The sequence below is a fragment of the Herpailurus yagouaroundi genome, unplaced genomic scaffold (genome assembly GCF_014898765.1).
Source record: "Herpailurus yagouaroundi ecotype Mexico unplaced genomic scaffold, PumYag 566, whole genome shotgun sequence".
Classification (NCBI taxonomy): Eukaryota; Metazoa; Chordata; class Mammalia; order Carnivora; family Felidae; genus Herpailurus; species Herpailurus yagouaroundi.
In genome coordinates, this window is record NW_024412783.1 from 539,562 (window position 1) to 611,650 (window position 72,089).

The 72,089-nt window shown below is 38.3% G+C and overlaps 3 protein-coding genes across 3 annotated transcripts; 1 reads left to right on the forward strand and 2 right to left on the reverse strand.

The window, feature by feature from the left end:
* Window positions 1–21,081: 21,081 nt before the first annotated feature.
* On the reverse strand, window positions 21,082–22,026 carry LOC121023602 (olfactory receptor 2W3). Its single transcript, XM_040465546.1, has one exon. The coding sequence runs from the start codon at window positions 22,024–22,026 to the stop codon at window positions 21,082–21,084; it is 945 nt and encodes a 314-aa protein (XP_040321480.1).
* A 10,826-nt stretch (window positions 22,027–32,852) lies between these two features.
* On the reverse strand, window positions 32,853–49,161 carry TRIM58 (tripartite motif containing 58). Its single transcript, XM_040465548.1, has 6 exons — window positions 48,682–49,161; window positions 44,721–44,816; window positions 41,036–41,266; window positions 38,106–38,128; window positions 37,908–38,008; window positions 32,853–33,689 (listed from the first exon to the last, which is right to left on the reverse strand). Exons 1-6 carry the CDS (start codon window positions 49,102–49,104, stop codon window positions 33,100–33,102), a joined length of 1,464 nt encoding a protein of 487 aa, XP_040321482.1. The 5' UTR covers window positions 49,105–49,161; the 3' UTR covers window positions 32,853–33,099.
* Window positions 49,162–65,689: 16,528 nt separating this feature from the next.
* Window positions 65,690–66,661, forward strand: OR11L1 (olfactory receptor family 11 subfamily L member 1). The gene has a single exon (XM_040465529.1). It carries the CDS (start codon window positions 65,690–65,692, stop codon window positions 66,659–66,661), a length of 972 nt encoding a protein of 323 aa, XP_040321463.1.
* The last annotated feature ends 5,428 nt before the right edge of the window (window positions 66,662–72,089 follow it).

A 72,089-nucleotide genomic window follows, 5' to 3' on the forward strand; every position in this document is an offset into this window, starting at 1 on the left:
GCTGTTGGCTGTTCTGTAATGCCCCCGATTTCGAATCCAAGAGACCACCAAGGAGCCGATACCAATGCAAACGCACGAGGGTTTATTTGCAAGCTCGAGTTTGGGCCCAAGTATACCTGACACAGCAGAGCAGAGACTTGGACCCTAGGTTAAAAGGCGTAGCAGTTTTATAGGGGCCAGTGGCCAATGAGATTGTAACACACACAGAAAGTTGCATAGTCATGTCAGTCCACATGCAGGTGGCCAATTGAATTACAATTTACCCTATAGTAACTGTTTGAACTAGCCTATCACTCTGGTCAGAATTGGCGCACAAGTTTGGCGGGCAAAAGCAGGGTTTGCATTCTTTGGCGGTTAGGGGTCCCACATTCCTATATGAGCCGGTTTCCAGTAAGGGTGTGCTCAGTGGCTTGACTAGGGTGGGGGGAGTGTCTTAAGCAATAAGTAAGTCATGGTGGGGGTTATACATGAGATGGTGGGTGTAGCACAAAATGGAGTTAGTCTTGCTCTGCTTGTCCAGGGGTAGAGGATTTTTGTTAAATTCCTTGGGTCCCACATTCCACAGCCTTTCTGAATCTTGATGCCAGTTTTGTATAAAGTGGGTGGTTTGTACAGTCTGATGCAGTGTAAAACCAGCTGTTGCTGCTGTAGCTGTAATGGCTATAATTCCAAGTACAACAGTTACCAGTAAAGCTACAAACCATCGGATGAGGTGTAAGACACATTTCAATATTTCATCTATGAGAAACATTTCAGGGGAGTGTTGCCAAGACCGATCCATGATTACAGGCATCCGAACCCCACTTCTTGCCTTAAGGATATGTAAGCTTTGTTTTTCCTGGTTAAAAGAAATAGTAGAATTAAGACAAGTATAAAAGGAACAATTATGGAAAGTAAGATGATTGTTATCAGGGTCCCAATGAGGCATGCCTAACATAAACAGAAAAGAAAGTCTGACACTTGTTGAATTTCATGAGTCTCATTTAATCTAAAAGAGATAGAGAATTTATTTGAAATATTCATTAAGTGGCCTTTCCAAGTGGCCATGCCTAATAATCCAGTACCAATTTTCCAAAGTTCTGAATGAACTGGCTCATCAGGTAAACATGGTCTGGGGGGAGTCATCGTCCTTCATGCCATATAATGGGTTCAGATGTTACATCTGAAATTATGTTTTCTTGATATTGTCACCATCAGAGCTCTTTTTTGGAGTATTTGGTCTGAGCAGAGCATACAGAGGCCCAATTAATGACACTTCCTTTGGAAGTATTAAGAAGAACTCTACAAACCTCTCCTCTTGTTATGCCCAGAATTCGTGATCCCCAAATACTGCCAGGGAGCCGAGTCCGATGCAAAAGCAAAAGAGCCTTTATTCGAGCTAGCTCGAGCTCAATCCCCTACCTGCACCAATGCAGCGGTGAGATACCTGGGAGAGAGAGCGAGTTTCAAAAGGACAAAGGTTTTATTGGGGCCTAGGGGCAGTTGGTGAGGTAATAGCTGTGGCCTCAGCCGATTGGCTGGGGAAGGGTCCAAGTCCTGTTAGGCAGGTGGGGGGGGGTTGCTCAAGGGGAGGAGGTGTGGTCAAGGTGAAGGACACAGAACAAGATGGAGTTGGCCGGTGTAGGCCCGCCCTTTCACTCTACAGAGCTCCCAATTAACCCGTTCCTCAGGATTTATGATCTTTCTTAATTGACATCAAGGCAATTTAGGAGGGTGATCATATGTAATTCTCTGACTTCTCATGGAGACTCTCTGTAGTAAGTACAATATAGAGACATTAGTCCCATTGGGTATTTCTGCTATCCATGCCTGTGAACAAAATTTAACACAGTGGTCGCCTATTCCAAAGCATATAGGTGGCCCATCTGCACCTACAGAATATTCAGGAATTATTTTTCCTTCTTCTTCTGGTTTAAATGGGCCTCTATTATCATAAGGTCCAGGCAACCAGACGGAATCACTTACATAAACTGAGAAAGAGGGATCATCCCATGTAACTAATCTATTAAGAGGTGGATTTGGAATATAAGCCCAATATGTGTGATTCTCTTTAGTACTCACAGTTAAAGTAAGAACTGACATCATGGTACTGAACAGAGTAGTAGAAGTCTTAGGTGTTCCTATTTTTTGGAGGATCTGTTCTGCTTCTAGAGTCATCTTCTTTGTCCCCATGTCGGAGGTTTGGCTTTCGTTGTTTTTTCTGTTCTTTTAATCTCCCATTCAAGGCTTAATTCTTCCATATCTTTCTCCAGTGGTCGAAAATTGTCCCTCTTTTTCTCTTCGTCCATCTGTTCATATTGTGTTGGTTTTAATCATCGAGCTGGGAGCCAAATATCCCCGTTATCTGTGCATACAAGAGCAAATCCTCGACCCCACGATTTAACATACCTAGGGTACCATTGGTTATTATCGTTTTTTCCAAAATATTGGTTGTGAAAGGGGTCTGGTTTTAGAAACTGTGTGATATTTTTCAGCTGCGGTGAGCTCGTTTACCTCTTAAATCCAAAAAGTGAATTGTAAATGATGCTTTCATTAATTGATTCTTTGGATTCAAGGCCATAGTCCCCTGTTTTTGTTTTTGTAACATGGTTTCTAATGTACGATTAGCATGTTCAATAATAGCTTGACCTTGTGGATTATAAGGAATGCCTGTAGTATGATGAATGCCCCATTTTTGGCAAAATATAAGAAAAGTGTGAGAAGTATAAGCCAGACCATTGTCAGTTTTAAGATTCCAGGGGAGTCCCATCATGGCAAATGCTTCTAAAAGGTGTTAAATAACGTAGGCCATTTTTTCTCCTGACAAAGGTGTAGCCCTTATAAAACAAGAATATGTATCTATTGATACATGTACATATGCAAGGCGACTAAATTGGAGAACATGAGTAACATCCATTTGACGTAAATCATTAGGTTATTGACCTCTGGGATTAACCTCCTGAGAATATGGAGGGATGACAATAGGCCCACAAGTGGGGCATTGTGTGATAATTTCTCTAGCTTGTTTTAGGGAAATAGAAAAGTGTTTACTTAAGCCTTTAACATTAAGATGAGTCAGATTGTGAAAATCTTGTGCTGTAATAACAGGAGCTGCCAGTAAGGAATCCGCTGTAATGTTTCCTTCTGCCAAAGGTCCAGGGAGGCCAGAATGAGATTGTATGTGAGCAATATATATAGGATGGGATCGATGTTAGAGACAATGTTGGACCTGAAAAAATAAGTCAGACAATTCTGACAATTCTGACATCTGAATAAATATTAATGGTTTCCAAATTTTCAATCACTTGTTTAGAATAGGCTGAATCCATTAAGATTGATGGAGGAGGGAACATCCTTAAGCAATAGAAATATGGCAAAGAGTTCAGCCTTTTGTATTGAGGCTTATGGTGATTTTATACACGTAGAAGTAGGACCATAATATGCAGAATAACTGGATTTGTTGGCGTCTGTAAAATAATTAGGTCCATTTGCAGGTACTGATTGTACAATTCGAGACATGATAAAGGAGGTGGTTTTAATAAATTCAATTAATCTGGATTTGGGATAATGGTTGTCTGTGACCTATATAATCTGCAACTCCAAGTTGCTATGAAATGCATTGCCAATATGCCTTGGATATTTGTGCATGACACAGAGGTACGATAATTGTCTCAGGGTCTTGTGTTGTTATTTCCTTAAGTCTTTCCTGACTCTTAAAAATTAACATTCCTATTTTGTCTAAATATGTAGCTAATTTTTTAAAGGCTTTGCTGGAAAGAAATATCCATTCTATGATTCCATTAGCCTGCCAAAATACTCCTGTAAGAGAATGAGGTGACAGTAAAATTAATAAGGAAACAGGTAGCAAGGGGCTAATTAGAGTAAGCTGACTGGAAGCGATTTTTTGTTCAGTCCATTGTAATTCTTGGGATGCTTCCAGAGTTACTTTTCTAGGGCTATTTAAATTGGAATCCCCTTTAAGTATATCAAAAAGATGAGTCAGTTGATAAGTAGGTATACCTAGAGTAGGACTTAGCCAGTTAATGTCTCCTAATAACTTCTGGAAATCATTTAAAGTATGCAAGGTATCTTTATTAATTTAAACATTTTGAGGCATTGTTGAATTTTGTATTAATTTTTGACCCAAATATAATAAGGAATCATCAAGTTGAATTTTGTCTTCTGCTATAATAAGGCCATATTCTTAGAGGGTTGTCTGAGCTGCTAAAAACAGTGCATGTAAATCATGTCGTTTGGGTAAAGCTAATAGGATGCCATCCATGTAATGGATGATCTTAGCATGAGGAAACTGAGATCATAAATATCGGAGAGGTTCTGCAACAAAAAGCTGACAAAGAGTACGACTATTTAACATTCGTTGAGGTAAAATTTTCCATTGAAATATGTTTATGGGCTCCTCATGATTAATTACAGGAACGGAGAACACAAATATCTTTGAATCTTTAAGATTTAAGGAAATGGAGAAAAACCAATCCTTAAGATCAATAATTATAACTTTTCAATCTTGAGGGATAGCAGCAGGTGTCTGAAGGCCAGGCTGTAGAGCCCTCATAGGTTGTATGTTTTTATTTATGGCTCGGAGATCACTCGGCATTCTCCATTTTCCAGATTTCTTTTTTATAACAAAAACTGGAGAATTCCAGGGACTAGCTAAAGGTCCAATATGTCCCACTTCTAATTATTCAGAAACAAAAGATTTTAAAGCTGCCAGTTTTTCTTTAGAAAGCAGCCACTGCTGTATCCATATGGGCTCATCAATAAGCTAAGGGCTACCTTCTCTCCTTCTTTCTGTAACCACACAGCAGGAAATGTTCCTCATTCTACAGAAGGCTGATTTTCCCATCTGTTCTCCTTTCTCTTCTGTCTCCTAAAAGAACTGCCTCCTGGATCTGGCTACGTGTTTCCCTGCCCAGATTAGGAAAGTTTTCAGCTATTATTCCTTCAAATAGATTTATCTGTTCCCTTTTCTTTCTTTCTTTCTTTCTTTCTCTCTTTCTTTCTTTCTTTCTTTCTTTCTTTCTTTCTTTCTCTCTCTCTCTCTCTCTCTCTCTCTCTCTTTCTTTCTTTCTTTCTTTCTCTTTCTTTCTTTCTTTCTTTCTTTCTTTCTTTCTTTCTTTCTTTCTTTCTTTCTTTCTTTCCTTCTTCCTTCATATTCATTCCTTTCCTATCTCCTACATCCTTTACATCAGTAATTAAACAGCTCTAGTGTCAGTTACTCTGCATTCACTTATTCTGTTAATACTTCATTTATTTAAAAATATTTCACCAGGAAGGGGAAGGGTGCACCAGGATGGCTCAGTTGGTTAAGTGTCCAACTCTTGATTTTGGCTCAGGTCATGATCTCACTGATTCATGAGATCGAATCCTGCATTGGGCTCTGTGCTGACAGTATGGAGCCTGTGATTCTCTCTTTTCCTCTCTCTGCCCCTCTCCCCTGCTCACATACTTCCTCTCTCTGTCTGTCTCTGTCTCTGTCTCTCTTTCTTAAATAAATAAATAAATAAATAAATAAATAAAATATTTTATTAGAACTTAATGCCTGCTAGCCCCTGGAGATTTCTTGGAGTTTACACATTGGAAAGATTTAATTTTCTTTCTCATTAGTAAGAACTTTGTTTTTATTGATAATTACATCCAGTAGTTTTTCTCTTTAAAATTAATTTATTTTTGTTTATTTATTATTTGAATTAAAATGTGTATTAAGTCATATCTATCACTACTTCTCTTGCTATGACATGCTACTGGCCACATTATCTCTCCACTTTTAATCACACTCTCAGACTACTTTCAACCTTAACATCATCTACTAACACTTGTTTTTCATTTTATTTTTTAACATTTATTTATTTTTGACAGAGAGACAGAGCATGAACAGGGGAGGGGCAGAGAGAGAGGGAGACACAGAATCTGAAATAGGCTCCAGGCTCTGAGCTGTCAGCACAGAGCCCGACGCGGGGCTCGAACTCACAGACCCTGAGATCATGACCTGAGCTGAAGTCGGACGCTTAACCGACTGAGCCACCCAGGTGCCCCTACTAACACTTTTTAAAGAAAAACAAATCAATTAGCACAGAGCTCATTTCTTCCATTTGTAACTCTTGACTCAATTATAACTTTATTTTCTTCTCTTACAAAAGAAGAGTCTTGTCGCCTTTTAAGTCTACAGCACATAGAAATCTGGCTTCTTCTCTTTAAACTTTCTTAACACTGCTTTGATTGAAGGTTACGATGTCTTTGTGATTGTCACAAATGATTCACTGGGAATTTTGCAGCTTCCTTTTACTGAGTCCCTGGCCTACTGGACATGTTGATGCTGCTTCCTTTTGGAAATTTTCTTCTGTCACATAAGCTTGTTCTGTACCTCCTTTTTTTTATTTTTATTTTACTTTTTTTATTTTTTATTTTTTTTATTTTTTGAGAGGGAGAGAGAGAGCTCACACACAAGAACAAGCAGGGGAGAGGCAAAAAGAGAGAGAATCTCAAACAGGTTCCATGTTCAGTGTGGAACCCCATACAAGGTTTGATCTCAAAACGCGAGATTATGACCTGAGCTGGTGCTTGACTGAGCCATTAAGGCACCCCATCTGTACCTCCTTTTCAGTCACCTCTTTTTTTTTTTTTTGCCCCTCATTAAGTCCTCTGCCTCAGCTGAGTATATCTGTATTCACTCTTCCTATAATTATTCCTTTGGCTTCATTTCCTAGATGGTTTTAACCAATATTGTAAAAAACAGTTCAAAAATAAATAGCTGGCATAGACTCTACATAGAAGTTCAGATGGTTTTATACAAATGAAAGTTTCCAAAAGGCACTCTGACTCAACATGTTAAAAAAAACTACTCAATGGGGTGCCCGCATGGCTCAGTCAGTTAAGCATCTGTCTTCAGCTCAGGTCATGATCTCACAGTTCATAGGTTCAAGCCCTGTGTTGGGCTCTGTGCTGACAGCTCAGAGCCTGAAGCCTGCTTTGTATTCTGTGTCCCCCTCTCTCTCTGCCCCAACCCTGCTTGGCTCTGTCTCTCAAAAATAAATAAACATTAAAAAAATTTTTAAAAATTACTCAAGGTTTGCAACCTTAGGGTACCCAACTGGCTTAGCCACTAGTGCATGTGGCTCTTGATCTTGGCGTCATGAGTCAAGCCTACATTGGGCACAGAACTCACTTAAAAAAAATTGCACCCCCTCAAATTTGTAACCTGTACAGAGATACCTGGCCCCAAATGTATCACCTATGATTTTTTCATCTAATAGTTTTATATCTTTCTTTTTATATCGTATATCTATACATTTGTGTGTGTTTTCAATCTTACCCAATTACAAGGAATTTAGCAGTCATATTTGCTTCTATAACTGTTGTAGAATCCCAAGTTTGTCTGCCCATCACTCAAAGGTCAATACTCAAGAGATAAAGGTTGATTGAAAAAGAATATGAGCCATATTCAGGGGACCATCTACCTGGGCAGAGGTGGACTTTTGTCCCAAAACCAAATTGGTGGTTTGGGTCTAACCAAGAGGACTTTAAAGGAATGGGGGTAGTTAATCAATGAGAGTGTACAGTGATTTGTAAAAATTCCTAATCGTGTGTAGATTTGGTAGTGGCTGTTCACAGCTTTCAGTGCTTGCTTGAGTGTTGTGCAAGACGTCTAATTCATGTTCTGGAATTCCTGGAACATGGGGGCTTTCTATTCTCCTTCTAGAAAGGAAAGTAAGATTTATAGATACACAAGGAAGGTTAGTAAATTAATCATATAAACTTAAGAACACCTATTAAAGATCACCATGCTAATTAAGAAAGTCAAGGGGGCTTCATAACCCTAGTCTCTGAAAGAGTAGGTCCTCAACAGATTGCTTAACTGATGAGTGCATCAGTGGAAGGAAGATGCAGTTGTGGTTCCCCTTGGTAATACCTTCAATGGAAATAAAGACTGTTGATTGGTCTCATAGATGAGAATCAATCCAGTGATTATGACACCCCTTTTGGCAGGATGGTGTGGATGGGACAAAACACAACAAAGTGCAATTTCCTAGTTCATGTCCCATTTTACTTCTTCAAATGCCTGTGTCTTTTGTGGATATGACATATTTGACACTGATCATAACAAAAGAGCAAAGCTACAAACATCAGTGCCAAAGACAAGGTTATAGCTACAATAATCCAGTTGTAATAACTCAAGAGAGATGTTTTGAAAGGGAATTTTCATCAAGCAGTATTTGAAATAAATAAAAAGGATGGATGAAATTGAGAAGGAAGAGCTTACAGTAATCAAATGTTTGGGATACAGAATAACAAAGAACTCTACTTTTTCAAACTAGAAAAAAAGCTATGATAAAGGAAAAATTTAAATAAGTCCAAATGTAGTGGAAAATTTGATTTCAATATATACTGAGTCAGTTGATCCATAAGTTTTATGGCTATTGAGTACAAAATCTGTTTAAAAAAATAAGCCAAAAGGTAGGCCATATTTCTTGTTTTGATGGACATTAAAATCCCCCCCAAAATCATATGAAGCATAATGAATAATTATTTTTTTCTCCACTAATGCTACCCAATGAGTGTAGATTATATATACATTACTTGTAACAAACTTCCTGAGCAACTCCTTTATCTTAAGTGCATGTGTACAAACACACACACAAACACACACACACACGCACACACACACATACACACACACCATGTATATGCAAAGACAGATATACACACAAGTGTGTGTATAAATATTGTCAGGGACCAATAATTCCCATACCCTTTAAAGTTCTAGCCTAAGAATCAAATGGACTTGAGGAAGATTAACAGGAGAAAATCAAGCTACTAGTGTTCATAAGGGAATCCACACAGACATAGAAATTTCAAAGGCAGTGAGGTAACATGATGCTCATGAGCTAAGAAGGATGGGAGTCTGAGAATACAAAGGGGAGGAAAAACATTAGTAGGAAGGTGAAAGGAGATGTTTAGAAAGCAAATGTTGTCCTATTATGTAGATAAATACTTTAGTTAAAGAGGAATCTCTATCAATAGTTCTCTTTCTGGTATAGACAGTTAGTTGAAGGGGGAGAAAAGAGCTTTTTCAGAATCTAGTGGGTTTTGATTGCTTTTAACTCAAATAATGTTCATGCCAGATGGCCCATCTTGGGTAGCCCACCTATTGCCCCTACAATATTATGTGTATATATTTTACCTGAGTGTGTGTATGTGTGTGTGTATGTGTGTGTAATATGTAAAAAAACAAACAAACAAAAAAACATAAGTCACAGATTAAATAGATATGTAAATAATGTGTTTTTAGATAGAAAATGTTGTTAATACTTTTATGTAAAATATTCCATATGAGATTAATTGGGATTTAGTAGAACATTAGAGAGTTCTTCCTATGACTGGGGTAGGGGTAGAGTCAGTAAAAACCTTCAGTGGGAATGATACCAACACGTGTGCAAAGGTAAGAAAGTGAAACAAAAATCAGAGGTAAAAGGACTTTTATCATCAAATTTGACTTCATAATTTTGTAGACTGTCAGCAGTAGAGTGCCTGCTGTGATTATGTTTCCCTTTGAAAATATTCCATAATACAAAATTTGGTCTCTTAGGGACATTAAATTTCTGTACTATAAATTTTCTAAAAGATTATGGGAATTTTCCTTATGTGGTGGATGCGTAATTTCTGCCACATCAGATATTATTGGCAATATCATCTCCAAAGGAGAAAAATTAATTTTGGGAGTTTAGAAAAATATCAGCTATTGTAGTTATTTTTGATCCTTCCTTAACTAATAAATGAATTTAGATAGGGGACCTGGTTCAGAAATTAGCAGAGATAATTTTATCTGAATGACCTACCTATATGGCACGGAAAACATCTAGTTACTAAGCTTCTTTTTTTTTTAATGTTTATTTATTATTGAGAGACAGAGACAGAAAGAGACAGAGAGAGACAGAGCATGAGTGAGGGAGAGACAGAAAGAATTCAAAGCATGCTCCACATTGTCAGTGCCAAGACTGATGCAGGACTTAAACCAACTAACAGTGAGATCATGACCTAAGACAAAGTTGGATGCTCAACCAACTGAGCCTCCCAGGTGCCCCAAACATCTGCTCTTCTTTCTGTCCTGTGAATCACTTTTCCTCCCTAGGAGCCATCCCATTCCTTAGTTCAGGAGGGCATATCAGCCTCAATTGCCTGATTTGTCCTTAAGTCTCACATTTTTAGGGGACCTCTACACACATGTCACTAATGTTTTTGTTTTTTTTTTCTCTTATTAATCTGTCTTATGTTACCTGATTATTAGAGCAAACAAAAACCTAGAAAAGTAGAAGGAAAAGCCTAAGGAGAAGTTATCAGGAAAGAGTGGACTACCTCATCTACCTATGGGGGGATGGGAAGGGTCCATGTGGCAGATTACCTTACTGGTACCAACAGAAAATTCCAGACTGACCAGTTAAGTCTGTATTCTTGGGGAAGGTGGAAACTGGGACTGAGCCTGTTTCACTCTTGTGGACTTAGTATAAGTGACTCTATTTTGGGTCTGCTGTTTTGTTTTAACCATCTCCCCACTGTTGATCAAACTCTGTTTGTCTGACAGTGTGATCAGAATTTAAGGCCTTAGCACTATCCTCAGCTACTGCTTACTGCTTTGGTTGATTTTCTGTAGTATCCATAGGCCATGACATTTTTGTTTAATCTCTGTGATATTCATGGGTCATGGTTTCAGGTAAACATTTTTTTTTTTTTTTTTTTTTTTTTAGTATTCATTTTCTTCATTCCTGTTCTGGCAGTCCAGTCTTAGGGAGATAATTTGTTGGTGGCTAACAGCTTCAAACATGTGTCTAAGGTTTTTGAGAGGATAAAACACACCATGGAGATTACTATGGTGATTATAAGTAGGATGGTTTCCAATATTTGGAGCACACTTTGGAGCCATGGTCTCTAAGATCCAAGTCAATACAAATCAAATAATTCAGATAAAACCTACTGGAGTTACCTCTTTAAGCCAAGTGGCTTGCTCAGTGATTTTACTTAGTTGAATTTCAACTTCCCCAGAAGTTTTAATCCAATTACAGCAGGTGGTATTTTTCACAGCACAGACACCTTGTTCAACTAAAAGATTATCCAGGGCTATCCTATTATCAAAAATAACTTTGGACAGAGAATCTAAGATTCTTTCTTGGGCAGATATTGTCTTAGCAAAAAAAATTCCAAGATACTTTAAAGAATTAAGGAGAGGTTCCTGATTATAGCCTCATTTACATTTACTCCTAAACCGGGAAATATGACCCTGTTAAAGGAAGTGAATCTGAATCATGAATGCTGCCTTAAGTTCTCATTGGAATCTGTCACTCAGGACACAAGTAGTTTTATTCTGGATACCCTTGACTTGTGTCCCTTTCTTGGAACAGAGTCTAGACATAAGATTCCCCAAGTTTGGGATTCTTAACCAGAGGCAAGGAAAGGGCCCAGGGGGTCTCTAGCACCATAAACAGATCAGAGGGTTGTTTTGTTTTGTTTTGTTGACAAATCCAACAGTCTGAAAATTTATTCCCATTAACAATGGCCTGGAAGATTATGGCATTATCTTTCCAGGCCAATGCCCGAGTAAAGGAAAGAAGAGAGAAATAGGATTTTATGTTTATTTAAAGCATGAAGTTTTGATACACTGTCTCAGGAAGAAGCAGCCTGCCTTGATGTCAACTACATCTCTTCCTAGTCTATTTGATTTGGAGGTCTGCAGTAGTGAAATAGGGCCTAATGTCACACAATGTCTTCTACAGCTGTGAGAAGTATATCTTGGGTTCAAGGCCCTGAAGTTTGGCTGTCATCCAAGTAGTGAAGAGGACTTTGTAGAGTCCCTTTCAAGGAGATACAATGGCAGTCTTTGTTCTTAGTGATTTCAAATCAGAACAGTTAGATAAAACTGTAAAGGTTAGTTTGGAGGAATATAGCCAGATATTTGATGAAACTAGGAGAATTCAGGATACATCCCAGTTTACAGGTATGTAACAAAACCTCAGAAACAAGTAACAAGATTAGAATCTAATATTTTCTTTTTTTTTTTTAATTTTTTTTCAACGTTTGTTTATTTTTGGGACAGAGAGAGACAGAGCATGAACGGGGGAGGAGCAGAGAGAGAGGGAGACACAGAATCGGAAACAGGCTCCAGGCTCTGAGCCATCAGCCCAGAGCCTGACGCGGGGCTCGAACTCACGGACCGCGAGATCGTGACCTGGCTGAAGTCGACGCTTAACCGACTGCGCCACCCAGGCGCCCCTAGAATCTAATATTTTCAAAGGTACAAATATATTTTTCTTTCTACCATCCCCCCCATTTTTAAAAGATAGTCATAGTAAAAAAATATTTTTTTAATCAAACTTGGCCTGATTAATGACATAGATGCAGCAGGAATAGTGATTTTACTCTTTTTGAAGCTACTTTTAAGACTGTTTTGCTGGAAAATTTTCTGAGGGGCTTTATTGGTTTCATAGAATCAACCTTACTTCTGAAACCTGTCCAAGTCGTATGAACATCTCTCTCAAATGTGACAAACTAATCAAATCCTTGACAATATAGCTGATAATTCCAAATGTGTCCTACTACAAGGAAAAGAGGTTCTCATTGAACTTATAAAAATAGCTTACGGTACTGCCAGGAAGAGACTACTAAAAAGAGTTTTCTGAAATCTATTTGGGGCAGTTAGGGGAAAAAGTAAATGCGTCACCTTTGTCTACAAATGTATACTTTACCGTGTTGTTGTAAGTCATAGATAGCTGAAGCTAATAGGTTCCTTAATACTGGAAAAGCAAAGCATTAAAGAACCAACAATGTTTCAAACAAGAAGTCATAAAAATTATGTTTCCCTCAGTTCATTCAGTCCCATGCTGTTAATTCTTATTCTACTTTAATCAAATATTGCTATAAGTTTTGGTAATTCTTACTCAGTTCAGTTTTATGATCTTAAAGTTATGAGAGCCTGTACTTGTCAAAAGTCTTTTCCTTGAATCTTCTTGAATATGGAGCACTTTCACATGAACACTTTTGCAAAGTATCAGAGTAAAACAACAACTGTCAATTTAAAAAGACTTTTTACATGTCCATTGTTAAAGATCTAGTGAGAGTTCTTTATAATGAAATTGACAAGGAAATTTTATTATATCTGCAACGTGCCACGTTTTAATATAACAACTGGACTTCTTACTGATAACATTATACAAGGACATATCAAACTTCAGGAATTTCATACTATTTATAAAACTCATAACATAGTTATACAAGTACTACATAAAAACAGCTTATTACTTATTTTTTTTAGTCTTTTTTTAGTCTTTTTTTTTTAAATTTTAATGTTTTTATTTATTTTTGAGACAGAGAGAGACAGAGCATGAGTAGGGGAGGGGCAGAGAGAGAGGGAGACACAGAATCTGAAGCAGGCTCCAGGCTCCGAGCTGTCAGCCCAGAGCCCAACGCGGGGCTGGAACTCACAGACTGTGAGATCATGACCTGAGCTGAAGTCGGATGCTCAACCAACTGAGCCACCCAGATGCCCTATAAAAAGAGCTTATTATTACTTCTTATTTGACAATACTTCCCACATAATTTAACTTATCAAGTAAGCCTAATTAGTTTAACATTTCCTTTTTTTTTAAGTTTATTTATTTATTTATTTATTTTTTTTTTTTGAGAGACAGAGAGAGAGAGAGAGAGAGAGAGAGAGAGAGACTCCCAAGCAAGATCTGCACTGTCATCATGGAGACTGACATGGGGCTTGGCTTGAACTCACAAACTGTGAGATCATGACCTGAGCTGAAATCAAGAGTCGGAAGCTTGACCAACTGCAACTGAATCATCCCAGTGCCCCTAATATGTATGTGTGTTGTGTGTGTGTATATATATATACATATATACATATATATGTATATATATATATACACACATATATACGTATATATGTATATACATATACATATATACGTATATATGTGTGTATATACATATATATATACATATATATGTATATATATATGTATATATGTGTGTGTGTGTGCATATATATATATATATATATATATATTTCTAGTAAAGAAAGAAAGCTTTTGGAAATTTTCCAGGGACCCTCTGGAAGTTCTAAAAATGGTTTGAGATCAAAGAGACTTCATTCAGAATTTGATTGGAGGAAGTTTGTCAAAATATCAAAAGGTTTTAAAACACTTGGTCAAACAGAATCATAGTTCATTGTTAAAGAATACTTAGCTTTATAACAGAAAATACTTAATTTTCTAAAGTAATTAGAGACCTGATTAAAAAAATGCAGGGAATTATTTTGACTAAACATAAAATATGTACTTTCTGGATAGATAAGTTAAAAAGTAAAGGAAAAAAAAAACCTTTATTTAAATTCCTCATTAAAAGTAGAGCAAAATTTCTAAAAAAAAAAAAAAAAACTTTGCCCTTTATACCAACTTACTTTCAATACTAAAAATTATTCAATTAAATTTACTTAAATTTATTCCATTCTTAGCCAGCTCTATTTTTTTTATTAGTTCTAGTGTTTCAATTACATATATTATAATTTTCCCCCTTAGAATTCTTTAAACTCTAGTCAAAACTAAAGAGTAAGCAATTATGAATTGTCTTTTATATTAGCATTCTGTAGATTGGCAAATTTATAAATACTTCTCATAATTTCTAGAAACGGGCTTTTTAATGAAAATTTTTCAGCATGGCATAAAATATATTTACTAATAGACTCCAAATATTTATTTCCTCTGCAATAAGAAGTAAAAACTAGGTAATCCTATGTTCAATAATTAATGTTGCATTGTTTTACATTTTTTGGAAATGATTTAGCTATGTAATGATTATCCAATATTCAGTTTAACTTGGTAAAACTTCAAGGATTCAGTTTACAAAAAAAAAAAAAAAAAAATTGAGGAAAACCTTTTAAAAATCACCTAAAACTTTTATCTTGTTCTCAACAATTATTTTTGCATTACTTATGAAATTTCATCATAATATGTTGTTTTTCTTGATGACAATTTTTGGGCAGAGGTAACATAAACTTATTTGGGCAAATAAACTCAAATAGACAAAAAGTACATGTCTGCATTATATTCAATGTTGATAACTCTAGACATTCCATTTTAATTAAACCCACAAGACTAAATTAGCTTTCATATTGAATATTTTCCCATATCATGTCTTTATTACATAATAGTTTTTATTATACTTCTGAGAATTTTAGGGGTATTTAGTTCATATAACCACTTCTTTATTTTTAAGTGAATTAGATACAACTGTTTTACAAATTAATTTTTGCAATATCATCTAAATGTAGAAAATACCACACATCTACAACACACACACACACACACACACACAAATATATATATACACACACACACATACATGAACATATAGGCAGATGCAGACAGCTCATAGTTTCTGTGGCTAAAGGTTTTTATTACTAATGTTTTTGGAGAGAACACATAAGATTTGTATATGTTCGGGCTGCCTGAATGGCTCAGTAAGTTAAGCATCTGACTTCAGCTCAAGTCATATCATTGTTCCTGGGTTTGAGCACCACACTGGGTTCTTGTTGGGTAGGTAAAGGGAGTGTGTACACTCTCTCTCTCAAAAATAAATAAACATTAAAAACAAATAATTTCTCACAGGAATATGTGAGTCCACTCTAGTCTTTATTTCCAACTTGTCCAAACATGTTGCATCAATCTAATACCCTAGTGTAGTACTTCTCCATATTAAAAAAAAAAAAAAAAAAAGTTTTGTAAATGTTCTGATAAGTAAATTTATGGAAGTTGTGGAACATATTTTAGTTTTTAAAAACTTCTTTAACCTTTTGTTATTGTTTTTTGTTTCTTTCGTCTTAGTAATTGGGGCTGGTCTAGATAAGAATTCCTGAAGGAATCACGTAGAAGGAATACAAGTTTCTCAAATAGAGCTTTGGTCTCCCAAGGTCAATATTTACAAGGCTTGTGAGATAAGGAAGGTTTTAGGAGTGGTAAAAAGGAATAGGTAAAGTTTGAACTGCCTCTAGAGCTGCATTTCTAGTTTTGCAAAGATTTCTAAGAGTATGTTGCTGTCAATTTCTGAGTACTGAGTTGCAAACTAAAAGGCCTCATAAATGGCATTCACACATTCAACTACACTACCTTCAGTTGCTTAAACGAGAAGGTCTAAAACAATGATTACTATCAGGCTCTGAATATGAGCTTCCAATTTGGCCAACCTTTGTTTAGAGAGCAACTTATAAATTTCTTTTAAATATCTTGCTGATTTTGAGACAGAACAAATACAGGCAATCTGGGAGGGCTGACTTATAAGAATATTTAGATAGTTTTGTCAGTTTGTCAAGAATCTGATCTATAGCTTCTGAGTGGGGTTTTAGTGGAGAATTATAACTTCAATATTTACCAGAATTTGGAAAGGTTTTTATTAATTTTAAATTTAGTTTCCCAGGGCACTGGGGTGCCTCAGGTTGGTTGAGTACCAGACGTCAGCTCAGGTCATGATTTCACAATTCATGAGTTCCAGCCCCATACTGGGCTCTGTGCTTACAGCTCAGAGGTTAGAGCTTAGGATTCTGTGTCTCCCTGTCTCTCTGCCCTTCCCCCGCTTGCGCTCTGTCTCTCTCTCTCAAAAATGAACTTTATTATTATTATTATTTTAATTTAGTTTCCCTCAGCTGTTTAGGGAATGATGTAGCCGTTTATCAGAAAATCCCTCAGAGTCTCATCATCTCTGGAATGAGCCCCCAGGGGCCTCCCTCCAAAGGTAGATATGAGGCTATCTGTAAGGCCATTAACAGGACAGACTTCTGTTTATAGACTGGTAGTTTCTTCAGATTGCAAAGACAACTCAATAGAGGGTTATTAAAATGTGTGTTCAAATACAGGAGCAGTAGGAATTACATCAGTTTTACAATATTTTGTATTAGGTACCTCTTGCACTTTTACTTTTTTTTTTTTTTTTTTTTTTTAGCCTTTTGTAATAAATCTTTGTAATGAAGCTATTTTGGAATTTTGAAGAATTCTGGAGGCACCCTTACTTTCAATTGCACTTAACTAATCTTATCTAATTGGAATTTTCCTCATAATGGCCCTTATAATTTCCTTGAGGGCCAGCAGCAGTTTGGTAGGACTCTTAGCTGTAAATGGAGTTTAACCCACATTTCTGTCCAGTCATACCTGGTTACAAACGGGATGCAAACCACATTTCTGTCCAGCTCTATTTGGAGGCCACAGCCCGATGCTTACCAAGCCAGTCGCATAGGCGACTTCCTGGTAAGGCTGTAAGTCTGTAGAACTCAGCCAATGAGGAATCAGGGGAGGGACTTGCATACTGGGAGATAAGTTGCCTCCCATAACTGCTCCCAGCGTGCCTGTCCATCAGACATCTGCTCTTACAAGAAAGTTGATTAAAGCCTTGCTTCTCTGTGCTCTGAGTCTCCTCATTCCTACTTTGATTGGGTCAGTGGGCTTATTTATCACAGTAACCAAGTGATGTTACTGTCTCCTGACCAAGAGAAGTCCCTGTGTGCACAGCCAACAATTCTCAGAATTTGGGACTGGGGAATGGATTGAACAGGCAGAACTTAATAAATAACGACTGCTGACTGAGTCCAAACAAATGAGGAACTGCAGCCAGCAGTTCTCAATGTGGGATAGGGACAGAAGAGAGGGTTTCCGATCAAATGGAGAATTGTGGACTAACCTTTCAGCAGTTCCTAATGTGGAAATAGTGATTTCAAACAAATGGGGAACTGACTGGAAAGCCATTTAAGGAGGTTGATGCAAATAGAGCAGAATACTGAGAAGAACGTAATTACCTACAGCCCTCAGAAATGTTGAGGAAAACAACTCAAAAGGGTTCACAGGCACCATGCCTGTGTTTCCCATTGTCCCCAAATGGAAACACTGTGAGAACTTTCCTTTGGATCCCACCATCACTGACCCAAATCTGTTAAATAACAAAAATTCACTGGAGTTTCACGTCTCTCAGAGATCGAAACTTTCACCAGCCAACCAGAAATTGCCTGGTCAGCATTCCTTAAGTGATCTGCCTGAGAAGCCTCTGCCATCTCTTGAAGGAAAGCAATCTTGCAATAATCAGTTCACTTTTGCCTAGAATGATTTCCCTGTTCCTGTTCTCTTTTGCCTATAAAAGCCTCTTATTTTGCACAGCTCTTTGGAGCACCTTTCTATCTACTAGATTGAATGCTGTCCAATTTATGAGTCACTGAATAAAGCCAATAAGATTCTTAAAATGTATTCAGCTGGGTTTTGCTCTTAATAGAGGAAACAACAAAAATTACTCACCACAGTGCACAGGACTACTTTTATTTCTTAGAGTTATGCAAACCGTCTTTATTCCCTCTGGTACATTTTTCCAGAGATAGAAACATGGCAACTTCAGAGCCCATGTGACTGCTCCTCAGGTTCACTCAGGGCATCCAGCAAGGTATTGTTTTTACAGGGGGTGGGGTGGCTCAGTTGGTTAAATGTCCAACTCTTGACTTCTCAGGTCATCATTTCACAGTTCATGAGTTCAGGCCACATATCAGACTCTGTGCTGACAGTGGGGAGCCTGCCTGGGATTATCTTTCTCCCTCTCTCTCTGCCCCTTCTCTGCTTGCTCTCTCTGGCTCTCAAAATATAAATAAATAAATAAATAAATAAATAAATAAATAAATAAATAAATAACTTAAGAAAAGAATATGGAAGGGATGCCTCGGTGGCTCAGTCAGTTAAGTGTCGGACTTCGGCTCAGGTCATGATTTTGCGATTCGTGAGTTCAAGCCCCATGTTGGGCTCTGTGCTGACAGCTCAGAGCCTGGAGCCTGCTTCAGATTCTGTATCTCCATCTGTCTCTCTGCCCCTCCTCTGCTCATGTGCACACTCTCTCTCTCTTTCTCTCTCTCAGGTAAACATTTAAAAAATTTTAAAGAAAAAAAAAAGAATATGGGTTTGCAGAACTCCTGGGGCTACTTCTCAATTCTCTATTAAATCACCCCCTTAGACTGTGTATCAAGGAGGCATTGGGAGGAAACCCTAACTCTCCTACAGATAACTCCCATCAAGCTATTCATACCACTACTTCTTTAAAACAGCAGTTTTGAATATTCAGATAGGGATCCCCTTGAAACATGGTATGCCTTCTTTCAAGAGGCCCTGGATTTTACACAATTAAATGATCCTCACTAGGGCTGGCGCCATTTGAAATGAGATGAGGTGAGAGAATAAAGGATGTTACAAAGTGAGGGTGGGAATGACAGGTCATTGTGAAATAGGGAAGAATATGAAACTTAGTTACTGAGAATGGAAGTAAGGATATCCCTCAGCCAGGCTCTTTGCCTCATTTCCTCCTCATCTTATCTCCCCTTAGTCTATGAATCCCATCTCAGCTTATTCTAGAATGTGTCTGCTCTCCAAATGCTTGCAAAAAGAGCTGAGGGTGATCTTTATGCTATGTCCTTAAAGTGTGGTCTGAGGGTCAACTGTGAATAAGGGTATCCCCTGGGAGGTTTGCAGAAATATAGAATCCCAAGCCTGTCCTAGGACCACCTAAATCAGAATCTGCATGTTAGTAAGATTGCAGAGAATTCATTTGCACATTAAGTGGAAGAAGCCCTTGATGGGGCTCAGTACATACTACCTCAAAATATGGCACTTTGGTGTACTGAATGTTTTGAGATAAAGGAATTTGTGAAATGGCTTTGGAGGAAGGACTTTCTGATCTTCTCCCTGAAGCAGGTCAGAAGATCCTCATGTGGGAGCCCTCCCTGTTCCTGGAGGAAAGGGACATCTTTATTTCCAAGAGGGAGGGACCCTGAAATGAATATGAGGACACAGGCATTGTTAAGATTCCCCCTGTTTATTAAATTTTGTTCATATCTCCACTTATCCTATCATATTTCTCCATCACTGTCTACTCTTTATCAAATCTAGCATGACAATCATACTTTGGGGTTTTCACCTCTTTATGAAAGCTCCCATGTCATGTAAAACTTACATCAAACAAATTTGTCTGCTTTTCTCTAATTAATATATCTTTGTCAGTTTAATTTTCAGACCAAGACAGGGACATGAAAAACGTCCAGGAAACTTTTTGTCCCCTACACTCTGTATGACATAAGTCATGCTCCTTAGACCTACAGGGTTTTTGACAACTTAAATGCTTAAGGATTTTTGCTCTCTAAACGTTCTTGTAGCAGTAGAAGCAGCAGGAATTGGGGGTCAGACAAAACTTGGAGTAAATCTCTGGTTCATTTCTACTTGAGCAAATGATTTAACCTGAAGTCTCAAGTACCACATAGGTAAAAATAAAGATAATGGTAATCATGCTGATCTCTGACAAATGTGGAGATGATTAAATGAATTAAGAGCACCTGACTCATAGTAGGAACTTAATAAATATCAGGTTTTTCTCACCAATGAAATAAAAACATACTTGAGAAATAATAGTACATTAAGATGTGAATGACCCACATGTCATTTGTACAAGTTAACTTCTTGGTTTATCTAAAATTTAAACCCGACTTGGGGGACAAAGGGTAGAAAAAATATGATTTGATGAAAGGCTTCAGATGAGAATTTGAAAAAAAAAATACTCAATGTGTTAAATTCCCATATTGGATGGCTGTCATGTAAAAGAAGTGATCAATCTGTGATCATTCTGACTAAAAAAAAAAAAAAAAAAAAAAAAAAAAAAAAAACCAGAAAGTTAACCAATTAAAAACAAACAACAAAAAAGAAAAAGAAATCTGATTATGAAAAGTAGTTTTCTATTTGGCACTCTGGTATAAGTTGTGAAAACTCATCTTTATAACTATTCATCACACATTGTTCTTCAGACCTGTTTGATAGATCATTTGGTGGTTTTGGAATGCTATGTGTTGTGCAGTTCACTCATTAAAACATAGTATTGGAACTGAAACAGTTATAGAAGTCTAAGAAAAGTTATATAAATTGGGAAGAATAGATTAAGATTATTGTCTGGTCTGTTCCAACAGTTCCAGATGCCATCATTGGCCCCTGATGGAGTGACAGCCAGATGAAGATGCTGGTCTTTCATTCTCACTTAATCCTTTCCTACCCCTCTGTTATCCAGCACCATTCTCCTCAGTGCCCCCTTCACCTCTTTGTTTCGGAGGGTGTAAATCAGGGGGTTCAGGAGTGGTGTGACAATGTTGTAGAAGAGGGTGAGGAATTTGCTCTGGTCCTGGGAAGAGCTGTTTCCAGGTTGCATGTACATGTAGATGATGTTTCCATAGAAAAGGGAGACCACTGTGAGATGGGAGCCACAGGTGTTAAACGCCTTTTGTCTCCCTGACACTGGCTGAATCTGTAACACAGCCCTTACAATGTAGCCGTAGGACACCAGGATAAACACTAGAGGTGACAGCACAATGCCCACTGCCAGGACAAAGACAGTGCCTTCAATGGCAGCTGTATTGACACAGGCCATCTGAATCAGGGCAGGCATCTCACACAGGAAGTGGTCCACACTGTGGCGCCCACAGCGGGGTAACTGCAGGGTGACTGGGGACATGACCAAGGAGTTAGCCACACCACAGCCCCAGGCCACCAACACTAAGCCCATGCAGAGACGTGGATTCATGATCACCAGGTAGTGCAGGGGTTTGCAGACTGCAACAAACCGGTCATATGCCATGACAGCCAGGAGCAAGCACTCCACACCACCCAGACCCAGAAACAGGAAGAGCTGGATGGCACAGCCTGTGTAACTGATGGTCTTGTCATGGCCATTCAGGTTATAGAGCAGCTGAGGAATGGAGCTGGTGGTGAAACTGAGGTCCAGGAAAGATAGGTGGGTGAGGAAGAAGTACATAGGAGTGTGGAGGTGGGGGTCCAGCCGGGACACCAGGATGATGGTGGTGTTGCCCACAAGGGTCAGGAGGTATGCAATCAAGATGACCACAAAGAGGATCCTCTCGAGATGGGGATGGTCAGAAAACCCCAACAGGATGAAATTTCCCTGGGTGCTGTCATTGGTCCCATCCATCTCTACTGCACCTGAGAGGAATATTGATACTAATAATACTTATATCCATTATAGGGAACACTTACAATGAGCCAAACATTCTTCTGTGCTTCTTTACATTTATTTACTCATTTAACCTCTAACTACAATGATTTGCAGTTGGCACTCTTTTTATTCCTGACTTACAGAAAAGGAAACTGACACAGATATGTGTTAAGCAAATTATCATTTTCTAGAAAGGAGCAGAGCTGGTTTGGAACGCAGGGAATGGAACTGAGAACCTTCTTCCTTTACTGCTGGAATTGATTCTAATTCCAGTGACAGGAAAATGTTCCTAAGTTCCTGCTCAAATCTCAAAGGTCCCAGATGGAGCCCCACAATAACCAATTAATAGTATTTAGAATATCTCCACTATATGCAGAATACATCATCCACTCTTTATCCAAAAGGCAAATCTCGGGGCACCTGGGTGGCTCAGTTGGAGAAGTGTCCAACTTCAGCTCAGGTCATGATCTCACGGTTTGTGGGCCCGAGCCCCACATTGGGCTCTGTGCTGACAGCTAAGATCCTGGATCCTGCTTCCCATTCTGTGTATCTCCCTCTCTCTCTCTGCCTCTCTCCCGCTCGTACTCTGTCTCTCTCTCTCAAAAATAGACATTGAAAAAAAATTCAAAAGGTAAATCTCATTTATTTCAGTATTATTATTGAGGAAATTTTACAGCACCTGAGTAGATAAATAATGTATGAGACAATAGAATATTAGTAAAGCAACATCCACATAAAATTATTCCCTCTCTACCCCTCTCCCTCTCTTTCTCTTGCTCTCTCTCATTTGGGTATGGTATTCAAGAAATAGAGTATTTTTTCTTCCAAAGTATTATACAGTGTTTGAGGGGAAAAATCACAATATTATGCAACAAATAATAAAACTTTGATGTGATAATCACATATGTGTGTAGAAACATCTACCAAATTGCAATTCCAAGAATGAATCACATTCAAAGCAAAGCATTTTTGAGAACATAAACCACAACTCTTGCAGATCAATATAGAAGAATAGATTTAAAATATCTTGGGCTATAACTCCAATCTCCCATGTTACAATCCTTTAGCCAACAAGAGACACTTATGAAACCTTGGAATGTTTCTTTACCGTTTTATAGTTTTCTCATCTAAAATTGTGATAATCAAACTATCTTATTTATTTTACAGGTAAGTTTTGGGATTTTTTAATATGAAAGAAATATAATAAATATGAAAGTTTATATGTATGTCACATAAAGGTTATGTGTTATACAAATAGGGAATGGGAAAATAAGCCCATGAGAAAAGTCAAAGAAATTCTGAAGAAAAAAAAAAGTCTAGTGAGAGGAAACTATCCTTAATATACATCCAGACATACTACGGAAATGCAATAATTAAAACATGATCAATGGCAAGGAATTTGGAGTGGGTAGACCATAGATCCTTCATTCATTCTTTTCATAAAAACTTACCATAAAAACTTATTTATACATTTAAAAAGATAAAACTACTATATAGGAAAGAATCATAGTTGTTCTCTTTTTTTCCTGATTATCTTAGATCTCACTAAACAAGTAGCAACTATCAAAAGGTATGAAGCAAAATACAAATAAAGTTGATTACATATTTTTTAAAAAATCCATAAGGAATCCTACCACAGAAAATACTAATAAAAAGCCTAAGGAATAATGATAATAGTAGAGCAATTCAATATGACAGCTGAAAGGCTACCTTGTTTAGTAAATTTTTTTCAAGAAATTGGAGAAAAAACATGTAATGAAAAATAGGCAGCAACTTGAAGAAGTTCACAGGAAAACAAATGATTTACAAAACATGATTTAAAAATATTAAAATCATTCTCACTAATGACTAAGAGTATAACATATAAAGTTATTTATTTTTTAGATTGGTAAGTATTTAAAGATGTGATACATACACAGCTGGGAAAGTGTGGGGAAATAAACTCATTAACTTTTGATAGGAATAAATTGGAATATTAACTTTGGAACAACCTTTATAAAGATCATTAATTAAAAGTACACATGTATCTTGAGGTTGTATATGTAATTTTAACAAAAGAAACACCTATTATAAAATTTAAAATTACATGTTATTTTTCTGACTTATTAATTGTGAATCTAGCAATCTATTTTGTGTTTCTTAACCCACATTATGTAAATAAAAATCAAGAAACTTTATTATAACATTGATTGAAATGGATAATAGAAAAATATGTTTAAAGTTATTGAAATGATTAAAAATGACAATTTTATGAACTAGAAACAACTACTAAATGAAAATAAGTATAGGTACATAACTTCACTTGCAATTTTTTTTTCCAAAACCTAGATTAATTTCAAACAAGTGAAAAATGAAATATAATGTATAAGCAGATTATATGTACCTTGATGCCATTTTTTGGTCACAAACTCTATGTATTATATATTTTTCTATGTATAAAATGTATATTAAAATAGAAACAATATCTGGAAGTATGCACTGAATTGTTGAAAAGACCTACTTCTCAAGAGTATGATGCATTTTAAACAAGGCTTTCATTTGTACATGATTCCTTCTTTATTAAATAATCATCAATAATCATGAATTATGAAATTAGATAGGACACATGCCCATGCATGTATTTAGTATAATATAATATTTAGGAAATTCCCCTATGATTATTTTTCTGAATTTGTTAATATGTCTTTTTAACTTTGTCATTCCTCCGTTAGAGAGATCATTGTCCCATCTGACTTAAGAAAATCTGATTTTATTAACAAACTAAAAAAGGCATTATGTAGGAAGAAAGGCAGGAACAAATTTTCAATCATTGTAACGGTGTCAGTGTTTTATAACAAACAGCTGCACAACTTCATGGTCCTAAAATTATGTTTTCTGTGAAATAAGAGAAGAGTAGAAAGAGGAGCAGAAAATGAGCCATATGCTTATGAAAGGGCATGGGTTTGTCTTTCAAAATAACTTGAGTTCTAATCTCCTGAATTGTTTTCACAACTTTGTTTTTAAGTTTATGTATTTATTTTGAGAGAGAGACAGAGACAGGGAGCTCAGGGGAGGGGCAGAGAGAGAGAGAGAGGCAGAGAGAGAGGACAGGCAGAGAGTGAGAATCCCAAGGAGGCTTCTTACTGTCTCCTGAAGCCCAGCAAGGTGCTGGATCTCACCAACCACTAGATCATGACTTGAGTCAAAATCAGGAGTTTGTCACTAACCTACTGAGCCCCCCACTGCACCTGTGTTCACATCTTCTATGGGGAGGCAAGAATGACTTCACAAAAAGACTTGCAACAATGGAAACTCAGAATAAATGTTATTATGTCACACCATTCCATCTCTTAACCAGGATGCTGCCTCTTTTTGGTTTTTAAATTTTTTAAGTTTATTTATTTTGAGAAAGAGAGACAGAGGGAGTGAGGAAGGGAGAGGGGGTGGGGCAGAATATCGGAAGCGGGCTTTGTGCAGATACCACAGAGTCCAATGTAGGTCTTGAACTCACAAACCATGAGATCATCACCTGAGCTGAAGTCCAACACTTAACAGACTGAGCCGCCCAGGCACCACTCTTTCCTTGTCTTTAGAATGAGACAGAAGTCACTTGTCCTGCCCCTGGGGCTCTGACAGGGAGGGTCCACGAGGTCAGCTGCTAGCACACACTTCTCTCCATGGAAGAAACAGGTCTCTCATGGGGAATATGGAATATGGTCATTTTCTGAATGGTTCTGGGGATGGGACAAATATTTTCTTCCTTTAATTTCAAACTTTGAAAGGAATAGAATCAGTTTTCTTTTCTCTGTGTAGAGATCATACTCAGCATATTGGTTCTGCATGAACAACCTCCCCACCTTCCCCACCTCCCAATGCAGTTTTCTCTTCATAACAGCCTTCTATAACCACTGTGAATATCTTCATATTTAACCTAATTGTGCACCTGTTCCTGCACATAGCAAATTTCACTGTATGTTACGTGAATTTGTCATTATTCTTCTGGTGAGGAGAGAGATTGGGCAACATCTATCATTTTACCATTTATACATGGACACAGCTCAAAAGAATAAACAATGAATTGCTTAACATGGCCTTTCAGGTTTGCCTTACCCTGGAGAAGCATTTCCTCTTCATTGAACAAAACCAGAGAAACTGAAAGGCTGTATCAAACTCTGAACTGGAGAGACCTGACCTCTCCCCACACACTAAAGATTTGGTCTTTCAGACATAATTTTGTGTGGAATTGGAAATAAAAGAGCAGCTCACCTGCACAAAGGGAACTATTACCTTGTAAAACAACTGCTTAACTTGTGTATTTGGCAGTGTGTGTGTACCAAAGGATAAAATACATTTCTCCCAGTAGGTGCTGGTCAAACACTGGAAATACCATTGTATCCAAATGCACCATTCTATGGCAAAAATGCCCACACTGAAACCATAAGTCAAAGAAATTGTACTTTTTTAAGTTCCTGGAAAGCAGATGATCATATAATCAAACATTTTAGTTTATTTACAAAGTATTTTTAAACATTAAAGAGTTTTAAAAATTTTTAACATTTATTCATTTTTGAGAAACAGAGACAGAGCATGAATGGGGGAGGGGCAGGGAGAGGAAGACACAGGATCTGAGGAAGCAGTCTCCAGGCTCTGAGCTGTCAGCACAGAGCCCAATGTGGGGCTGGAACTCAAGAAAGGTGAAACCATGACCTGAGCCAAGGTCGGAATCTTAACCGACTGAGCCATCCAGGCATCCATATAAAGAGTTTTAAGCTCACAAAAAGTGTTTGCAATGGCAGATGATAGGGACTAGGATTGATGTTTTGATGCAGTAATGGTTCAGGCTTACATCTTCCCAAGCAAGGGATGACGTTTCCCCATCTCCCTCCTGGAAGCTGAGAACACCCTTTTCAATGTCTTTTTTTTTCTCCCCCAAAATGAAACTCCCATCTCAGATCTCATTTTCTCATGTCTGCCTGAGAAATCTATCTTCCTTGACACCAATTCTAACATTAAAAAAAAAAAAGGGAATTTGTATATTGTGTTTCTTCATATTTTGTCTCTTTCGCACTTTTACTTGTTTATCTTTTAAAATGATTTTGTATTGGTAGATTATTGCTCTATTATAGCTAAATAACATGAGTTGTGATGTATGTGCTTATGTGTAGCTTTTCTCCTGGTCTGTCTGTCATAATCCATAAACTTTCCAAGAGCAAGGAGGATACTCCTCATTTTATATTTTTGTGTTCCTTTGATTCATATCATACAGCTTTTTTTTTTAACAAACCAAAAGATAACTGTAGATTTATGAGTTGAGTCCCTAAATCCAGAAATCTACTCACCATCTTTATTTGTGTGCACCAGGTTCCACTAAAAGTCAGAAGTCAGAATGTACAGATCTAGGTGGAGGACCTCCATGGGATTTTACAATGCCCTCTCCATGACTACTGAGTTCACATGGGTGTTCTAGCCAGGTGTAATTCCAGATGTGGAGGAAATGAAAGCACCTCTCCTTGGCTTGGCTCATTCCTCTTTAAACGCAATTGACCACAATATTTATGCTGAGGGCAATGATAGTATGATGTAGCTCTCCTGAGGAAAGACTGGGGAGGTATTATAATGGTGGTCTTGATTCATCAACAGCGTTAAGCTCTGGGAAAACTTCTGAGCCCACAGGGGTCATTAGTACATACACTGAGGTGTGCTGTAGATATCTATCACATGTGTTCAATCTCCCATAAGGTCCAGACAAAAAATGAGTACCATGATAATTTGTCCCTTGTATAAAAAAAGATTTATTACTTCATGTAAGTAAAACTAAAGCCTCAATCCATTGTTGTTTTATAAACATAAATCCTGATGGGCCATTTGGTCCCCTGTTACCAAGAATTTTTATGTGCCTGAAAAACAATTGAGGACTAATCAGTTCCATACTACATGGAATAAGATCATGCTTTTTTTTTCCCCTTTTTTCCTCCTTAGCAAAAGAATTTTGACCTTTTTTTTTTTTTTTACTAAAAATTTTATATATGATGACAAAGAACTCTTTGTCTTAGTGAAAAATGTCATAAATGCATTAACTAATATACATTTTATTATTAATTTAAGGAGCTAATAGGGTGAACTATTTTGTTTAATTCATTTATTTACTTATTTATTTTTAGATCTGAAAGGAAGATGTCAGCATATATTAACTTATACCTTATAGTTTCAGAAAAAAAAAAACCTAGAGGTAATTTGAGCAGTTATTATGAAATTCTAACTTTATTAGATTGTGGATACATGACCATGTTTTTAATGCCCTTATTGAGGCAAATATGACATCATGAGGTTGGATTTTTTTTAATAATACTAAAGTAAATAGATAAATAGAAATTGAATCCATGCAATCAGCCAAGAAATATCAGAGAAAAATCAGACGAGTTTGAATCAACTAGTTAGAGAATTTATCAAAAGGATTATTTGGGTACTTTTGAGTACATATGGTTACAGAGTCAGGGCACAAAGAGGATATTTCATATAAATGAATCAATATAACTTGTAGGTTTCTAGAATGTGTATGGGATACATATTCAGACCACCTCCATTGTTCCCTCTTCCCTGTTGAACAATTCCACAGAGGGACCTAGTAGCGCACAGAAAATATGAATGGAGGGGTCCATGCTTGAAGAGCAGACAGGTTTAATAAATCCCAGCGTTCCCAATTTCTGTGCCCTTTGGGACACTAAGAGTTGAAATTACAACTCTAAATTTGCTAAGTTCTTTCTAACTCCTAATGCAGCTATTTCACTTCCTATGTCCAACCAGCCCCATATATCTCTCTCCTCCCTTTTTTCTTCATTCAGGACCTTCTTAACATGTTAGAATCATTAGCTTATTTGGTTAACTCACTTGACAAACCAGTCACCTGATTGAGGGGGTGGAGTAGGAAAATTATCAAATTAGTTATTTGAATAGATTATGCAGTCTTGTTAAACTGTAAACCTAACTCTGAGAGCTATAGCTTCAGAAAAACTAGAATCTAAAGTTTGCAGTTGACTTTTGAATCATTCTTTATGATTTTAGTCATTCCTTAAAGTGACCTGGGCCAGACAAAAAGTCCGATGTATAATAACAGAGACATGTATGATGGTAAGAAGTGATGGGGAGGAGAGGAGACCCAAGACACCCTTTAGCTGTTGGAGTTGGCTCTTCTGTGAACCTCAGATCAAAAGGGTCTCATAAAGCATGAAAGATTCAATTTAAAAAAAGGTTTTAGTCCATATAATTTTCATACCCTTAGTGGGTATGAAAGGTGGCATACAGAGTGCATATGAGGTAATGCATAATTCAAAAGTGTTGGCATATTGTCATAGGGAATCAAAGCTACAGGAGGCTCAATAGGACCATACCTGGGAATGGCAAGTCATCATGTTCCTAGAATTTATTACCTTCACAAATTGATCCTTCTTTTCAAATTTTCTGTATACCTAAAAATGGATTCTACTCATTTAGCACTTGACATTAAACTTTACTGGACAGTGATTGTGTACTTATAAATAATAGTAATAATAATAAAATAATAATTATAATAGTATAATATGTTACATTTCAGAAAACACTTTTAGATCTATGATTTAATGCTTCCCCTGAAAGTCAATCATTTATTATTCAACAAATATGAATTGAGTGATAACCATGTACAAACCAGTATTTGAGGTGCTTGAGATATGTTGGAAATACTGTTATCAATAGACCGATATCCCTCCCTTCAGAGTGCTTACGTTCTACCAATAAAAGGCAAAACAAACAAACAAAAATAAACACAATAAATAAGATAACAATATAATAGAATACATTTAGAAATTGTTAAGTACAATATTGGAAAAAAAGGCTCCATTGGGCCTGGTAAAGAGGACTGGGAGAGTGGGTTCTGGGTGGACTCCAAGGTGATTCAGACAGTTTAGTTGAACTGAGAAGTTGGATTTGAGCAGGATTAATGAAAAAAAAAATGGGATGAGTAAAGGAGATATGTGGGAAAATGGAACCACAGGTAGAGGGCTCATCTGGGAGAAAGACCCATGGTGGGAAGTGCCTTGTCTGATGTAAACCCAGCCTAGGTGCCAGGATAGAGGGAGGAAGATAAAAACAGAAGCATGTGGAGGGACACAAAATCAGAATCAGGTAAGGAGCTGGTGTTCAGATACTCCAGGGTTTGAAGTTTTGCTGTAAAGATTATCTAAGTTGAATGGAAAGTCATTGCAAAGTACTGTCTTGGGAGCTGAAGGATAACCCAGCTGCAGCATCCATAATGGATGCACAAAGGGCTGGAGTACAACTAATGTTAGGAACCGAATGTAGCAACTCAGTGGAAAAGGATGGAAGTTCAGACTAGTTATAGCAGCAGAGTGGTTAGGACTGGCTAAGCTTTGTATATGTTCTGAAGGTAGAACCAAGGGTTTGCTGATGGTTTGGATGAGGGCCAAAGAAATCAAGAGAGAAGTCAACCAGATTCTTGGCTTGAGCAACTGAAAGGATGGTGTTGCTTTCCACTGAAATGGAGAAGTCTGTGTGTGTGTGTGTGTGCATGCATGCGTACATGCACACTCTCACATTCCTGTATGTTTCAGGAGAATAGGAAAAATCTTTAAATAGGATTTAAAGAAGTTTGCTGTTAGTGAACCAGAATTCCATAAAGAACAGAAGAAACCTTTAGGAAGACGCACAAAACCTTGCAAAGCTTAGGAAACAAGGGATGAAGGCACACTTAAGTTGGCTTAATGATTGACATAAATCATAGTAAGATGCAAAGTAAGATAACAGCATTAGAGGGAAACAGTGGAAACCAGGATGTTTGCTTTCTCATAGGAACTAGTTATTCTCTGTTCACACCCTGACTATGTGGTGTTGTGCTTCTACCCATTAAGCCTAAGAGAATGGGTGCTGGAGCCCCCAAGGAGGTGAGATCTCAGAAAAGTGACTCTGTTTCTCCTGATGTCTATGTGGAAGGGTCTTTACTGCTCTGAGTGTATTTTCTCTGCATTGACTCCTGTCATGGATCCTGGCCTTACAGTAACATCAACACTCAGGTGTTACAGTAAGTCGCCAGCTCCTGTTTAATCCCTGATGATGGGGAAACATGAGCTGAAACCCAAGGCATGAGCCTCTTCTCTACTCAAACCATGCATGGAAGAGGTCTAGGGCATTCATGGTCTATAAAGTGTCACCAAGATGGAGATAAGAATACATTAATACCCCCATTTGGAAAGGAGAGATGGAGAGAGGAGTTGTTTGCTTATGATCAAATATAAATATACCAAACATGAATGTATATAAATCTTTTTTAATGCAAGGATTCATCGATAAAGTTCATAGAGTCATTTGGTAATAGTTTATGAGATCATACCATTTCTAAAATTATTATACTTCATGATAATCCTCCAAATGTAAGAAAAACGTCTGGAAAGAAAAATATTGAAAAATTGCAGAAAGAAAACTATGTTAATAATGTTATTGGAAAGTAAGTGAAAGATTTTAGTCAAAGAGATCTCTCTGGAAGAGAAAAATACTTTAAAATTCAAGGTAGAATTAAAGTGGAAGATTAAAATGTTGGCAGATTATTATCAAAATACTGTTAACTAAATTTGCCATTCATTAGTAATTGTTTGGCACTTAAAGATTTGAATTTTAGCATTTGCCTCACAATTTTTCATTAGACAGATACAGAGAAATATAACAGCAAAGTTAGCCTTCAATGACTTAAGAATTTTGTTAGGAAAGTAGAGAGTATATTTTAAAGATAAGTCAAATATTATTAGCAGATCATCATCATAATTGTCATCATCATCTTTATATTGTATTTAAGTAGAAAGTTTAATTAAAACCAATCATATCAATCATGCTCTTAAATATTTGCCATAGAATTCTAAGATCCATATCATTTTTCCACATATAGGAACCATATTAAGTAGCTGAGACCTAAAGAGAAAGGTGTTGAGGTCTTAAACTAGTAAATGGCTAAGTCAAAGAACTAGTTGCATCAGAATTCTGAGAAGTTCCTACTCTAAAACATGTCTCCAAAGATAAAGGGAAAAATGGCAGTCTCAGAGGGGTATGGTGTGGTAATCAGTTATATCAGAATGAAAGAAATGGATTCCAGAATCCTCAGAAATTAGTCTCAGTACAAAGAGGATTCAAAGAGTAAATGAATGTAGTCATAGGAAAATTGAATAAAAAGAAATGGTCCTGAATTTGTTAATCTAGAAAAAAATGGAAGGCTAAACAAGAAGTAGAGAGAAAAAAAAAGTCAAGAGCAAGAAAGAGTAAAAGTTAGAGACGGAGACAAACACACAGAAAGAATGAGAGAAGAGAAGGGAAATAAGGAGAGGGAGAAACAGAATTATAGATCCGATGCTGTATTGGACTGTTCTCCACGAATTTAGGAATTGCCATTTCAAAAAAAAATGACATTTCTTATTCTCAATATATCGAAGACTTGGAACAAAAGGATATAAAAATGAATGTGAAATTATAATGAATGTATAGAAATCTTTGTGTTTTTTTTTTTGTTTTTTGTTTTTAATTTTTTTTTCAACGTTTATTTATTTTTGGGACAGAGAGAGACAGAGCATGAACGGGGGAGGGTCAGAGAGAGAGGGAGACACAGAATCGGAAACAGGCTCCAGGCTCCGAGCCATCAGCCCAGAGCCCGACGCGGGGCTCGAACTCACGGACCGCGAGATCGTGACCTGGCTGAAGTCGGACGCTTAACCGACTGCGCCACCCAGGCGCCCCTAGAAATCTTTGTTTAACACCAGGTCCATTCACTTGAAGAAAGCCTTATCAAGAAAATCTGTAGCACCACCTGGAAAGACTTGAGGAGATTGCTGCATTTCTAAAATTATTATGCTCTATAATCCTCCTCCAGATGCAAATATTTCACATTTTCTGTTTTGTCCTCATGGAAAAATGTCTATAGCAATAAGGATTAAAGTGCTGATCTAAATGGGGACATTTTGGGGCTTAGCATATTTGCATCCTCCCGATTCCACTCCAGGAAAACTTGCTAGGCATAAAATTCTCAGGAACAGAATTTTAGGAATGATTATGTCCAACATTAGAAGCAGAGTAAAGATGACCCCTGGATGCCCAATTTTCTGACTCCACATCTGTCATAGGTGGCAAGGTAAGAGGAATCGTGTCACAGATGAAAAAGTAAGGTCGGAGAATACCAGAGAACAGTTGGTTGAATGTGTAGATGTAAGACCCATTTGTTACATTGTAAAAGGAGATTTCACCTGCTTCATAGTCCAAAAAAATCCCAATGCAGTGAGGCCGTTCCAGGTGGAGGAGAGGTACAGATGGGGAGGCAAGGACCATGTACTCATTTCCTTTCAGCAGCCACATGGCCCAGACTCCGTTCTCAGGAGAGGGTGTGGTCTCCCCCTTTCTCAGCACCGTCTCTCGACAGACACCTACACCCCACTCTGCTCTTTCTCCTACCATGACCTCCCAGTAATGCCTTCCTGAGGAGAAGTTCTGCAAACCCAGGACACAGGGCCATGTATCAAATCGCTCCGGGTTGTTGGGGAGATCCCTCCACAGCTCTCCGTCCTGCACACTGCGCAGATCAGCAGTCAAGAGGAGGCTAGGATGCGCTGTGACAGGGTCCAGCTTGACATCAACTGTGGGAAGAATTTTGTGGGACATATGAAACGTCAGAAAAGACAGGTAAAAACTTAGGAAGACACAATATTATGGATAATAGTCCATAATACTCCCCATTTCTCTCTCTCTCTCTCTCTCTCTCTCTCTCTCTCTCTCTCTCTCAACTCCTAGAGAAAGTGAAATAAATATTTTACCTTGCAGGTGGCTGACTATTTTCTTCATCACTCACTTGTGTATTCCTCAGTTACCTCTACATGATTCAGAACTCATTATTGCCTCAATAAAAACATAACCATTGATAATATGACAAACCATGTGCATGACCATTTAGATTCCTTTCATCCAAATTCAGAGCACTTGGGTGTTCTTAGGAAGATCTTCCACATTTATTTATTTTTCTCAAAATCCATAGGAAAATTTCATTAATTTGAAATCCACTACTTTCAAAGTTATGTTACTGTGGTAGGCAGAATTCTAAGATGAGCTCCATGACCTTCAGACCCTGGTGCTACTCTCAGGATTATGTTATGTTGTTTGAAAAGAGGAAGATTATCTGAGTGGATCTAATATAATCACACGAATTCTTAAAATGGGGATCTCAGCCCTACAACTGTCAGGACTACATTATGTCTATAAACTGAATAAACTTGGGAGTGGATTCTTCCCCGGACTCTTCAGAGAAGACCAGCTTGGCCAACACTTTAATGTTGATCTTGTGAAACCATAAGGAGAAAAATTAGCTGATCCCACATGGATGTCTGATCTGTATAATTATGAGCTAATAAGCATGTGAGGTTTTAAGCAGTTAAGTCTGTGGTAGTTTGTTATACACCAATAGAAAACCAATATTGATGCTGTGAAGTCCCAGTCAGATTGATGTGAAGTTTTACTTGTGCATGTGTGAAATCTCAGTGAAGAAGGAAGGATGTAAAATATTGAGTGTCTTGTCTTATAAATATTCAAAATAATAAATTTCATCAACATAGTTTTATTTTTAATATCATAATAACAAATACTATTCCAATGACCACTTCTAGCGATCTTGTGTTGAAACCCAAACCTGAGTTGGTCACATAAATAATACCTCATCTCTGCTAATGCATTTACCCACCCACAGAGTGGCCATTATCATCCCCACATTACAGCTGAGGAGACTCAGAATCAGAGCTTATGTGGTCTCTCCATTTTCTAGAAGTCATAAATAACAGACTGAGACATGGTTTTCCATGGAATTGTGCTAGGTGTATTTGATGTATGTTATGTCTTTACACATTATTTCCCAGCCACCACACTTCCTTGCTCCATTTATAAGAAAATAAATCTGTGACATGGTTTCTAATATGGTCTGTCTCCAATTCCTTCCCCAACCCTTCTCTGTTAGATTCAATTGCTCATCACGATATAACAACACTGTAATCAAACTGTCCGTGTCCATCTCCTCAGTGACCTCCACACTGATGAGTTCACCTTAAATTACTTCTCTGTAGCATTAATGCTGTTGAGAATACCCTTGTTCTGAAAAACCTCCTTTCTCTTTCCCAAAGACAGCCATCATCACACTTTCCTTCCCTCTTTTCTCCTCACTTTTTCTTGATCCCCTTTCCTGTTTTCTCCTCTTCTCCATCACTGCCATTGGAGAAACCAGTGGTCTCAGGACCTGGACCTCTTCTTTCTGTCTCAGCACACAATAGTTCTTGGGCTGGTTGGCTCATTGATTTAATTTAATTCCATTAATATGCTTACTGACTCCAAATGCATATCTCTACCTTAGACCTTTCTCCTGAAACTCCATATTTGCAAAATAATTTGCCTACCTGACATCAAACTTTTGAGACTTAATACTCATCACAAGATTGATATGCTCAAAACCCAACTCCCCTCCTTCTACCTCACCTGCCCTTTAACCATCAATGTAAATGGCAACTTCCTTACACCAGCTCTAGAGATTTAAATCTTTGGGTCATTTTGGACTTTTCTCTTTCTCTGACAACTCACATCTAATCCAACAGCAGATCTTGCCAGCTCTACCTTCAAAATATGCCAAGATTCTGTACACACCTCAGCACCTCCAACAGTACCACTCCGATCCAATCCACAATCATCTCTAATGGAATTATTGCAAAGGCTCCTAATTGCTTTTCCCACACAAAGCCTTGCCCCTTTGAATTTATTCTCAGTGAAGCATACAGAGTGAGCCTCTCAAAACATTAATATAATCATGCTATTCCTCCATTCACAGTTTTTTACTGATTTCCTGTTTACTCAAAGGTAAAGCTTCCTGCTCACAGTGACCTGCCCATACCACCCTGTGCTAATTGGCCTTGTCTTGGCCTCTCTGACTCTCCCCTTGTTAATTCTTCCCCAGCTACAGAGACCTCATAGTTCCTGAAACACATTTTCTATATTTCTATCTCAGGCATGGGCACTCATTGTTTCTATTGCCTGGAATGTTTTCTTTCAGATTAGATATCTGATGAGTTATCCCTGAAGGGTCCCTTCTTTATTGTCAAATTCAAGTTTAGATGCCCTACCCCACAAACTTCTGGCTACCCTTACCTTATATTCTGTATAATCTTCTAACATTCTGTGTATTTTGCATAATTTAAGTAAATATTTACAACACAAAGTTATGGATTTGTAGGATTTTTTGTTATTGTTCAATAATATATTTCAATACTTAGAGTAGTGACGGGCATAAATTCATTTTATTGAATTGATTCATTAATTATTTAATTCAGTAAAAGAAATGGGAATATTATGACACTGATTATGAGAGTTTAATAAATTGTAACAATTCATGCAGTTGGTATATATTAATTTTCCCATCATTAACCAGGAGCAGGACTGGTAACATGGGTTTTCTCAATATGGGTCAAAGCTGTCTCCCTGTAAGTAGTGAAACCAATATTTAGCCACAGTTTGTTTTCATTGCTGCATATAACGTGAATTAAAAAAAATAAATACAGTGGTACCTGGGTGGCTCAGTCAGTTGAGTGTTCGGCTTTGACTCAGGTCATGATCTCATAATTTGTGAGTTCGAGCCCCGCATCAGGCTCTGTGCTGACAGCTCAGAGCCTGGAGCCTGTTTCAGATTCTGTGTTTCCCTGCCTCTCTGCATTTCCCCTGTTCGTGCTCTCTCTCTCTCTCTCTCAAAAATAAAAATAAGCATTAAAAAAACACAAAATAAAAAATAAATACAAATATTGAATCTATATTGTTTTAAAGAACAGAATAATCAAATCTAATAGACAAATTTATGTCACCACAGTTATTCGTACACAAAAGTAATTGATTGAATATCATTGGCTCCTCCTCAAGCGACAGATAATAAATCAAATCCCGGGGCGCCTGGGTGGCTCAATCAGTTGAGCGTCGGACTGCGGCTCAGGTCATGATCTTGCAGTCCATGAGTTCCAGCCCCACATCGGGCTCTGTGCTGGGAACTCAGAGCCTCGAGCCTGTTTCAGATTCTGTGTCTCCTTCTTTCTGACCCTCCCCCATTCATTCTCTGTCTCTCTCTGTCTCAAAAATAAATAAACGTTAAAAAAATTTTAAAAAATCAAATCTCTTATTTGATGTACCTTAAGGCTTTTATATTGGTTATTTTTCTGCTTTCAAATATCATTCATTTAGTCTTCCAAACAATAATACATTTTTCAGCATTTTATAAACAGGGAAATGAATATTCATTGGAACTAATTTTACTCAAATCACAGTTAATAAACTAAGAACCACACTTTCAAGTCTATATTGTTCTAACTAAATGTAGCTAAAATGTGTGTTAGTACCTCTGATATTTTTTATAATTATACACATATCTCAGTTTTCTTTCTTCTGAACCAAGTGTTCTCTCCCACCCACCCTTATAACTTGGCATGGCCATGTGACTCACTTTACTTAATAAAATCTTTAGGGAAGCCAGTGTTCCACTGTAGTGTGGTTGCCTTTACGAGCAGTGCCCAAATCGCCATAACCGTGCCCTTTCCCAAAGCTACCAGCAACAGAAAGGAGGTTGGGCTCTATCTGCATGGCTCCCAGAGGGAGATGAGGTGAAACAAAAGCCTCCACAATCCAGAAAGAAGCCAATGACATGATTTAAAAATAGCCCTTTACTGATTTTAGTCAGTAAACTTTGGGTTCTGTTTGTTTCTGCAGACTGACTTCTGCAGTAACACATTACAAAAACAGCCAAACCCTGGGCTCCATAGTTCTCTAAGCTCAAAGATGCAGCCTACCTTGGAACTTTCTCAACATTTCCCTCATCCCAGGGATGTGACACATTGTCTTCAGCTCCATGGGGATGTTCTCCAGTTCCAGCTGTGTGACATCCTTACTTCTGAGAAGGACACAGAACCAATAATTCTCAGTAGGACTTATCAACCACCTTCCTTGTCATCTCCAAACCCATTCCCTGATTCAGAAAGTAAACATACCTGCTCAATGCTTCTCTCACACCCTGAAAGTAAAAGAAATACAAGCAGGTGTGAGTCAGCCCTCTGAACTGCTTTTGACAGATTGGAAACAAACTATGAACATCTCTTTAGGAATGATCAGAAATAATTAACTATGAAGATGAAAATAGAGGAGACATCAATCTCTCTTAACCAAATCCAAAACTTGGCTGTTGACTTTTCTCATGAATTTTAACATAATAGAATCAGTTTGCCTCTATTTGAATAGAATCAGACTACACAAAGTTTAGGTTAACTCCTATGATATCAACCAACTTAATTATTTTTGAATTGATAATTCTGACATTTGGATATTTTAATAGAGAAATACATTCTGGTAACTAATGTGGATGAAATGAAGGTAAAAATAGACCATAAATGTCTCCAGAATTAATTTGAGGGATGATGAAAGGTATAGACAAAAATATATTACTCTCAATGTCTCTGTAAGAAAACCCCAAATTCCTCATTCGTTGAACCAACCTACCATAGCTACGAATTCATATGGAAGTAGGTTTACTAACTGGATAAAAAAGAAAGTCATTAATTAATAGCAACATTTTATCTCAAAGGAGATTATTTAAATAAATCACCTGCCTTAAATTTTCCTTTTCCCTCTAAAAAATACCCGCGTGGTAGATAATTTTCAGAAGGCATAAACACAGGGAAATAATTATTTTTTATGGGACTGGCAGGCTTTGGGGGGTGGGAGGGTAAAATGCTGCTTACTGGTACTGAGGAAGAAAGGCAAAGGTGGATATAACAATCAACATAAATAATTTTAGAATATATTCTCCCTAAGATTTGTACTATAAATCATTTTAACAACTTTTGGTGCTAATAAATGCTAGTTTTAAATTGTGTGTTTTGTGGGGCACCTGGGTAGCTCAGTTGGTTAAATTTCCAACTTCAGCTCAAGTCATGATTTCATGGTTGGTGAATTCCAGCCCCTCATCTGGCTCTGTGCTGACAGCTCAGAACGTGGAGCCTGCTTCAGATTCTGTCTCCCTCTCTGTACCCCTCCGCAACTTGTGCTCTCTCTCTTTCAAAAATAAATAAATGTAAAAAAAAAAGTAATGGTGTGTTTTGAGATATAGTAAGATAAGATGATGAATATTATTATTGAAAATATTAAGGGCACCTGAGTGGCTCAGTCGGTTGGGCATCTGACTTCAACTCAGGTCATGATCTGACAGCTTGTGTTTTTGAGCCTGCATCGAGCTCTGTGCTGACAGCTCATAGCCTGGAGCCTGCTTTGGATTCTGTCTCCCTCTATCTCTCTGCCCCTCCCATGCTCACACTCTGTCTCTCACACAAAAATGAATAAACATTAAAAATATATATAAAAATTAGAAAAAAGGAAAATGTTAAACTTTCTGTGTATATTTACTGTGTGATTTTCAGAAAATTAATTCCTTTCTCATACTTAGTGTGCTCACAAGGAAATGAGCATAGTAATAGTAATACTATGTATTACTATGTATACTATGTATACTAATGTATACTAATGTATACTAATGTATATTAGTATACTAATGTATACTAATGTATACTAATGTATATTAGTATACTAATGTATACTAATGTATACTAATGTATATTAGTATACTATGTATACTAATACTAATACTACTACTACTAATAATAATAAATTTTGTGTAGATACAGATATATTGAAGACAAAATGAATTAAGTTAGACAAAATAAATAAAAATGCATTGTAAGTTCATTCATTCAATGACCTCCCCCAACTATGTAACCAGTGCTGTTTATTCATTGTACTTGTAAACATTATATAGATAGTTAATATGAATATTTATTTCATGGTACTTTCAGTGTCTGGAACTAACTCAGACAAGGTGGAATCTGTGGGTCAGTGGCTAAGGGATGATATGAATTACTTAGTTCAGAATATCCTGATGAGTCACTGGGGATGAGACAGAATGAAATATAACCAGAAATCTTTGACTGCAGTAGATTCTATCATGATAATATGCGTACATTAACAACAATGACTTTCTCAGTTCACTTGGGATTTTGATGACCTCCTGGAGGGTTAAGAACAAATATTTTTTCTTGTTATTTGTGTCTCTGCTGTATAATCCCTACTGATTATAAGGAAACTGCATGAAACCCACTGAATCCCTCTTCACTTTGCCTGGAATAGGCATGCAATATGGACAAGGAAATTAGTGTTTGCCATAAGATTTAACAGGAAAACTTCAAGCTGAACAAGTTAAACCATCATTCATATTTTCAGCTCTGACATTGAAATGAATTACCAAAGACTTTTGGAATTGGCCATCACTAAAATACAGCATATCATCATTGACAGATCGACTATGAAGTTTTAAGAAGTGTTTTTCATGAAGCCCCTGGGTAGCTCACAGTTAAATGTCTGACTTAGGCTCAGATCATGATCTCAAGGTAATGAGTTTGAGCCTGGCATTGGGGTCTGCGCTGACAGCTCAGAGCCTGGAGCCTGCTACAGATTCTGTGTCTCCCTCTCTTTCTGCCCCTCCCCTGTTCTCTCGCTCTCTCTCTCTCTCTCTCTCTCTCTCTCAAAAAAAAAAAAAAAGTAAGTGTTAAAAAATTTAAAAAGAAGTGTTTTGCAGGAAACATAGCAAAGATTGTCCATTTTCTGGTTAACCTTATAGGTAAGATACCGAATTAATTTTACTTTTTAAAAAATACTTAAACTTTTCTCTCTACTATGAACTATTTTATAGAATTGTGTAGGGTCCCTTCTCATTCTGATGCTAGGACTTCAAATTAAGGTGCCTCACACATACATTCTAGGGTGTCCTTTTGCTAAAAAGCATGAATGACTATGTGACTTGTCTCTGAAAGCAGCTATTTGTCCCTGTGGTCTGGCACTTGAGCCTCCCTGTGCCAGAGGCACCCAGGCTTACCTCCAGCAGCCCCAGAGCTGGGCGTTGGAACCTCTCCTCCAGCTCCTCAGCCAGCTCCTTCAGAGCCTTGCTTTGCTGCCCCAGAAGGTTCTTGCTGTGCCGCAGTCTCTGCAGGGTGGCTCGCTCCTCCTCCTCCATCCTCCGCAGCTGGAGCTGCTCCTCATGGGCCAGGAAGCCACGATACTTCTCAAACTCCAGCCTGAAGCGCTGCCTCTGCATCTCCACTTTTTCCTGGAGTGACACAGGGGATCAGAGCATCAGCAGTGGGGGCACAGCGTCTGGCTTCCCCATGCAGGTATGGGACAGTGAGGCTGGAGGCAATGTCTGTGAATGAATGGGCTGCATTTTAACAACATGCAGGAACCAGAGGCCACTAGAGTTTGAGAAGACAGTTGGATTTGGGTTCCCATTTTGCCATGGAGTTGGGTACAAGGCACTTTTATAGGCAAGTTTTTGAGCCACATTTTAAATATGGGGAGAGGCACCTGGGTGGCTGAGTTGGTTGAGCATCCCACACTTGATTTCGGCTCAGGTCAGGATCTTGTACTTCATGAGTTCAAGCCCTGTGTGCTCTGTGCTGACAGCATGAAGCCTACTTGCAATTCTCTCTCTTCCCTTCCCCCACTCACTCTGTCTCTCTCAAAATAAATAAATAAACTTTATTTTAAAAAATAAAATATGGAGAGAGGTACCTGCATGGCTCATTCAGTTGAACCTCTAACTCTTAATATTGTCTCAGGTCATGATCCCAGGGTGATGTGATCGAGCTTGCTGAGCATGAGGCCTGCTTAAGATTCTCTCTCTCTCTCTCTCTCTCTCTCTCTCTCTCTGGGCACCTGGGTGGCTCAGTCTGTTAAGCGTCCAACTTCGGCTCAGGTCACGATCTCGCGGTTCATGAAGTGGAGCCCCGCGTCAGGCTCTGTGCTGACAGCTCAGAACCTGGGGCCTGCTTCAGATTCTGTGTCTCCCCACTCTCTGCCACTCCCCCCACTCATACTCTGTCTTTGTCACTCAAAAATGAGTAAATGTTAAAAAAAATTAAAAAAAAGAAAAAGATTCTCTGTCTCTCCCTCTGTCCCACTCCCCTGATTGTGCCTTCTCTCTAAGATAAAATAAAACAAATAAAATATGGGGAAACAGGTGTATGGTATGGGAATTAAAATTGCATATCTATTAAACTGCTGAGCAGAATGACTAGCAAGGAATAGCTGCATAATGAAGTTAAAATACATTATTATACTATACATAAAATACATTATAGATTATTACACTAGAGGGACATCTGGGTGGCTCAGTTCCTTAAGCACTGGGATCAGCTCAGGTCATGATCTCAAAGTTGGCGGGCTCAGGCCCTATGTCTGGCTCTGTGCTGACAGTGCAGAGCCTGCTTGGGATTCCGTCTCCTTCTCTCTCTGCCCCCCCCCCCCACACTTGCACTCTCTCTCAAAATAAATAAATAAACTTAAACAAAAAAGAGCCAGATTTAAAAAAAAATATTCACTAGAATGAGAACAGGGTGGAAATAACTTATGAAAAGAGCTTACAGAGACCTAGATTTGTAAATGTGAAAAAGAGTCTTAGGGAGTAGAGATGTGAATATTACTTAGTAATATCGTAATTGTGAAACCTAAGGCTAACAGTCTCTGTATAGCCCAAAAGTAAATAAATGATTGTCAGGCCATTTACCGCAGAGTTGACTTCAGGAAATTAATACTGATTTCCACCCAAATCTCACATCTCCATTTTTTAAATAGACCTAAGGAATATACTTTGATGCAGCATTATTATACACAGAGACATACATTTTTTTCTCTTCATACTGATATGTGGAAAACTAGCTTTAAACTGAGTATAGGTGGCAAGTTAACCTCCCACAGTCTCTCATTTTGGATTCCCAGGCTCATTGCTAAACATTATAATGCCTTGGTTTGATTAAAGGGCATAAGCTATCACTTTCTATTTTATTTTTTTAATTATCATTATTATGTTAGAGACAGAGAGCACAAGTTGGGGAGCAGAGCAGAGAGAGAGGGAGGGAGAGAGACTTGGATTATTAGCCCAAAAAGAACAAAAATTATCATTAAGTATTTAACTACATGTAACTACATACATTAACTACATATTGCATAGCAATAGAAAAAGATAAGACTCAACACAGAAGAAAAATGTAGCCTAAATGATCCTTATGGAAATATCTGTCTGGGGAGAGTGTATAAAACAAAAATTTTAAGAAAAGAGTAAGGAAAGAATTAGAAAAATATAGGAGCACCTAATGGCTCAGTCCATTAAGCCTTTGACTCTTGATTTCATTCAGCTCAAGTCATGATCTCACAATTTGTGAGTTCAAGCCCCACGTTGGGCTCATCACCATGCTGACACTACAGAGCTTGCTTGAGATTCTCTCTCTACCTCTCTTTCTGTCCCTCCCCCACTCTGGTGTGCATTCATGTGCTTGATCTCTCTCTCTCTCTCTCTCTCAAAATAAATAAACTTAAAAATATAATTAGAAACATTATAGAATATGATCACAGAATAAGGGTTATTTGGAGACAGACAAATAATAGAAATACTCTATAAAATAAATCCTATATATATATTATATATTATTTACATATAACTTCTATGTATAATTTCTCAATCTTGACCCTAATGATATCTTACCAGACTATTCTTTATTATGAGTTTCACATTAAAATTTAAAAAAAAAATGGGGTGCCTGAGTGGCTCAGTCGGTTAAGCATCCGACTTTAGCTCAGGTCATGATCTCAAGGTTAGTGGGTTTGAGACCTGCATAGGTTCTGTGCTGACAGCTCACAGCCTGGCACCTGCTTCATATTCTGTGTCTCCCTCTTTCTCTGCCCATCCCCCCTACTCACGATGTATCTCTCTCTCTCAAAAATAAATAAACATTAAATTTATTTTTTTTTAATTACGAGCTTCCATGGGCTGTCCTGTGCTTTGTATGGTGTTTAGCAGCATGCTTGCTCTTCACGCATGAAATTCCAGTAGCGAGCCCACTCCCCCCCGCCAAACTGTGAGAACCAAAAATATCTACATATATTGTAAAATATCCTTTAGAGGGCAAAATCACTGCAGATTGAAATCACTGTGTGTGGTATGTGTGTACGCATGTGTGTGTGTATGAAGAGTTAAGTGAAAAAACTGGTGAACTGTAAAAAAAAAGGACATATATATGAATTACTGAAAAGAGGTGAAAGTTCACATTATCTTCCTATCTGTAAGATGATCACTATTAGCTATATTTCATATCTATCAATGCTGCGAAGTATTTATTATGCCATTCATCCTATATACATACATATATATATATATATATATACATATACACACACAAATACATATATTTTAAACTAGTGATGATAGTATGAGACTCTTTTCTAGGTATTAGGAATAGAGCAGTAAATTATAGTAAGATTAAGATCAGTAAAACTATCTATTTACAATTTGGATTGGGGTACTATTAATAGAGATAAAAAGAACACACATACATGATGTAATTTGCGGGGATGGGATGACCCAGGATGACACTGAGATATTTCCCAAGAGTAAGTATATAAATGGAACAAAAGTACTGGAGCAGGAAAAATGGTTGAACAGTAATTTAATGACCCAAACTTGGATCTTTCGGAAAAGCAAGCCTCCTGAAGTTCGAAGAATCTCTTACCTTCCAAATGATAGTTTTCTTCCCCACATTGACCTCCTGAGTCAAGGCCTCCTCCATCTTCTTTCTTACCATTTCCAGGGCCCTCTGGAGCTTTACCTGTTTGGAAAGATACACTGAACCCATTGTATATGCCCTATTTCAGTACCTGGCATCAACTAAGTTAACCAGGAAATACAAAGATCAATTAAAACAGGCTTTAGTGAGCACATAAAAATGTTTAACCTCATTAAGGATTAAGTAAAATATAAATATATTTTTAAGTATTAATGCCAGGTATAATTAAAGGTTTATCTAAATATATGTTCATTGCAGCATAATTTAAAATAGTAGGACTCTCTTTCCTTTGGGCTGTGGACATACCATCCATATTGCAGAAGATCTTGAAGCTTAGGGGCCACATGAGCCACAGCCATGGCTGCACTGGGAAGCACAGAAGCACCCAGGAGGCCAGGGTAATGCTGGCCTCATGAATCACCATAGTTATCAACTAACCTCCACAAATATTGCCCAGGTTACTTTGGAAAAGGTGGTATAAGTGAGACATTACCACTTAAAGAGGAACCAGAGTGTCTGCTCTACTGTTAGCTTTGATAAACAGTGGACACGTCAGTGAGCAGACACCGGGAAATGCTGTGAGAAACAAGACTGGAGCTGCCCCTATCATCGATGTGGTATGATCCGGCTACTACAAAGTTTGGGGAAACAGAAAGGTCCCAATACAGTCTGTTATGGAGAAGGTCAAATTCCTCAGCAGAAGAGCTGAGAAGAAGATTAAGGGTGTGGTGATGGGGTGTTGGGAGGTTGCATCCTGGTAGCTTGAAATGCTAACAAGTGCTTTTCAAAATAAATAAATTAAGTAATAAAATAAAATGAAATAAAATAAACAAAATAGTAGAATTGTAACTTCAAGTGTCAACAATAAGAGAGTGAGAAAAATATATTTTATATTAACATGATGGAACTAAAATAGTGTGTTGCAAAATACTGAATGACAAGAAATATTCACAATTATAAAATAAACTGAAATAAGTGTATTTTATATAATATGCCACCAATTTTGGGAAAAAAAAGTACTTGCAATGGATATATAAAAACTAGTTAGCATCAAATGTTCAGTAGACAAATTTGCATCTTAATTAGTGCTTGGTTGAAAGTGTATACCTTTTTTTTAAATAATCTGATTTAACATTTACTTATTTTGAGAGAGACAGACAGAGTGAGCAGGAGAGGGACAGACAGAGAGGGAGAGAAAGAATCCAAAGCAGGCTCCGCACTGACAGTAGAGAGCCCAATGTGGGGCTTGAGCTCATGAACTGTGAGATCATGACCTGAGCTGAAGTTGGATGCTCAACTGACTAAGCCACTCAGGCACCCCAAAAGTGATGTTATTCCTTGTATCTATATATTTAAACTTCTTAATATTATTTATTGATTTATAATAAGAAAATTGTTTATTATTATTTGGTCAACTGAAACCTTGCAAATTACTAATGCTTAAATGAAAAGAAGATAGAGAATGTCATAAATCTTATGAGGAATTAACAAAAAAAACAGAAACTATATCTCCTTTCAACCACTGCTAGAAATAAACACATACATTTTATCTACAGAGAACACCCATAAAGATACGCAATATGCATATTTTTAAATTTGTCCCAAGTCATTCAATAAATCTTAGGAAAAATGGGGGGGGAGGAAACTCTTTCTAAAGCCATTTAATAAGTCTTAAACAACAATTGACTTTAAAAAGAAACTTCTATAATCTTATCCATAGTGCTCTACATAAACTAGCAGTAGAATTTATGGAAACGTTTGACAAGATGGGGGAAGTGGCATTGGTTTTAGTGTTTGCAAGAAATAGAACTGTGACACTTAGAGGAAAGCTCCCTTGGGCGGAAGAAACTGTGAGCAAAAGCAAGGAGGGGAAAAAGATGTGGCCTGTTTGGGGACCACAGTGATCAGGCTGGTTTTGTTGGACCTCATGGTTGGTTAAGACAAGAACTGTGGAAACAGAAGTTGGGGCCCTAGAAAGTCTTGACTGACAGGTGAAGGAGTTTAAAAGATATTTATCTGGCATTTAATTAAGGACTACTGAAATATAAGGAACTTCTTGAGACATATTACATGCAATCAAGTTAGATTGAGGTAACTTCTGGATAAAAAGAAAGCAGGGACAACATGCTTTAAAAGTGTAGGTAGAAAGTAGCTGGCACCTGAATTTTGTAGATGACAACAACAAAAAACAAACAAACAAACAAAAAAACTAAGAGATATTTCTAGGTGTGTCAACAAGGAAATTGAGGTAAGAAATGTCTCAAAACCTTAATTTAAAACAAAGTTAAGGGGCACCTGAATGGGTCAATCGGTTAATCATTCAACTTTGGCTCAGGTCAAGATCTCAGGTTCCTGAGTTTGAGCCCTGAGTCAGCTCTGTGCTGACAGCTCAGAGCCAGGAGCCTGTTTCAGATTCTGTCTCCCTGTCTCTCTGCCCCTCCCCTGCTCATGCTCTGTCTGTCTCTCTCTCAAAAATAAACATTAAGAAAATTTAAAAAGTAAAACAAAATTAAAATAATAACATTATTATTATTTTAGAAATTCAATGTTTGCAAATTATTTCATTGTGATAGTATTCAGTTAGACATGTCAGTAGATTAAAGATGACTTTGATCTCCTTTGTGGTAGTAGCTGTTCCAGATGTTGGGAATTTAAACATGATCAGATGGGGTGCCTGGGTGGCTCAGTCAGTTAGGCATCTGACTTCAGCTCAGATCATGATCTCACTGTAAGTTTGAGCCCTGCATCAAGGCTCTGAGCTGACAGCACAGATCCTCCAGGCTCCAGCACAGAGCCTGGAGCTGTTTCAGATCCTCTGTCCCCTCTCTCTCTCTGTCCCTCCTCTGCGCTCTCTCTCTCTCTCTCTCTCTCTCTCTCTCTTTCTCTCAGTTCCTCCCTCAAAAATAAATAAGCATTAAAAAAAAAAGACATGATCAGGATATGTCAAAGAACTCTTGAAGAGCATCAGTAGGGAAAATTCTGTTAGAGTTTCACAGATGCCACTTTGAGGGCCAAATACTCCAATACGAGTCCTGTCCGCATTGAGGATGCTCACATCATCAGCTGCCAAATAGGTGTTGAAGAGAGACTGGCCTGTGTGCTTACCTACTGGACTCTTACTTCAGGGTACACATGCATCTGCAGACTTTACAAGTGATCAGAGCTGTGTACTCACAGACACTATTCTTAACAAGTGTCCAAACCCCGGCATTGTTTTGGTGACAATATTAATCAACATAGAAGCATTATGAAAAAGCAAGGCATTATACAACTGGGAGTTGTTAAGAAGTATTTAAAATAAAGACACACACCTGTAACCAAGAACCAATTGGATAACACAACCCTCCACACCAGAGGTCTTGCTGTTGGAACCAGAATGTCAGCATCAGCAAGAATAAAACCAAGAGAAGGGGCACCTGGGTGGCTCAGTCAGTTGAGCATCCAACTCTTGACTTGGCTCAGGTCATGATCTGAAGGCCTATGGGTTTGAGCCCCACTAGGGGCTCTGCACTAAGCCTACTTGGGTTTCTCTCCCTTTCTCTCTGCCATCTCCCCTGCTCTCTCTCTCAAAATAAATAAATAAACTTTAAAAAAAAAAAAGATGAAACTAAAAAGCTAGGGAAGGCTTCATGGGAAAAGGGACAGTCTAAAATAAGGGCGCATTTGAACTCCTGAATAGAAGTCCCAAAAGGGGGTTACTATAAGGCAAGGAGACCGAACTTGAATGTGGGCTATGAGAGACAGGATGTGGAAAGGGCACAGATCAGGATAGTATCATGTGGGTTTGTCCCTAGGGTTTGTCACTAACACCTGTGGCTCAGTCCGCTCGGATGTCTGGGCCGCATTTGCAGACTCGCAGTGGGGGCCTCTCCACGTGTGCTTTGCAGGGTGCGCACAGGGCTCTCACCTGGTAACACCGAGCTGCCTCTTGCAGAGGCATGGTGTGGTGACTCCTGTGTTCAGCAGTCGTGTCACAGACCCAGCACAGTGCCTCCTGGTCCACTTCGCAGAAGAGGGTCAGTTCCTCGCAGTGCTGCGCACACAGGCGCACTCCCACCGGCCCCGCGCCGAGCCCCAGCTGCCGCACGCTGTCCACCAGGCTGGCCAGCTGCCGGTTGGGCCGAAAGCTCTCCAGCCCAAAGGGGCCCCGGCACTGCGGGCAGGCATAGAGGCCGCCCTGCGCGATGTCAGACTTCTCACAGAACTCCGAGATGCACCTGAGGCAGAAGCTGTGGCCACAGGCCACGCTGACCGGATCCTGAAGGAAATCCAGACACACCGGGCACCTAGCCTCCTCGCGCAACCGCTCCCCAGGTGCCCCAGAGGCCATGGCAAGCTGGAAGTCGCCTGGCCCCGCTGATAGCAGTGCTCTCTTCCCCTGCGCACGCTATCTGGGCCAGTGCTCTGGCACAGAAGGGAGGGACTCTACAGCGTCAGAAGATGCAGGCCCAGGAAGGGTTTTATCCACTGGCTCCGCTCCAAGAGTCCAAACCAGCCACTCCCTGGGAAAAGTCATAGCTCAGACAACCCTCAGTTACAAAGATAAAATTAACATTTTATTTTTTTTTTTTTAATTTTTTTTTTCAACATTTTTTATTTATTTATTTTTGGGACAGAGAGAGACAGAGCATGAACGGGGGAGGGGCAGAGAGAGAGGGAGACACAGAATCGGAAACAGGCTCCAGGCTCTGAGCCATCAGCCCAGAGCCTGACGCGGGGCTCGAACTCACGGACCGCGAGATCGTGACCTGGCTGAAGTCGGACGCTCAACCGACTGCGCCACCCAGGCGCCCCAAAATTAACATTTTAAAATAGTGTTTAATAATGTTAACCCTGGCCTCCTGGGAAACTGAACATTTCTAACGGAATCCCTCACACTCTACCTTAATGGAGCCCCTAATCTCATGTTTTCACTGTCAGTGCATTTGGAGAATGGTTGAGCTCCTGCCTTTTGTTACTTTCTGAACTATTCCATGGTCTCCTTATCCTTATAAGACATAATAAGTTCTTAAAATATGTTCCAAACTTTAATTTGTCTACTCCTGTTTAATTAGCTCATGATAAAGAAATGAGTAGGGGAACCTGGGTGGCTCACTCTGGTAAGCACCTGACTCTTGATTTACGCTGACATCTTGATCTCTGTGTTTGTGAGTTGGAGCAGTGGGTGGCGCTCTGCCCTCCCAGCACAGAGATTGTTTGGTATTCTCTCTCCCCACTCTGCCCCTCTCCACTCTCTGTTTCATTCTTTCCCAAAATAAATAAATTAAAAAAAAAACAAAAACAAAAACAAAAAAAATGAAATGAGTAGATTAAGTAGGCTGCTGTGGAGATGTTGCAAATGTGTGTAGGATAATGATAGGTGTATAGACCAGCGATGATTCAGAACAGAAGTATCTGGCATAGTTCAATGAGGGTCCCATAAGGACTGCATACTTGTTATTACTGTTGCAAAACTGTAGGCTGAGGCTTTCCTCAGAAGGAATAATTCAAGCAGAGTCCATCAGTGCTCCTTCACCTCTGAGATGGGGAGACTGAGAAAAAGGCATAAGGAGCAAGATAATTTGAAGACAGGATATGATGCCACTCAGGATAAGCATGGTGAGGCCATTAGGTCATCTGGAAGGTGGCAAATACAGGGAGTGTCTGTCACTGTGCAACATGTAATTTCCATTCTGTGGAGTTTGGAGTGATGGTGGGTATGCCTGGACCTAATTATCCGGTCTCCCTCAGCACACGTGTGTCAGTAGTCAGACTCTCGGACACAAGTGTAAGAGAAAGATATAACCGGCATCTCTCAAGGAGCCTTAAGACACGTCATGAGCACTCAGGCAATTACAAAGAACTAACTAGGAGAAAGGATGTTCACCCATGCACAAGAAGATAATAGAGGACTCTGAACTAGCCTGCATGGTTGGGCTGTAGCCCTCGGGGAGTCTCTGAGCTAACAACTGAGGTGTGAGTACAAGCAGTAAGCAGGAAGGGAAGCCACACACAGAGGACACAGGGTGCACAGAACTGAACTGTATGGGAGGGAGCAGCATACACCACCTGACAGCCATCCAGGCAGGCTGGTATGTGGGACCAGATGACGATGAGTGGCTGCCGATAAGGTCCCAGTGAGAGGCTGGGACACATGACTCAGGTGTTTGGGGCTGATGTGAGGTTTGTGTGTCCTTATTCTAAGGATAAGTTCTTAGCCTGAAGTTTTGGTGGTGGGCAGGGTCTGAAAGGTTTATCTGTCCAAAGTCTTGGTGGATAAAAAAAAAAAAAAAAAAAAAAAAAAAAGATTCTTTGAGAACAAACAGATGCAGGTATGAGCTGAACAACAGAGATGTGGAGTTAGAAAAGAAAGCAAAAAACAGAGGGCTTCTCTCTAGAAAAGCAGACCTGGCCCAGGCTGAATGAGCTGGTTATTTGTAAGAGCACCAGTCGGGGAAATTCTATTTTCTAGCTAACAAGGTTTAGATAAAGCCAAGTCCACATTTCTGTGCCAAACTTCCTCTAAAATATGAGGACATTGTTAGTGCCACTCATACAGGACTGTTCAGAGGATCAAATGAATTCATAGATAACACACATTCAGGTCACTCTCTGGCAGTAAGTATATTTAATTCAAGAAATAGCAAAATAGCAAAGGGGTGCGCAGGTGGCTCAGTCAGTTGAACATCCAACTCTTGGTTTTATCTCAGGTTGTGATCTCATGGTTTCCTGGGTTCAAACCCCTCATCGTGCTCTGTGCTGGTAGCATAGAGCCTGCTTGAGATTCTGTCTCTCTCTGTCTCTCTCTGTCTCTGTCTCTCTCTCTCTCCTCTCTCTCTGCCCCTCCCTCACTAATGCACATTCTTTCTTTCTCAAGGTGAATGAATAAACCTACAGAAAAAAAGAGAAAAGAAAAGTAGCAACATAAATGGAAGAAGCCTGGTGAGACACTTTAAGCACATTGAAATAAGGAGGTTTTTGTTGTTGTTGTTGTTGTTGTTGTTGTTGTTGTTGTTTTGCAAAAGGTGGGGGTTCTGTTTTTTTCAATGCTGTATCCCCTGGTACCTTGAAGAGTGATTGGCACATTTGGACACTCAGTAAATACTAATTGAATAAATAATAAATGAATGAACAGAATCAGTACAGTTTATCCTAGAAGATAATGGATGAGGGAATTTCAAAGATGAAAATATTATGTCAAAAGTGAGTTCCAGGGTGCCTGGGTGGCTCAGTCGGCTGGGTCTCTGACTCTTGATTTTGGCTCAGGTTATGATCAAACCCTGAGTCGGGATGAATGTGGAGCCTACTTGAGATTGTCTCTCTCTCTCTCTCTCCCTCCTGCGCCCCTCTCCCAGTTGTGTTCTCTCTGTCTCTAAAAATGAATAAAACGAAAAAAAAATTAAAAAGTGAGTTCTATATTTTTCTAAAGTTTACAAATATTAGTTTGTTTGTTTTTTTATTTATATTCCTGAGACTCTCAGTGATGCTAGAAACTTTTGCATTTTATTGGGAGACACAACACTTGCTCAAATGTATGGATGAATTCGTAACACAGTTTTGCGTGTAGATTTCCTAATTCCTAGGAGGCTTAGAGAAGCTTGCTGGCTTCCAGTTTAAGAATCACAGTGGTTTTCAGAAGGGTGAGGCAGAGTAAGTGAATTGATGTCAGATGGCATTTCTTCCCACTGATTCTAGGCTAGCAGCATTTAAGATCTGTTTTGTCTCCAGACTTTTTAGCCTAGGAATGAGGTCTGTGCCTTCATTGCTGTTAGAAAAACACATTCCCTTGTACAGATAAATTGTGGACTGGATTATAATTTGATTTCATTGTAATTAAAATGCTATGTGAAGGGACTCCCTGAGCACTGTCTTATTTAATAGGGTTGGTCTAACTTAAATTTGTGTTTTCTCATGATCTTTCTTCTAAGGTGAATAAAACACCTCTATATGTTGATACAACCATATTTTGGTGAGCTCCTCTCTTACTTTGGGCTCTTTTTCAGGTTGAATAGCTCCAAATGCCCTCCCCCAAACATCACTAATATTCCTTCTCTAATTCTCTCCATTTGTGTCCTGCCATCTCTAACAATATGGGGTCCTCCACCTTTTTAGTATTCCTCCCTAATCACATTTCCTAACTTCTTAGGCATAAAAGAAGGCTCTCTCAGGCATCCATATTTTCTCCCCCAGCTTGAGTTCTATGTCCTTTCACCAGGACTCTCAGCCCTCCCTGGCCATACCATTTGCCTCAGCTCTGGGGATCCACTATCTCCTGGACCCAAGCTCATCCTACTCCACAGGAAAAAAAAAAAAAGTGCAAACCTCAAAAGCAACAGCCACTGACACAGCACATTACTTCCTGTTTGTGGCTTTTAAAAGGATCTTGGTTGGTTTTCATTCAGCAGTTACACCCTGCATTTTTGTGGTTCCTTTTTTCCCAGAGACTACATTGGTGAGTCATTGAGCTAACATTTTCAAATGTCTTCTATGGACACAGCCTCAGTTTTCCTAGTTAGGTAAGAGGCACCTGCATCCAGTGTGCCTCCGTGTTTTCATGGAAGGAATCCAAAAAGAAAAGTTGAAGTAGAGAAGTTTCCTCATGACTATAAGGGAGAACCAAGGGTACAGTGGGCAAATGCCACCGCTTGGCCAGTTTCACACACACATGAGCTCTGTCTGTGCTTGTTGACAGATAAAGACTTATGTAGTAATGTTATATATATTTTTGTTAATGTTTATTACTTTTATTTTTGAGGGGGGGGGTAGTGAGCAGGGGAGGGGCAGAGAAAGGGAGACAGAGGATCCAAATCAGGGTCTGTTGCAGGGCTCGAACCCATGAACTATGAGATCATGACCTGAGCTGAATTCAGATGCTTAACAGACTGAGCCAGCCCCAGTAAATTTATATTTAAAAAGTGACTTACATTATAATTTTCTTGTAATTAATTTGATGTATTGAAGGACAAAAATGTATCCTGTTCATATTTTTATTCCAAAGTCCCTTCGCTCTGGGTTTGCCCAGAGTAAGGGCCCCATATAGTTTCTGGAATAAAATAACAAATACAATGTCCCAGGTGAGATATGCAATCTTTCTCTGAAAGAAATGTTGTAAACCCCATCCATATATTAGGAGATATCTGAGATGGGAACACATGCAGGGAGTGGAAGCAGACCCTGTCTTAACTGTTCTTCTATGTCTAATGTTTGATGATGATGCTAGTGTCCTCTGCAGGCCTGTGCAGATATGACACTCCTCCTCCGTAGACGGGGTTAGGAATGTGGAGCCAGGTATTGGGATCAAATGCAGAGCTAATTAAGAGGGCACCTGCGTGGCTCAGTCGGTAAAGCACCTGACTGTTGATTTGGGCTTAGGTCATGATCTCTCACGGTTCATGAGTTCAAGCCCTGCATCAGACTCTGCACTGACAGTGTGGAGCCTGTCTCTGTCTCTGTCTCTTTTTTAAAAATAAATAAACATTAAAAAAATTAAGAGGAAGAACTCAGAGTTACATCCAGCTATAAGAGAGAACTGGCACATGGCCAAAATAACAAGGTGATGGCACATGTTACCAGGTGTTTGTAGGATGGACAAGCAGGACAACCAGAATGAAGATACCATGTATGTGTATGCATGTGGAGAAAGGGGTCTGAAAAAGTTCATAAAGTAACTACTACTGGAACACAGTGTCCAGGAAGACCTGGAACTGTCAGCTTGCCTCTGTACTTCTGGTGGAATCAGGCCAGAATAAACACAAGTGCAAAATCCAGGGAGGTATGAAGCAACATTGGGTGTCTTGGAACTTCCTGTAGTTTGATGTGGCTCCTGTTCAGACTGGGACTGAGGCAAGACCAGCTGATGACCAGTGTTGCATGCTATGCAAATATGTTTAGATTTTTATTTGTGGGTAATGGTTACTGATGACAGGTTTATACCCAGCCCCCGCTGTTGTCTTTTTTAGTGGTTTGGGTGTCAAAGCCCTATGGGTCACTGTGAATTAGTACTGATGACAGATTTATGCCCAGCCCCTGCTGTTGTCTTTCCTAGTGGTTTGGGTATTGGAGCCCTATGGGTCACTGTGAATTAGAGGCTTTGCCTGTCCTCAGGGATGCTCCAGTGTGGCTGGAGACATGGGGGGAAATGGTACACATATGTTTCTCCAAAATTGTAGAGGCAGCCTGGACTCAATTGTATTTATATAGATTCCATTAATCTGTATCCAATAGACCTTCTAGACCTCTTTGGCCACACCAAGCAAGGCCCATGAAAGACTCTTCAATGAGTGCAATGTTATCCCAACCCCTTAGTCTATCTCCATTCTACATGAGAAAAGGCACTGAGGCATTTCCTCATTTATATGTAGATTTTCACACACTCACAATTAATGGTCTAGTATGGAATCCAGTGTTTCATATAATGCTATTGTTCTAAATCATTTTGTTACAAACATATGCATTGTCACTTAGCACTCACATGATATGCCCTATGCTAAGAATGTCTGAATTCAAGAGTCTTCTACAAACCCATTATAGCATAAGGAGAAAAAAATGAGACATAAAAGAGAATTTTTTCCAGCTTCCTATAAGATTTAAAAGAGAAGAGAACATAGTTTTAATTAGTGGCAGGGTGAGAGAGAAATCAGGAAGAATTCATGGTGATACTTGAAGAGGGTTTCCCAAGAGTGGAAATAGCAGGACACAAAGCACTTAATTAAAAAAAAAAAAAAAATTACCAAGTTTAGCCTCATTTTTTTAAAAAATAAGTGAACGTTTTCTGAAAGTATAAGTAAAGAAGTGTAATGTTCATATGAAACCTTTCATGAACTGAAATAACATTAAAAAAAAAAACTTGGGGCGCCTGGGTGGCGCAGTCGGTTAAGCGTCCGACTTCAGCCAGGTCACAATCTCGCGGTCTGGGAGTTCGAGCCCCGCGTCGGGCTCTGGGCTGATGGCTCAGAGCCTGGAGCCTGTTTCTGATTCTGTGTCTCCCTCTCTCTCTGCCCCTCCCCCGTTCATGCTCTGTCTCTCTCTGTCCCAAAAAAATAAATAAACGTTAAAAAAAAAAAAATTAAAAAAAAAAAAAAAAACTTACACAGAAACATTTTTGAAGATTCCCAGACCCACAAAATAATCTTAGGCTTGTCTGATAGGGATGCATCTTGCTGACAAACTCACAAAACTAAATAGAGATAAAGCACAGAGGCTCACAAAGTTCAAAGCTATGGTGGCTTGATGCTGAGTATAGTTCCTGGGGAAGGAGCTTGGTGGGGCCACTCTTGTGCACAGGGTGCATGCTACCTCTGTAATGGCTCCCTAAAAAACAAACAATGAATGTGATTTTTGCTTTTCACCATTTTTTGTAAAAGTGAAAATCCTCCTCAGATTTCTTTTGGTTAGCAAAAGCAGATGTATGTCTCTCATAAAAGCCAAATGTAGAAATTCACACTTTGAAAAAGCAGGGAATACCTGTAATATCCGGTTTGGGCCTCTTAAAAGTAAAATAAAAAAAAATCAGAAACAATTGTAAAGTAGTTTCTCTGAAAAGCAGATCTTCCTAGATGAGTGTCTTGGTATCAGCCCCAGGAGCTATGTCTGCACACTCTTCCTAGTTCCCTGAGGAGGGCTTTTTTAACCACCCATCCCCTCAGATGCCACCTCACCACTTCTGTGGTAGAAATTCTTTTTACTGCAGATATAAGTTTCTTCTTCATTTTTGTCTCTGGGTAGCTCCTGCATTAGCCAGCAGGATAACAAACCTTCTATCATTAGTATAATGAGCATTTACTCATTTCCTTTGGTATCCTTTGAGCTTGATTCCACTAATATTGATGGTACAATTCTCAGAATTGCCCTAAGAGCAGAACATTACTATGGATTTGAAGCTGAAATAGATCTGCATTCAAATATTGGTGCTCTGACCCTGGTGAGTGGCATTTTGTTATGCAAATACCCCTCTGGTGACCCTGGTGAGTTATGCAAGCCTCTCTGACTGTCTTTGTGGGTGAAATGGGTCTTTACACAAGCCTTATATGGGTTTTTGTGCTTGGAGGGCCTGGCATCTCATACACACTCAACAAGTCTTGTCTAAAACCCTCACTCCCCAGTCATATAATGCACCTGAGAGAAAGTAAGGAAAGTGAAAATCTTTGGGGACATAATCTGTTCAGTTCCATGCAGAGGTAATTGTTCTGAATTTCCTTGTCTCTATAGTCTGTTCAACATGGAGATGTTCAGAAGCCAACGTTTTCTTCATCATTATGTGCTGGAAGGTTTATCAAGATAATAACACATTATCTGCTTATTTTAAAACATGGCTGTCTTGAAAAGAATAATTATTGACATCTGTACTGGCTTTTGGCTGGTTGCTTCAATTATTTCATCAGCTTTTTTCAGATACTTGAATCTAGAGAGTAGCTGTAAATTATTAAAAAAAAAACACATTGCCCAAGTTTGTCCTTGGATATTAGGGATTTCTAAAAAATACAACATCATCAGTCACTGTATTGCAAATATAGCACAAAGCATCCCTTAAACCCATAATGGACTAACCACATTATATGAATATGTACAGAATGCAACAAGCAATGAGATATAATGTTTGGATAATTCTCATTGTTATTTTACAAAAAAAAAAAGTTAAACAGATTTGAAAATAACTCTGTAAATAATTTAAATTGATGGACTGAGAATTCTGTCTCCATCCTTCATTCTTCAAGCCCCTATAAAAGATAAACAATGTTACGGGATTAGAATGGGATTTTAGGGAGGTGGTGACTCCACTTTGGAAATAAAGGTCTGTGATGAATGCATTCTGGAAAATCCCCCTCATTTCTGTAGTTCTACAAAGGCAGTATCATACTGATAAAGTTGAATTTAGATGTTGTCAGAAAACTATGCCCCTAATTTAATTAAAAAAAAAAAAAAAACTTTTGTCTATGATATCATAGAATCACATTTTTCAAAACACTTGGATATCTATTCTCTCTATTCAATAATTGTTTCCCTGTATAATACCTAGGCAAGTGATGATATTTCCTGAGTTTGAACAACATCAACCCTGAGTTTTAGAATGTCCTTGTTTTTATTGAATGAAAATATATTTTGCTAAAGGCACTATCTGTTAATGGCATCTCTACTTTTAAGATGAAATAGAGTCGTTTTAACTTCTCTTATAAAACTATTTAATATCTCCTATAAAATCATCCATGTTTATATTCTTCAAATCAGATGAGATACTCCCACTTCTTTTTCATTCCATAATTGTAAAACCTCACAACTTTCACCATTGAGCACGTACCATATTGTCTAGGAGTTTCTCAAGAATACCCTCAAAAGTAAAGGGAGTGGGTTCCAGGAAGGCTGCAAATGAAGCTGTCTGTCACCATGGTTAAATGTGAGTCGCCTATTGATTTACACATACTTGCCTCTCCTTCCTTATTTTGTAAACAAGTACATTTCATAAGACAAGGCTCTATCACTCTATACCTAAAGAAGCAAGAAAGAACTCTGTTCCAACATGGCCTCTCTATCCAGACATTCTAGTTGGAATTTATGGTTTCGTACTGTCCTTAAGCTCAGTTACCTTGATTGAATCACTTATTTCTAGGCCTTAGCTTTCTTACTTGTAGATTGGTGCCCAATATGTAGACCTATTGTTAATGTGAGATGAAGTAATACATATAAAGCACCATGACTCAAATCAAACAAATGGTCAAGAAATATTGGTTCTATTGTATAATAAAAGAACGGTTATTTTTAATTTTACATTGAAATTACGTTGTTAATACAATGGGATATTATCAATTTTTTTCATTTGAAAGGATTTCTGAAACATTTGAAAGGACTTTTAGTAACATTTGGTTAGTTCTAAGCATCCGTTTTTATCTATATCTGTATGAATATATATTGGTTACTATTTAATATCTATAATTTTCACATAATCCTTCATATCAAAGTGATAATTACTGAATTTCAAATTTCTCTGTGCATTGATAAAGAAATCAATCATATGCCAATGAAAAAAAACTCTAAAATATCAACTTTACTGGGAAATATAAAAGAGGAATTTTAAAATGTTATTCTTGATGAAATTTTGAATATTTAAAATTATCTGTAAATTTGTTTTGATGTGATACATAGAAATGGATATTTATTTTTAAGGCAACAATATTGTTAATTCATATGCAATAAACTTTAGTTAAAATAAGCTTATAATTTTTGAAATAAGAAATCAATAACAGAATTCTTCCTGCACTATGAAATAAAATACAGAGCAAATGGCCATCATAAACATTTGTTAGGATAGATTGTGTATTGCACTATCAGAAGCCATGATGCTTCTGGGAAATAAAAGCTACTGGATAGAATACCCAAGATAACTGAGGGCCAGCAGTAGTGAGGGAAAGATGACCCAGTGAAGGAGAGACACAGAAAGAGACCTCAAAAATTAAGTTATTGGGGTGCCTGGGTGGCTCAGTTGGTTAAGTCTGACTTCAGCTGGGGTCATGATCTCATGGTTCCTGAGCTCAAACCCTGCATGGGGCTCTGTGCTGACAGCTCAGAGCCCGGAGCCTGTTTCAGATTTTGTGGCTCCCTCTCTGTCTGCTGCTCCTTCTCTCGTGGTCTGTCTCTCAAAAATAAATAAAACATTAAAAAATTTAAATTAAGTTCTTAAGGTACACATTTGTAGGTTTCTAAGTGTTTATGTCATTAATATCATTTGAAACCTACAAATGTAACCATAGCTTGCAATTTATATATTTAATGATATGTTTTTAATTCTCATTATCCACCTTAGTCATAGAGGCGATGTCTATCCACCTGTGCTCTAATATCTTCTCTTGCCAGAGAAGAGACACCCACGTTGTCACAACATGCTTAAATGATAGAAGGAAGCTTCCTGGTGCCCCCTATCTCCTATGGTTCACTCTCACTAGGCAGCCAGGCTGATTTGTGAAGCCTGACACCTTCTGGTAGTAGGTATATGTATATATATATATGTGTATATATATATACACACACATATATATATGTATACATATATATATGTATACACACACATATATATATGTATACACATATATATATGTATACACACACACATATATATATGTATGTATATATATATATATATTGCTCATGTTCTTTTTTTTCTTTTTTTTTTTTTTTTACATTTATTTATTTTTGAGACAGAGAGAGACACAGCATGAACGGGGGAGGGGCAGAGAGAGAGGGAAACACAGAATCGGAAGCAGGCTCCAGGCTCCGAGAATATTGCTCATGTTCCATGCGCCCTCTGGTTGGCTGTCCCTCATGCATTGGCAGTGATGATCTTTGTAGGAATGGACACTCTTCCATCTCCATGAGTAGAGCTGTGGCTGAGGTGTATAGATAAAAGTACTAGAGAAAACTGTCAAAGTATATATCTGCTTTGAAGACTCTATCATGTCTTTTTTCTTTTTTCTGCAAACATACAGGAATTAAAAATCTGGATTTGAGATTAGATATGAAAAGCCCAGGGGTGACTGGGTGGCTGAGTGTGTTAAGCGTCTTACTTGGGACCTTGGCTCAGGTCCTGATCCTCAAGGTTGTAGGTTTGAGTCCTGCATTGGGCTCCATACTGTGCATGGAACTTACTTAAGAAAGGCAGGGGATGGGGGGGATATGAAAAATCCACCTCACGTAAGACTATGTCATTTATAAATGGTGCTTAACTTTGTTTTCCCAAATTTAATAGCACTATAAAACAGCTATTATGGAAATTAGTTGTAAAAGTAGTGTCAAAAATGCCAAGATATATAGACTATATAAAATTAGCTATAAAAACAGCCAGGATATAGGCTATACAGTACTGACCCAACTGTATTACCCATATGTAGAACACACACATACACACACACACACACACACACACACACACACACACACAAAGTTTGGAAGGTAAGACATCAGGTAGATAACTGTGGAAGACAGTACTATAAAGCCAACCCCCAAGTAACCTGGATATTCTTGCTAATGTTTTATTACCTGTGTGCACCATAGCTTCTGATAGTATGGTATACAACACATCCGAAGGAGCATCCCAAGGCCATTTGCTATGCATTTTATTTCACCACAGTTTCTCATTTAAAATTATTTTTACTGTAACTTACTACATATTAAGAAAGATGTTGACTTAAAAATAAACATCCATATATGTGCCTCACACCAAAATAAATTTACTGATACTTTTGTCTACATCTTTCTATTTCCAAGTTTTCTGAAAACTATACACATGAATCATATTATTTAAAAAAAGTTATATTGGGGCACCTGGGTGGCTCATTCAGTTGAGCATCCAACTTATGCTTAGGTCATGATCTCACATTTCATGAGTTCTAGCCCTGCATGGGGCTCTGTGCTGACTGCTAGGACCCTGGAGCCTGCTTCAGATTCTGTCCCCTTTTCTCTCTGCCCCTCCCCCACTTGCGCGCGCGCGCTCTCTCTCTTTCTCAAAAATAAATAATATTAAAACAAATTAAAAATTAAAAATATATATTAATTAAATAACATATCAATGCATCAGATTATAATGCCTTTCATACACTTGGATTTATGTGTGTGTGTGTGTTTTGCTTGTTGTTGTTTTATTTTAGTTTTTGTTTAGTCTTTTTTTTACTTTGTATGACTTTATATTTTTTATTAATTTATTTAAATTCAAGTTAGGCAACATACAGTATACTATTGGCTTCAGGAGTAGAATTCAGCGATTCATCACTTACATATAAAACCCAGTGCTCATCCCAACAAGTACCCTCCTTAATACCCATTAACCGGGGCGCCTGGGTGGCGCAGTGGGTTGAGCGTCCGACTTCAGCCAGGTCACAATCTCGCGGTCCGTGAGTTCGAGCCCCACGTTGGGCTCTGGGCTGATGGCTCAGAGCCTGGAGCCTGTTTCCGATTCTGTGTCTCCCTCTCTCTCTGTCCCTCCCCCGTTCATGCTCTGTCTCTCTCTGTCCCAAAAATAAAATAAACGTTGAAAAAAAAAAATTAAAAAAAAAAAATACCCATTAACCATTTAACCCATCCCCCACCAACCTCCCCTCCAAGAACCCTCTCAGATTGTTCTCTGTATTTGAGTCTTTTATGACTTACCTCCCTCTCTGTTTTTATCTTATTTTTCCTTCCCTTCCCCTGTTTTCATCTGTTGTGTTTCTTAAATTCCACACACAAGTGAAATCATATAATATCAGTCTTTCTCTGACTTATTTCGCTTAGCATGATACACTCTAGTTACACCCACATTGTTGCAAATGGCAAGATGTCATTCTTTTTGATCACCAACTCATATTCCATTGTATATATTTGGCACATCTTCTGTTTGGTTTTGTTTTTAGTCTTGCTATGCCACAGGCAGATTGAGAACCTTTTCCGTTCCAATTCCATTTCCAAAACCCAAACTAAGACAACCTCTCAGACAAACTCAGATACTGCATATTTTTGTTGTTAAACTGACAGAGTCACATTTAGATTAAGCTTGGGTGCTGACTGCTTTTGTTGCATGAATTAATTAAATTTCAATCATAAATTATGTTTTTGCTTTTCATTTAGATGTAATTGCAATTAAAACATGATGGCAAAATGCCACTTAACAAAAAGTGACTGTCAAATGTCCAATTCTCAGGATAGGTGATTCACCATTTGCCTGTTTGCAATATTTTAGCAAAGAATTCTTGTTTGATTCAATTTTTGAGACAAATTCTAATTAAAAAAAAAAACTCCAAAAGAATGTAAAAATTCATCTATCCTGAATGTATTATAGATATCCAAGCCTCAGTGGGCAGAGTTGAATCTCAGAAGATTCATTCCATTGTTTACTAACTTGATCAACAAATTACAGAAAAATATCTGGGGACCAGGATTCTCAGAAGGGTCAGGTCCCCAAGATACCCAGTTATTGAGAGGAAAAGCCTGCTTCACCCAGCATCAAACCCCAGCAGAGGACATGGCAAATTCCAACTTGCAGGAGGAAAGCCCAAATTTGGGTATGAGGAGGGCAAGGCAGGTTGTGGAGCAGTGGCACATTAGGGCTCTCCACGTTGGGAAGAAAGACAGGTAAGGGAGGTTCATGTAGACAGGCACAAAGGTTTTCAGATGGAAATCAACATGGTGTATATTTTAGTGACACGTGACATAAACGCTATTGTAGTGTTTGCTTTGGTTGTTGATGTTGAATTCTAAAATTATAGACTTCAATAAATTATTCCTCACTACCAAGGCAGTTGGAGCCTTTGCTGATGTAAAAACTAAGTAAATGATTTTACCTCAATTGCCTAGCATATAAATCTGTAGTAACAGAAAGTAATCAAGAAAGAATTCTTAGGGAGTCAAAGGCCATTTAGTTGGTCCTAGGCAAGATTGCAATAATAACATTTTTAAAATTATTTTTTAATGTTTATTTATTTTTGAAAGAGAGTGTGTGAGCGGGGGACAGGCAGAGAAAGAGGGAGACTCAGAATCCAAAGCAGGCTCCAAGCTATAAGCTGAGCTGTCAGCACAGAGCCTGGTGTGAGGATCAAACTCATAAGCTGTGAGATCATGACTTGAGCAGAAGTCAGATGCTTAACTGACTGAGCCACTCAGGCACCCCACAACAATAACATTTTTTAATGTTTATTTTCATATAATTTCAAAAAGAGCTACAGAATTACATCTAAGCTTATACTGGATGCTAAAGTGGACTCAGCATTTTGGGAGGCAGACCTTTTCATTTTTATTTGTTTTATTTTATATTTTTAAATATTTTTTTTACTTCAGTATAATTAAGGTACTTCTAGCATTTGAATCTTGAATTGATGTCCTAAGCTCCCAGAATGGCTTAGAGAAGGTGTCATGGAATTGGTGATATCTGAGCAGACTGAAAGGATATAAGCCACTTAGAAATATACAGGTATAATGTCCCAAAAAAACTGAATGTGTTGAATAGAAAGGGAGTCAAGACTTATGCTATTTGGGGCACCTAGGTGGCTCAGTCAGTTGAGCATCACACTCTTGATTTGGTCTCAGGTCATGATCCCAGTCGTGAGATTGAGCCTTGTGTTGGGTTCTGCACTTAGTGTGCAGCCTGATTGGTATTCTCTCTCTCCCTCTGCCCCTCTCCCTGGTTCATGCTCTCTCAAAAAAAAAAAAAAAAAAAAAAAAAAAAAGACCCATGTTGTTTGAACAATACTGAGGGAGCTGGAATTCTGGAAGCAGAATAGGAAAAAGTATACACAGAGATTGCAGAGGAGATGGGAGGAGACAACAAGTAGGGTCTCATACACTGTGAAGTCTTTGGCTTTTCTTTCTTAGGCTTTAAGTAATCACATATTATATAGTTCAAGATGTATAAGACACATCCAATATTATATCCCTGATAACAAGGGCATAGATTTTGTTACAGTATCATTTTCATTCTATATGAATTTTTCCTGGTCAAATGAAGATAATCTTCCTAAAGATTTTGCTCAAGTATGTAAGGAGGAAACAGAAGACAGCAAAACTAGTAAACTAAAACAACACTGAATTGACAGAACAATTGGTTCCTGATGCGTGGATAAATCGGTTGGCCATGTTATTTTATTCACTTGTCAGGAATGATTCACAGGACCGTATGCTCCCATGACACTCTGGAGGCTGAGTGCCACTGTTGGCTTTGAGTGGAGGAGTGACACACTCTGCACTGTGTTTCAAAGTCTCATTCTGGCTGCTTTATTGAGAATTTCCTGAACCAGGGCAGATGGATACAGAGGGCTGTAAGGAGACTATCAAAGAATCCAGGTGAGAAGAAGTGGCCCTCTTATTTGGAGTAAGTCGTAGGAAACAGACACAGAGGAACAAAAGGAGGTTAGGGAATTTAGTGGTCTGAGCATTTGGATATTCCCATTGGAGGATTTTAGTGTTCTCTTCAGAACTTTGCCAAAGGCATAGATAGACAAGGAAGTGTTGAAAGTTCAAAAAGAGAAAAACACATATGAAATAGTCACTGAGGAGACTGGAAGAGTAAATAGATGCAGGAAGTGTGCACTCATTGTTCCATGGCACTAGAGACACACTGGAGTTATTGGTTATGAATTTTGAAATAGCAACATTATGTGTTGTCTCTCATTTCCTTTATTGCATGGAAGCTCATGTATGGCAGGTGGATGTTGCCTTTAACCAGGACTAGCTCTGACAATGAAGAAAAGGAAAGTAAAGAAAAGTGACACATTAAATGCATATAACAAAGAGTGATTACAGTGGCTGAGCATTGTATCCACCTGGGCAAGAAAGGACAACAGTGGACATACAGGTTAGCTCAGCACAAAGCTTTACATGCACATGCACACACACACACACACACACACACACACATGCACGTGCACACAGAGAGACAGAGAGAGACAGAGAGAGCAAAGCATCCATAAATACTCTTTGTGAGGAGAATGGATAAATTTCCCCAAGATGTCATAGGAGATATGCTTTGTCTGACTTCTTTATCAGACAAAACCCATAGGTGAGAAAAGAAAACTATTGCTTCCATATGTACCTGCTTTAAAAAAGTGTTGTTGTTGCTATTCTTAGTTTCCAAGTTTGATGTCCATCAGAGATTTTTTTCATTTTGTTTTGTTATTGTAGTTTTATTATTATTGTTTTTATTATTTTTTTTAATCTTTGGACCAGAGACTTCTAAATTTCAGAAAACACAATGCATGGAATTTGTTGAGGTTCTTTCCAAGATCTAACATCCACATTCAGCTTGTGATATGAAAAATATTTTTGCATAAAATCAAGATGAAATTATGCATTTTTCCCAACAAAGTGTTGTATATAAAGTTCTGAACTACTTTTAATCGTCTCTGAAGCTCTAAACATCAATAGCTGCAAATATTTGCATGATTTGTGTAAAGTGGTTTTCCAAAATATTTTCCCTTCCACAGGTAATGAAGCCTCTAAATGTGTCCAGTGTCACTGAGTTTCAGCTTTTAGGATTCCAGAACCTTCTTGAATGGCAGACACTACTCTTTGCCATCTTCTTGTTCATCTACTTTCTCACAGTAACAGGGAATGTTGTCATTATTACAGTGGTGAGCCAGGACCAGCGACTCCGCTTGCCTATGTACATATTTCTCAAACACCTCTCCTTTCTGGAGATCTGCTATACATTCACTATTGTGCCCCTTCTCCTAGCCAACCTGTTCTCCCATGGACAAGTCATCTCCTTCTCCACCTGTATGACACAGCTTTACTTCTTTGTGTTCTTTGGAGCTACTGAGTGTTTTCTTCTGGCTATGATGGCCTATGACCGATATCTGGCCATCTACAGCCCACTCCACTACTCTTTCCTGATGAGTCCTGAGATCTGCACCAAGTTAGTGGCAATCTCCTGGTTGACAGGTGTTGGCACAGGGCTTCTGCCCTCCCTAATGATTTCCAAGTTGGATTTCTGTGGGCCTAACCAGATCAATCATTTCTTCTGTGACCTCCCTCCCCTCATGCAGCTCTCATGTTCCAGTGTGTATATCACCAGGATGGTCATCTTTATTCTGTCAATTGCAGTGTTGTGCATTTGCTTTTTTCTCACACTTGTATCCTATGTTTTCATTGTGTCCACCGTATTGAGAATTCCTTCAGGCTCTGGCCGGATGAAGACCTTTTCCACATGTGGCTCCCATTTGGCTGTTGTCACTATCTACTATGGCACCATGATCTCCATGTATGTTCACCCCAATGACCACCTGTCACCTGAAATCAACAAGACTATTTCTGTCTTCTACACTGTGGTCACCCCACTTCTGAACCCTATTATCTACAGCTTGAGGAATCAAGAATTCAAAGAGGCTGTTAGAAAACTCATGAGAAAAAAGTGTGATATCTATGGAGGAAAAGTGGAGGGCAGTTTCTTTATTAGGTAAGGAAAATTAGCACAGAACATGCCATAGATTAAGTTTGGGAATACATGAGTGAAAGGTTCAGAGACTTCAAACTTGAATGTCACCCTTGGCACTAGGTTAAATTCAACAAGCCATAATGAAAGTTTTTTCATGGCCTCTTGCCAACAACTGCTCAGAAAATAAATTGCCTCTATCAAATCGTTTTTGGGGGAATTTTGTCCTTTGACATGTTCTTTCATCTTCTTTTTTTTTTTAACGTTTATTTATTTTTGAGACAGAGAGAGACAGAGCATGAATGGGGGAGGGTCAGAGAGAGGGAGACACAGAATCTGAAACAGGCTCCAGGCTCTGAGCTGTCAGCACAGAGCCTGATGCGGGGCTCGAACTCACTGACCGCGAGATCATGACCTGAGCTGAACACAGCCGCTTAACCGACTGAGCCACCCAGGCGCCCCTGTTCTTTCATCTTCTAATGAGAATCTAATTGTATAGTTCCAGGACATGATGATTTCAAACATTACTTTCAGATTTTTCAGTAATATTCCTCATGAATGCAGCATGTTATACATCTTTTAAGTATTGTTAGGAGATTGGCCTTATAAATTCAGTTCCTGGTGCTACTGGTGCTTTTTAAATGTTTGTGGAATGGGACTTGTGGGTGGTTCAGTGGGTTACGCATCTGACTCTTGATTTCAGCTCAGGTCTGTATCTCAGGGTCATGAGTTAAAGCCCCACATTCAGCCTGCACCTATTTAATAAAATATATTTATTGGAATAAATGAATGAAGGTATATAATGATCATTGACTTAAATTATTTCCTAGTGAAAGAACAAAGAAAGAATTTTGAAGTGCCAAAGATTTATCTACAGTAACTTAGACTTTACATATTTTTTGTGTTTAATAAAATTCTATGAAGGGAAGGAGGAAGACAGAGGGAGGGAGGCATAGGTGGAGGCAGAGAGACAGGTGGAGAGGGGAGGACGAGAGAAAGACAAAACAAAGGAGACAGAGAGAGAAGGAAGAAAGAAACAAAGAGACAAAGGAAGCAAGCATACAAGCAAGCAGGGATAGAGGGAAAAAAAGGAAGGAAAGGGAAAGGAAAAGAAGGGAAGAGAGGTCAATGTTTCTTTTTTGTTTGTTTATTCATTTTGAGAGTTGGGGAGGGGAAGAGAGAGAGAGAGAGGGAAAGATAATCCCAGGTAAGCTGTGTACTGTCACCACAGAGCCTGACGGGGGTGGGAGGGCTCTATCTCAAGAACTGTGAGATCATGACCTGATCTGAAATCAAGAGTCAGATGCTTAATCCACTGAGAAACCCAGGTGCCCCCAAAATTTCTTTTATTCATCCAATATTTAGAAGACCTCTAGTAATCCTGCCTACTATTTCATTCATTAATTCCACAAATATGTTCAAGGACTCTATCTAGCCAATCCCCTGCTTCAGCCTGAATTCCCCTGGGACATAATGGTAAAGAAATGGCCAAGGAAGGTTTTGCCTTAGTGGAGCCTTTACTTTTGAAGGAGAGAGAGATGTAATGACTTATAAAAGGAATAATTGACTTATAACTATTTGTGATGTTTGCTGTGAAACAAAGTGGAAGATAATGCATCTACATGGAACAATAAGGTCTGAATCAACATAGAGGGTTAGGAGAACTTTCTAAGTTTATATTGTACTTTAACCTACACTTTAAGGGTGAGGAGAAAAGAATGGAAGTAGTAGCTCAGGCAGAGAGCGTGGTATGAATGTCAGGAGAAGAAGCCTGCAGACTTGAGGATGGAAGGAGATAAGTTTGTAGAGAAAGGCAAGAGCTAGTCCCTGTAGGTCATTAAAAACCCTATTAGGGTTTTTGGATTTTACACCAAGAAAATGATTATCAAATGGTATCAAATAGGATATGACATTACATATTTTACATTTGCAAATCTCAATGCTATTTAGAGAAAGGAGTGAAAGAAATCAAGAATTGTTGGAGCCATAGCAGTAGTCCACATGAGAGAGGAGCTAAATTCTGGACTCATTCACTAATTTCCTTGCAGTGGGGCCATTTTGAGGTCTCTTCACAGATTCATATGTTCCACATCTACCCCCAAGCTTTAAGAGTAAGTGTACTTTGACCCTTTAATCATGAAATTTCTTCTCACCGCATGTTTTTCATTCTTTTTACCCTCTTTCTTCCAGCCTTCATTTCTTCTTCTCCCAGAATTTGACCTGTGAGGACTGTTGTTAGTCGTTATCAGATCCAACTGTTTCAAATGTTGAATAAAAGGAAAAGGAGGCATTGGAATCTGAGATAGAACAGGAAATGGGTGATATAGGAAGGGAATTATCATTGTTCTGGGCTTTTGGATGGAATATCAAGAAACAAACAGATATCTTACCTTTCAGATGTTCATCACTGATCAATGTATTATGTGCCTTATATTTAAGCAGACTTCTGTTATCTAGCCAAAAGCTTCTTCTAATTTTAAACTTGATAGGTACATAGCTCTGTGTATGTCTTTCCAAAAGATTACTGACCATATATGAGAGATTTCAAAACTTGATGCCAAGTGGACGTTTGGATGCCTGAAACTGGAGCTCAGAGGAGTAGCCTGAATGAAAGCCAAAATTTGGAGGTTTTTTAAAAACATATAGATCATATTTGAAAATGATAGAGCATGGAGGAATTGCAAATCACAAATTTTAAGTGGAGTAGAAGTACCTAAAGGTGAACCAAGAAGGAACAGCCATAGAGATGGAAAGATATTTGTAAGATGGCTGTGTAGACTCTTCTAAGGGAAGAAAATGTTTTGGAAGGAGGAGGTGGTGAGCGTAGAAGGTAAGGATTAAGAGGTTACGTGGAAGTTCCCAACTCAGAAGTTGCTGTTGTTCCTGGAAATGGAAGCTTCTTTTCACTGGGAGTAGATTGCAAGGAAAGGAAAGCAATTGTGTGTATGCAAACAATTACCCTGAGAAATGAAACTATGAAAGACTGAGATAAAAGTGTCTCTATTGGAGGGATCACTGCATTTTTGCAAGATGTAAGATTTTAACATCTGAGTAGGTTTGAACACTTCTAGTAAGAATGCATTAGTGAGCAAAAGTTTGAAGAATGGACATACAGGTAATAACTGACAGTCCAAAGTTGAAAAGAGAACGATTTGAGGCAAATGTTATTCAAATCAACATTCAATAGGAAAACAAAAATATTTACTGTGAAAGGCTGAAGGGAGTGGATATTGCAATCTGATGGGCATTCAAAGAAATAGTTGGGACTTGTGCACACTCTCACCTGAGGACTTACATGGCTTGTGTTTCTGAGATAAGGTCAACTGCTCTCCTTTAGGTTTGAAGAAAGTGGCAATGGCATTCCAAATTCATTATTTTTAATTTTTTTATGTTTATTCATTTTTGAAAGACAGAGAGAGACAGAGCATAAGCAGGTGTGGGGTGGAGAGACAGGGGGACACAGAATCTGAAGCAGGCTCCAAGCTGTCAGCACAAAGTCTGACATGGGGCTCGAACTCACCAACTGTGAGATCATGACCTGAGCCAAAGTCGGACGCTCAACTGACTGAGCCACCCAGGCGCCCCACCAAATTAATTTTTTTAATGGAATTGATAGGTGTCTGAAGACAGGTGAAATTGGGTGCAAAAGGGGTGCCTGGTTGAAATAGGATAACACTGATATATTGTGAAACTAAGCTGCTGGTCTTGCCCACAGCTTTAAGACCACTCAGCTGTCAGGTGGTATATCATCATGGTTTTGATTTGTATTTCCCTGATGATAAGTTATGCTGAGCATCTGTCCATGTGTCTGTGGGCCATCTGATGTCTCCTTTGGAAAAGTGTTTATTCATGTCTTCTACCCATTTATTAACTGATGAAGGGATAAAGAAGATGTGAGATATATACATATGTATATATATATGTATATATACATGTATATATATGTATACATATGTACATATGTATACATATGTATATATATATGTATATATACATATGTATAGATGTATCTGTATATATATGTATATATATACACACACACATATATATATACACACACACACACACAGTGATCAAAAATAATGAAATATTGCATTCTCAACAACATGGATGGAACTAGAGTGTATCGTGCTAAGTGAAATAAGTCAGTCAGAGAATTACAACTACATGATTTCACTCATATGCAGAATTTGAGAAACTCAACGCATGAATGTAAGGAAAGGTAAGGAAAGATAAGATAAAAACAGAGATGGAGGCAAACCATAAGAGAGTCTTAAATACACAGAACAAAAGGAGGGTTGCTAGAGGTGGGTGGGTGGGCTAAATGGGTGATGGGTATTAAGGAGATCACTTGTTGGGATGAGCACTGGGTATTATAGGTAAGAGATGGATCACTGGCTTCTACTCCTGAAACCAATATTGCACTATGTGTTGACTAACTTGAATTTAAATAAATTAATTTTTTTTTTTAAAAGACCACTCAGCTGTTAGTGCTCAGGCTCATACAGTGAAAGACAGGGTTCATTTTGGGTTGAGACTTAGGTCTGTGGATAGAGTTGGGAATAAACGCAAGGACAGAATGCACTTTCGAGTCTCAGACTGTTAAGAAGACAAATCAACATATAGTAGGGAAGTGAAGCAAACAATGACTAAAATTCCAGAGTTAAAAAAAAAAGCAGGGTTATTTTATAGAACTGTGTTGTTTATTATAGGACTATTTGTGTTATATGGATTGATAGGAAGAGACACATAAAAGTTTAGTGGCTTAAAATAGTAATTTAAGATAAGATTTAGTTTTAGGTGACAACAAAGCCAAAAGTATGGCTATAAGAATAAGTGAGAGAAATTGGATCACGAGAAGAAAGATGGATTGGGCACATGGCTGGGGACAAGAATTCCAGCAGGAAGAAAAACTATGGTTCTTGTAGTCAGTAGTTTATCATATAGTCAGTACTTGAGGGAGTAGTCAGTAGTTTAGTAAATCATTTCAATGAGGGGGGAATTTATTCAATATCTTTTTATCATGAAACTTAAAAAATATGTATATACATATATGTGTGTATATGTATCTATCTATCTATCTATCTGTGTGTGTTTATTTTATTTTTGGGAGAGAGAGAGAGAGCTTGAACAAGGGATGGACAGAAAGGGAGGGTGATAGAGGATCCAAAGGGGTCCCACACTGACAGCAGTGAGCCATGAGACCACAACCTGAGCCAAAGTCAAACGCTTAACCAACTAAGCCACTCAGGTGCCTCAAATGTGTTAACAGGGAGAGAAATATCCCAAGGACAAGGAGTTTATCATGTCCACAGACTGACCCTGAAAAACAGAGAAAGGGAAAAGTTTAGCAGTTCCAGTTAAGAAAATTAGTGTTTGGTTTCCATTCAGGCAAGGAGGTGGATAAGATTCATGAAATGATAGCTGAAAGAGACATGAGTTCCAAAGGCAGGGCT

What these genes read in the sequence shown, in the direction of transcription:
- LOC121023602 (XM_040465546.1), bottom strand. Translation starts at nt 22,026, where the DNA reads ATGGATGGGACCAATGACAGCACCCAGGGAAATTTCATCCTGTTGGGG.
- TRIM58 (XM_040465548.1), bottom strand. Translation starts at nt 49,104, where the DNA reads ATGGCCTCTGGGGCACCTGGGGAGCGGTTGCGCGAGGAGGCTAGGTGC. An exon ending in AGGCAGCTCGGTGTTACCAG is followed by an intron (nt 44,817 to 48,681) that starts GTGAGAGCCCTG and finishes CTTTCCAAACAG; the next exon opens with GTAAAGCTCCAGAGGGCCCT. An exon ending in AGAAAACTATCATTTGGAAG is followed by an intron (nt 41,267 to 44,720) that starts GTAAGAGATTCT and finishes GTGTCACTCCAG; the next exon opens with GAAAAAGTGGAGATGCAGAG.
- OR11L1 (XM_040465529.1), top strand. Translation starts at nt 65,690, where the DNA reads ATGAAGCCTCTAAATGTGTCCAGTGTCACTGAGTTTCAGCTTTTAGGA.